Source organism: Camellia sinensis, chromosome 9 (genome assembly GCF_055761805.1).
Source record: "Camellia sinensis isolate YWXY chromosome 9, ASM5576180v1, whole genome shotgun sequence".
In the NCBI taxonomy this organism is placed as follows: domain Eukaryota; kingdom Viridiplantae; phylum Streptophyta; class Magnoliopsida; order Ericales; family Theaceae; genus Camellia; species Camellia sinensis.
In genome coordinates, this window is record NC_138969.1 from 162,979,604 (window position 1) to 163,051,692 (window position 72,089).

The following is a 72,089-nucleotide window of genomic DNA, read 5'->3' on the forward strand; positions in this document are numbered from 1 at the left end:
TTGTGCTATTTTGTGCTAGTTTCGAGACTTTGGTGTTTGGGCCTTTTCACCACTGAAATCTTGAGGGATTTCAGTGGTGAAGATGGTGCCTTGAAGTCTCCAAAAGGGGAGGGCCACCCCCTCTCCTTGTTGTCCTTGAAATTGACCCATTTTGGCCTCTTGAGGGAGCCTATGTTTGAGTGTGTGTTGAGTATGTATAGACTATTTTTCATGCTTATATTTCCATAATATAACATGATTTTAAATTGGTTGTGGTACTCCATGCATGCTTAGCATAGTTGCCATGTAATGCCTTGTGATCCCTTAACATGTCTTAGGTTGTGTGCCTTTGTTTCTAGCATGTTTTAGGCTTACATTTGTGAAGATTTTGTGCTTATCTTGACATGTTTTAGGTCTGTCCATAAGTGTTTGGGTTGATCTTGGCATGCTTAGTATAGCCCCTTTGCATGTTTGGCTTGTTGGTCTTAAGTGCATAAGTGTGTAGCTTGCATCGCTTGTATAATTTTCAATGGTTTGGAACCATTTTCCATGCTATTCCAGTCCCTTAAACATGCTTGCTTGATTGCCTTGCATGCCTCTTTAATACTTTGGAAGCATGTGTTGCATGCTCCATGTTTTGACTATTGTGCATGCCTCTAAATTTGAGCCACTTAGATGCCATCTAAGTAGTCCTTTAGCCTTGTTTTAACATGCTAAAAATCTGTTTTTAGTTGTTTAATGCATGCCGTGATTGTTATGCTAAATATGCTTCAAAGCTTCATGACTTGCCTCAAGTATTTGGACCATGCTTGCATGCATTTGCCTATCTTGTTTAACATGATTTGGGCATCATTTTATAGCATGATTTTAGAGCTCATGTTGCATGCTAATTGTCCATGAAATCTCTTTTCGAGTGTGCTTGAATGTTGCTTGTTTAATGCTTGAAGCTTGGACCATAACATGTGTATGTGTGCATGTGTGTTTAGCCTCCATTTTTGGGCATTTTGGCCACTGTTTTAGGACTATTTAGGGCTTCCTAATTCATGCTTAAGTCCATCCTCTATTTGGTTTGCATGCTTACCTTGCATGTTTGCTTGTATGCTTTGCATAAGTATATTGTATTGTTCATGTTGCATGAATGATAACATGCTTAGGTTGCATTGCATCAACATGCATTCCTTGCCCTTTGATTTGGTGATAGGGATTGGGACTTTGTTTGATTGATTTGTATTTCATTTGACATGAAAGTTGCATACTTGGTCCCTTGGGCCATCATGCATGAAAATGCGTGATTGGTGGTTCGAGAATCGAGACACATGCCCCTTTGAGTCACAAACATGATAAGGGACATGAATGGTGCATATATGCTTTGAATTGTACTGCCATGCTTTGCCTTGCCCTCTGTTGCTGTCAATTGCAGGTTCTGCAGGCATTCCTTGCCGACCGGCAGTATATATTGCTGACCGGCAGTAAACGAGCAGCCGATGGATTCATCTTGTGCCGGTGACTACACCACACTGCCGGTGGCAATTCTATTCAGCCGGTGGCACTCCTCAATGTCCAGAGAAGCAGTCCTGAGGTTTTGACAACCTCCAGAGGAGTGAAGGAAGGAAAACAGAGGCAGCCTATGCATGGCGGTGCATTTCCCGAGGCGATTCCCTGTTTTCTTAGCTTAAGTTAATTTGCTTAGTTGATTAGGCAATTTGTAATATTTAATTAGCTTGCGTAGTTAATTAATTTGTATTATTTATTTGGTCCCTCTGAGTGAGGGCAAATTTGTAATAAGTGTGGGTGAGTGTGTGTATGTCTTCCAATCCCCACTTCTTTCTTCCCTTTCATTTACCTGCTTATGATGGTAGATTAGGGCATCTTTAAAATTAGCATACCTTATGCTACGCATGCGTGCATTCATGCATTTGTATCGCACACATTAGGCTCGGTACATCATGCTAACTACATTTGTATTTCAATTCCAAATTGAATACGTGCATCAATTGAATGGCTGCATTTCACATACCACGTTTAGGGTTAGCCGAGCCTATCTAATTGCATCCTGTATGTGTTGCATTAGACAATTTAACATGAACTAGGACACGCATGTTTGCTAACTAGTTTATTGTTTTGGTACGGAGTACGATGTAAGTATTTACGCTTTAGCATCCCGCATACGTGTGAATGTTGCCATAACAATATGCTTGCCATGCGGCTAAATGCTTATATGATAAACTGTTTGAATGCCTGTGGGTGAAGGTTGGATTGTTTGAGTTGAGAAAACTCGTTGAAATCCGTGCTTTAGCCTACTTGCGAGTAGCAAAATCCGAAACATTTTCCAAAACAAACGGATATGCAATGCTTATTTCCAAATTAGGCAATCTAGTCTATACTTGTTTACTGTGCGCATAACATAGTAATTATAGGCTAACAATTGGTATAAGAACACATAACGTCTTCAAAAACAGATATCACGGTTAGTAGAGGCCAGTCTTCGGACCGGGCGAGAGGGGGTGCTCATAGCTGACCTTCCCCGATCGTACCCAAGCTCCTGAGCCGAGACAACTCCGGTGATGACGGACATGTGGCCTTCGGCACCGAGTCAGGGTTTCCTAAATTTCCCTATAAAAAATATTTAGGTGGCGACTCTGTATCTGGCAAAGCAGTCCATGTTTGGTACTACTTTTTCAAAAATCTGTTTCTCAAAACGATTTGCCAGATTTGGACTCTTTGGTTCAGATTAAGAACCGCGACAACAAAATCGCGAGTCCGAACTGTAGTAGCATAAGGCCCCCTCCGCGGGCGCGTCTACATATGCGCACAACAAACAAGTATAGACCAAATCGCCTAAATTGGAACAAAACATTACATGTTTGTTTTGAAAATGGTTTGCTACTCGCAAGTAGGCTAAAATGCAGGTTTTGCCACCCTCAAGTGGGCTTTAGAAAAGATGGTTTTGCCACTATCTAGTGGGCTTAAAACTCACAGTTTTAATGCATTATTCCAATTTAGGTAATTCAACCTCCGTCCACAAGCATTCAAGCAGTTATATCACATAAGCAAATAGTCTCATGGTAAGCATGCTGTCATGGCAACATTCACACGCATGCAAGGATGCTAAAGCATAAGAACTTACCGAGTACTCCGAGCCAAAACAGAAACTAGTTAGTAATCATATGCATGATCCTAGTTCATGTTAAGATGGCTAATGCAACACATGCAAAATGCAACTAAGATGGGCTCGGCTAATCTACAATGACATGTGAAATGCTACAACTAACACGTATCCAATTTGGAATTGAAATACAAATGCAGTTAGAATGATGTGCCGAGCCCGGTGCATGCAAAACGAATGAATGGATGCAAACATGCTATCATACTGTATGCTAATTGAAACATGCCCTAGACTAACCATCGAAAGCTAGTAAATAAAAGGGAAGAAAGACGTGGGGTTGGAAGACATGCACACACCCACGCACACTTATTACACAATTGCCCTTACTCGGAGGGTCTGAAAGAATATACAAATTTACTAACCTACAAGCTAATTAAATATTACAAACCCTTAACTAATTAACAAATTAATTAAGCTATTTAAAGCAGTAAAATGGCCTCGGGAAGAGGGATATATGCAAGCTTGGATTGGCTTCGCCCGGAAATCTATTGCCATGCACAAGCTGCCTCTGTTTACCATGCTCTGCTCCTCTGGAGACTGCACAAGTCCCAAGGTATGCTCTCTGCACACTCTGGAGTGCCACCGGCTAAGGTAAATGATCACTGGCTAAGGGGATGTGGTCATCGACCACTGGTGTGGCTCTCGGCCAGCAATACATGGTCAGTCGGCACTGTATGTAGTCGACCGGCCAATTCTTCCTGCAGAACCTGTTTTGACAGCAACAGAGGGCAAAACAAGGCATGGCAATGCATTTCTAGCAAATGTATGCACCAACACACCCCTTATCATGTTTATGACTCAAAAGGGTATGGTCCTTGATTCTCGGACCACCAATCGTGCATTTCGATGCGTGATGGCCCAAGAAGCCAAGTTGTGCATTTTGATTTCAAATATAATGCAAACCAAACAAACAAATGGGCTCAACCTCTATCATAATCAATTCAAGAGGCAAAGCATGCATGCCAAATGCAACCTAAGCATATGAACTAAGTATGCAACATGGCAGTGCAAACAAACAAGCAATCAACAAATATGCAAGCTAGTGGACATGCAAGACATGATGCAATCAAAGCATGCAAAGTGTAAGACATGTAACAACATGTAAAGAGTGGACTTAAACTAATTTGGGCAGCTCCATAGTAAGCCCAAACAGTGGCCAAGTGCTATGGAACTGAAGGCAAAATGACATACAAACATGCATGTACACATAGTCCAACACTTAGGCATATAGAAGCAACTTTTAAGCACACTTAAAAGAGACCAAACATGGGACTAAAGACATGCATTGTAAGCTCTGAAAATCATGTAGAAAATGATGCCAAATCAACCTACCAATGCAAACAATGCATGCAACCGATCCCAAGGACTTAAACTATGATCATGTGACACATGAAGCAAATGATCAAAGTGGACCAAAACAATTCCAAATCATGCAAAAGTAAGCCCCCAAAACCACTTAGATGGCATCTAAATGATCTAATCCTAGAGGCATACACAATGGCACAAACATGGAGCATGAAACACCAACCTCTTAAAGCATGAAAGGGGCATCAAATGCAAGCATACAAGCATACCATGAGGACCGAAATGACATGGCCAATGGTTCTAAATCACAGAAATAGTGCAAGTAAAGCATGCTAGAGGGGTCAACACTCAAGGCTCATAAGGGGGATTACATGGTAGCTATACAAAGCAAATCATGGACGACCCAAATGACTAAAAACAGACCTTAACCACATCAAAACATGCAGAAAAGCTTCACAAAGCTAAGCCAAAACAAGTAAACATAGTGGTCTAAATGCTAGATACATGTTAAGGCAATTTCATGGCATTACAAGACAAGTATGCAAAGCAAGCATGGTGTGTCTAAACCAAGTAAAAACAGTGCTATATCATGACATAATAAGCACAAATAACACTTAAGACATGGCCAACATGAACTTAAAAATGGTGCTCACACATGAGGCTAAAATGACACTTTTTGAAGACAACAAGGAGAGGGGGTGGCCCTCTCCTTCTTCGGACCTTAAACCACCATTCTCACCACTGAAATCCCTCAAGATTTCAGTGGTGAGGAGGCCCAAACAAGGTGGTCCCGGAGCTTACCAAAAATAGCACAAAATGGGGCCAAACAAGGCCTAAGAGGGGATAAACGACCCCAAACACAAAAGTGATCTTAAACAAACTTCAAAAGGAGCTCAAATAAGACTTTTTCAGTTTATGAAAAAGCCCAAAGATGCTTTCAAGATAGGCTAAAAGTGTGTGCAAAAACGGGAAATAAAGAGGGAAAAGAGATTACCCTTGAAGCCAAAAGGGGACAGCAGCTTCTTAGTCCAAAGAAACAGTCCCTTAGCCTTTGAAAATGGCCTCCAAGACCCTTAGGTTGATGATGGAGGTGTTAGTCCAAGAGTTGGTGTGCAAAGGGGCAAGAACAATGGAGTTTGGAGCTTGGAATGTAGAGATATGGAGGGAAGTCTATGGTTTTTGCCTTAGACAAATTTCTTGGAACCCTTGCAATGGAAGAGGAGCTCTTCTTATATAGAGGAACAAGGGTCTAAGCTTCTCTTAGAAGCTTGGAGCAAAGGGGCCAAGCTTCTTGGAGAAGCTAGGCAAAGGGGTCAAGCTTCTCTTAGAAGCTTGGAGCAAAAGGGCCAAGCTTCTTGGAGAAGCTAGGCAAAGGGGTCAAGCTTCTTGGGGAAGCTAGACAAGGGTTCAAGCTTCTTGGAGAAGCTAGAGCAAAGGGTTCAAGCTTCTTGGAGAAGCTAAACGAAGGGTTCAAAAGGTTCAAGCTTCCTCAAGAAGCTAAAAACCAAGGGTTCAAAAGATTCAAGCTTCCTCAAGAAGCTAAAATAGGGGGTTCAAAAGGTTCAAGTTCCCTCAAGAAAAGGTCTCGGCCAGAAAAAGTGGCTAATCGGCCAACGGTGGCAATGAAACAAGGCCGATGGCCTCAAGCCATAGCCGGTGAGGTGTGGGGATGGCCTACAAGCTATTTCCCACCCTCAGAAGCAAAACAACAAGTGTTTGATGCCAAAACCAAACACAAAATAAACAAGTCGAGAGGTCTTGAGGCAAGGCGCGTAGCCGAAACCTCCGAGAACTGAAGATGAACACGAACAGGGATGATCATCGAGTGTTCAAACGATGACGTCCAACTCTTAAGGACGGTAAAAAATGGGGTGTTTACTGGGAGGTTCCCGTTTAAAGAAGTCAAGTTTTGTGGACCATGCTAAAAGTTTCTTTTGTGTATCATGACATGAACGTTTGGTTTTGTTTTTGTTTACCCGCACACCTTGTGCGATGATGCAACACTTATGTGGATATGACGTCATATAAGTATATATTTTATACAAGTTTTAAATTTATGTCTCATATATGTTAGCATAGCTCAATGGACTATGTATACTTTATATATTTGTTTTCGCGACCCTTTACATTTTAAGATATTTAGGTCAGAGGCCTTTGGTAATCCGAGGATTACTGGTCAGTTACGACACTAAACCTATAGGGGAGGGTTTGGGTCGTGACACAAAGTTTCATCTACCACCATGGGGTGGTAAATACGCTATGACGCCCCCAGTAAGAGGCAAAACCATACACACATATATAGAAAATATTTTCACATTTGCTGACTCTAAAAACAGTGAGGCCATGGGAACCCAAAACCTTTCCCTCTCCACTTTCGCCGACTCTATAAACGATAGGCTTGTGGACACCCAAAAACAATTTCCCATATTCGTTCAGTGATATGCACAAGACAGGGCAATTGAGCACATTGGCTCCCCGCACGAGTACCAAATACAACACATAACTCAATTCCCGAAACCCACTCAACTACCTGGACTCATATGCTATTTACCCCCTTTGACATTTTCCAAACATCCACAAAATGGTAAAATCAAATGAGAAATTATGATGCACAAGATGCATGAGTTTTCAAATAAATTTTCCCTAAGGTTTGTTCACTCCACAACAACATTAATAATATCGACAACCAAAAGATTTCTCCAATCTCACAATTTCACTATCTCAACATTTATCGATCTCAATACATATACCCAAAGAGTTTCAAAAATCTCATATCTTAACACCATTTTCATAATCCTTCACCCAATTTCAATATTTAATAGTCAATTTGGCCAAACCCATTATTAAATCAAATTTGAAAACTAGGACTTTTGGAAAAATTAGGGTTTTCTCCTCCTTTACACATAGGGGCTGTTTGGGAAAACCTTTTTTTTTTTTTTTTTTTGCTTTTTTGGCTAAAATAGCTAATAAGAAAAAATGTCACATCAAACCCATAATCATTTCACTTTTTCTCTCACAAACATCACATCCAACTACAAAAAAATCCAACTATCTTCTCAAATACAAATATTTTAGCCTCCTAAAATAACCAAAAACTAAAATAGCCTACTAAAATAACAACTTCCCAAACACCCACATAAAGAGTCAATATTCACCATTTCTAACAATAATCAAGAAGGATATGCATAAACTTTTCCAAAACATGGAGGAAAACCATTTTTTATTCAACAAACCCACTTTATATCATAAAATCATCTCATATATTACTATAACTAAGAAAATATCACAAATATATCTTAAACCATAAATATATCAAGTTAAAAGTACCCTTACCTCAAGAATGAAGACAAGAAGATGCAAACCCAAAGAGAAACCTCGAAGAAATCCCAATCCAATCGGTCAAAATGTTGATCTTCTCTTATTCTTCACCTTTAATTCAAGATCTATGGTGGATTCTTGGTGAAAAATAGATGAAATCAAGGTTTGAAGATCTAGGGTTTTGGATATGGAGGAGAGGGAGAAAAGAGAGAAAGAAAGAATGAAGAGTTTGGGCCAAAAAGCGACTTTAAAGTGCCAGATTTCGAACAGACCACTTGAGTGATCAAAACTTGGCTCGAATGGTGAAAGAAAGCTCCCAAAATCTCTATAATTCACGCAGATCACTCGAGCAGTCAAAAGTTCACTCGAGCAGACTTGCTTTCAACACAAGTATCCAATTTTCAACTAGGCATAACTCCCTCGTCCGGACTCCATTTTGGGTCGTTTTTCTGTCTAAATCAATTCCCCAGAAACAAGCTTTCTAATGGTTCTAACCTTATATCCAGATTTGAAATGTGGAAAGATAAAAAGGTAAGAGAATAAAGACTACTCATAAGACAATTATCAAAATCAATGTTTGGTTCAATCATACTTCACCATTATGATACCACCTCAATCAATATTCTAAAATGAATCAAAGAGGCTCCAAGTAGGGGTGTTCAAATATCCGAATCACCCGAAATATCCGACCCGACCCAACTGACCTGAACACATGATGGACGATTTCGACTGATTGTTCGGTCAATTGCGGTCCGTATGCTTCAAAATTTTTTGATTTTTGGTCGAGTGTCGGACTGCTTGCAGAAAAAATCACTCAATCCGACCCCCCCGAATTATTATTACATTATTATACAATATAAATATGTCCTCCTATAGTGATAGAGACCTACTTTCTTTTCCAAGAATTCTTTTGCCTTTCCAAAGACAATGATGACATGTATCCCCACTTCTCAAGATTAATAATAAATTATTCACTTACTAATACAACTTTTCATCTCTCTCTGTCTTCTGTCCGTGGATATGCCTAGATTTTTTTTTCCTGAGAAAACTTCTAACTCTCTCTCTCTCCCCTCTGTCCCTCTATATCCTTAGAATATTTCATTATTTATTTTTTTAGAAACCCTAGAATATCTTTAGTTTATTCTATTCAAAACATTTGACTATTCCCTCTAACTCTTTCGTCTCCCTCTCTAAACCCATTCTCCCACTGTTTGGTCTCTCTCTCTCTCTCTCTCTTTCTCTTACACACAGCCTCACTGTCTCTCTCATCTTCTTCTTCTTTCTCTCACACAGTGGCAATTAAGTTCTACCGAAACCCTTCAGATCTATCAAAAACCTTATAACGAAATGGGAGCTGGTGATTGTTAAAAATTAATGAGGATGATTAATCACTTTTAATTGTATCTCTCTTGCTTGATTTATGAAGAATTAGTGCGTGCCAATGGCGTCAAGTGGCAATGATAGTGACACTGCGATAATGCGTGAGTGTTGTACTCTATTATCAATTTTTTTCTTCATAATTCTTTCCTTTGATCTGGTGCCTGAGAGTTTTTGTTTAAACTAAATCACTATTTATGTATTTGAGTTGCATATATATTTTATTTTGAGTTCTATTTGGATATTGTTGAGAAAGAAAAAAGACAACACTGCTGTGTATGTATCAACCGTCCGATCCGACCACCAAACCGAATGGTTTGGTTTGGTCGATTTCGAACATCATGACGGTAGGCAGCAGGTGATTCGTATTTCCACCCGACATGTGCGGTTCGATTGACGGATTGAGGGTGAACCCGAGCCGACTCGACCCGTGAAAACCCCTAGCTCCAAATACAATAATAAGAGCGTCAAGAGCAATCCCACTAGTCCAAGGAATATGGAGAGTTACAACTTCCTTTCATTCTATAATTTCATTGTTAGAAATAGAGTAATTGTGCTGAATCAAAAGACTGATTAAAATTGCAAAGATTAGTGACTCCCAAATTAATTTCTTCAATCCATTCATTTTAAATCAAAATCACCATCTCATCAACCTTTTCAAATCAAAAGGATATACTAACAATAAACCCCCCCATTTTAAACAAAAAACTCCAAACCTTCGTGAAATGGACATAAGCTATTTATAGTAATCAACGAATCACAAGTAACAAAAAAACTTGAACTTTAGGTAGAATGAAGGATTTCCAAACCAGTTTGTATACTGACCTTGAGAGACCATATGAAGCTTAATGATGATTACAAATGAAGCTACACAATATTGACCATTAAATTCCCAAGTCCATAACATTTTATCCTTTGCCTCTAATCTGGGACAAAAATTAAAAATTAATATCCTTGTCATCTTCCTCCATTTCCCAAGTAAAAAGATCCCTTCAATATTCTAATCTCCAAACCCAACCATCATAACCATGAAGATGCATGCAAGAATATGATAATTTAATTAGGAAAACAAAACCTGAATTTATAAATGATGAAAAATAAAGCAAGGGATCTAGACATACTGTTATTTAAAAAAATTCTAAATTCATATAGAGGGAAGCTTGAAAGCAGAAGCAAAGTGCCTAATGCATCATGAAACTTAGCTGTACAAGCAACACAAGTATATCATCACCTAACTAGTTCTTGAGGGGAAAAAAAAATTCAGTATGTGCTTGACCTGTAGTTATTTCCAACATTTAAAATTTTAAAGCTAAAAGAAGCACCAAAACTGTGTTTCTCACCCTTATCTAAAAAATATACTACATCAACTAATTTATTCCATCTAAAAAATTAAGAAGTCACAGTGCATGTGAAATGACATAAACTACATTCACACATACATGTCTCATATGTCTGTAACTCTTTTAGGTAATTTTTCAAACACGTAAAGGCCAATTGAAACCCAAACTAAGCAAAAGGGTACATTTATCAACAAATGTATAAAAATTAAAAAATAAAAATGAAATTAAGATTGTAAGCATGAAGGAAAAAATTCTAATCAGATTTAAACATTTGATTTCTTTCTCAATTTCTCAATTTTAACTAAATTCTGAACAAAAGTTACCAAACCAAACCAAGTCTTAAGTCCCATCAAATGGGGTCGGCTACATGAATCTTTCTTCTCCACGCAGCCCTATCAAAGGTCATTTCATTGGTCAAATTAAGTAAATCCATATCTCTATTTACAACGTTAACTAGCGTTAATCTAGGTCTACTCCGTCCCCTAACACTCCCCCTCTACCGTTACAGCATCGCATCTCTTCACTACTGCCTCTATTGGTCTCCATTGAATGTGACCAAACCATCTCAATCGATTCTCTCTCAACTTATCTTCTATCGGTGTTACTCCTACCCATTCCCGAATACACTAATTTCTTTCTCAATTTTAACTTATCTTCAAATGTTGTTCCTTTGTAAGTAGTTTAAAATAAAAGATCCATAATATTATGAAGATTCTAATATTTAACAATGATGGTGGAGTGTACAAATGAATTCCAATCTGCATCCATTTTAAATATGTAGACAAGTGGTGTTATTTACGAATCATTGTGGCATTTAAACAAACACTTGCAAGGCATTATATAAAATCACAACATAAATGTAATAATAGTAAATCACAATTAACCCTTAATATTAAAAGATGAAAATTAATAAATTCATGGGTTAAAATATTAGATTTTCAGCCTAAAACAAGAACATCATAAATAAGAGACAAAGATGGAGGTATTGTGTGTGTTTGCTTGTGTGTGTGAAGAGTGAGAAAGAGAGAAAGAATGCCTAATGAATTCCATAGATTATAGAAGACGAAACATTGCAAATTTGTGGTGTAGATGGTAGATAAGGAAAGATGAAGAATGATAAACCCTTGCTTCATTATTTTGCTCCCGCCTCTTTGTCCAGCCAAAATTAATTTTGCTTCACCAATTTCAGTGGATTGAGGCTCTGCTCTAGCTTCTTTTTCTCTAACTCGTGGATTGGATCTCTAACCTCGGTATTTTTCTTTACTTATTTCCTTATTTCTTCAATTAAAAGCTCTGCTCTAGCTTCTTTTTCTCTAACTCGTGGATTGGGTCTCTAACCTCAGTATTTTGCTTTCCTTATTTCCTTATTTCTTCAATTAAAAGAAAAAAAAAATAGTAGAGAATTGGTAATGTCGTGAACGGTAGTGGTGTACCCAAAATAAATTTATTTATTTATTTATAAATAAATAAATAAGTTTGTTCACACTTTAAATAAACAAATAAATAATATATCAATTTTGTTCCTTACAATTTTAATTAGATCAATTTTTACTTTTAATTTTAGATTCTGTGTCAATTTGGTCCAATTGATAATATCGTTAGTGTTTTTGACAAAAAATGATCACTAAACTGGTTGAGATTAACTCACCAAGTTAAGAAAATTTATAATTTTGCCTCAAAAAGAATGACATATGTCACTTATATGCATATTTTTTATTAAAAATTGTTAACAATTATAAGGAATTGGAATAAATTGAGATAAATCTGTAAATTCGGAGTTAAAATCGAGTCAATTGAAATTACTAGGATTAAAATGACACGAAGACCAAATCATGTCCCTTAAGTTTCCAATTTCATAATAAATGGCCATTTTATTAATAAATCATCAAGTCAATTAACAATTTTTAAGGATATCATAAATTCATTTCAATTAAAAATTCAAGTAAATTTATCATTGTATAGGAAAGCAGTTAAAAATTTTATTTTTCAATTAATTCATATAAGTCTGTTGGTCAATTTTGTACATGTGGCAAGTGGGGTTAAAAACATGTTATATTGAGTTCAATTTATTTATTTATTTATTTTTATTGTGTGCATTTTAAAAAACAAAAATTGCCTTTTTTGTTTTTTCAAAAAATGCCATTAGATAGTTTGGAAAGATTTTGGTTTAGTGGTGTTTCATAAAATGCCATAAAAATTGTTTGTTTATGACACTTTTCACTCAATGCCATAAAAAGTTACTTAGAGCATCTCCAATGGTGCTGCCAAAAGAGCTACCAAAGCTATAATTTGGCAAGAGTGAAAAAAAAGAGGTCTCCAATGGCCTACTATTCCTCCTGCTAAACATAGAAGATGCCATTTCTGTTGTCAAATTTAACAACAGATATGGCATTTGCCAAACATGCCACATCATAAAAAATAACTGATTTTGGCTCCAAAGCTCGGTTCATCCTCTCCTAGAAAAACATCCCGAAATGTTTGAAGTTTTTTTTTAAACGAAATTCACTAATATTGTTTTCGTCAAACATAATTCATTTATTTATTATAGCATCTGTTCCTTGAAAAAAAAAAAAATTCTCAAAATAAATTTCACCAATTTCTGCATAAAATGATCAGTCAAGAATTTGTTTCACAAATTTCACAAATATTTGGAACAATCAGTCAATAACAAATTTCAGAATCATCAGTCAACCCTAAATTTCTAAAGCAATCTAGTTCAAATTAGAAGATAAATTCCTAGATTCCAGCATAATTGATAAACTTGTTCTTTATCTCAACCAATTCCTAGGTTTTGCACTGAGTTTTCATATTTGAAAATCTTATAAAAGATTTGTGGGTTTTTTGTATTTTTTTTCACCTAATTTGGTCTGAAACAGACACAGATTAGTGAGAGGGGAAATGGGATTGGTGGGTGGGTCTCCAAGAAAATGGAAATAGAGAAATGGGTTTGATGATGGTGAGATGAGATCTAAAGAAAGAGAAAGAGGGTGAATGGGTTTGATGAAGATGGAGATATGGATGAACATGGAGAGAGAGAGAGAGAGAGAGAGAGGGTGAAGATTGTGTTGTCTTAAGATTCCAGCCGAATGAAGATGAAGATGATTCCAGCCCTCAAGATTGTGTTGTCTTGAGAGAGATAGAAAGAAAGATGCTCAACCTACTTCTTTGATGAAAATGAAGATGAGAAAGAGAGAATGGTGTGTTGTCTTGGAATGGGTTGGATGATTCTAGAGAATTCATCTCAGCCGTTGGTTTGGAGTACGTTAACGGTGATGATTCTATCTTGGAAATGAAAAGAGTCGTGCTCTATTTGCCTAAAATAAATAAATAAATAAATAATTGATGATTATTGGTGGGTAGTTGGTGATTGTTTATTTTTTAATGTAGTTAATATATATATATATATATATATTTTGTGTAGTGGTATGTTTTTTGGTGGGGTGAATTATAAATTATTTTTTTCAAATTTTTTTCATTTTTTATATTTCTTTAGTCAGGAATAATGTAAATATATATATATTTTTTTTTCTTTTAGAAATAGTTTGAAAAGAGTTACAAAAGACAAAAACCGACAAAAAAAATACTTAAAATCCAATATCCAAACAACACCGACAAACTTGGAGGGAAAGTTGGTTAAGATTTGCCAAAATAGCACATGACCACTGTAGCACAATTGCTATAGTTTGAAAAATTACTACTATTCATTGCCAAATTATAGCAATGGCCTCGCTATTATAACAAATACCATTGGAGATGCTCTTACACCTACTTAGTTTAGTGGCATATGTTGATAAATGTCATTAAAATAATTTTTTGTGTCATTTTTTTTTAAAAGGCCATAAAATTGATGTTACTAAATCACATTATTGTTGTAGTGATGTGGCACTTCTTTATTGAAATGTCACTAGAGCCGTTTATGTTTGTGACTTTGTGACATTTTTCCAAAACGTGTCACCAAATATTATTTTTGTGGCATTTTTTAAAAACATGCCACTAGTATAGTGTCACTAAAGTGTGTTCCTATTGTAGTGTGGCATGGGAATTCAATTGAAATGTGGGTTCAAGTTGGGTTGAAATTTAATCTAAAATCAAAACATGTTAAAGCAAACACTTTAATCAAACTATTTAATTACTAAAATGAAAGGGTAAATTACACTTTGTACCTTTACACTTTGCACCAAAACTCACTTTGATCCCTACACATGAAAGGAAAGTAAGATTGAAATGGGATTGGTATATGTTTGGAGACTGCTGCCACTACTTGCTTTGTATGGGGCCAGTTTTTGGAGTTAGTTGTTGCTACTACTATAATAATTTGGGCTTGTTATGTTTTTCTACTTTCGTTTGTATTTATGTTTTGTTGTTGTTTGGCTAGTTGTATTGGTTTCTCACTAACATGGTATTGTGCTAATATATCATTGAGTTTGTTTTGCAGTGCCAACCTAATTAGATCGTTCAGCTTAGCTTTGATGTTCTATGCACTCACCTTATTTATTGATGTATATTATTTGTTTTGTACTCTGATTTCCATTAATAATATCTTTTCTTTTCTTTTTTTGCTGATAAAAAAAAAAGGAAAAGAAAAACTATACTAATATTTCCCTTTTATTACTCTATTGTTTAAATTTTTAACAGAATCCAGTCATGTGACAAGTATGTGATTACGAAATGATACCAAGAGAGGAAAATTATTTACTTTTTCATCAATATATACATTGTTCTACATGGTAAGTATGTGAGAGTTATGTAATACAATATATATGTGTGTGTGTGTGTGTGTGTGTTCATATACTAAAAATAAGAATGAAGAGGCAAGAAAATAGAGCTTTTGAAATAAAAAATGCATAAGAAAAATCAAAGAAAAAGGAAGAGAAATAAACGAAAGGATGTGTTACTGTGAAAAATAGAATTTTGTGATTCTAATTTCTACAAAACCCTAGTTAATCTTCTTATTCATTTGCAATCTGCATTTTGTTTTAGCTAAATATAATTATAATTTGATGTAATTTTTTAAACAAAATGTGTATAGGTAAGAAATTATGGTGATTTTTCTTATTTACCCTCATTTAATTTCGTAGTCATATGTTTGTCATATGATTAGATTATGTTAATTAAAGACTTAAACAACAGAATAATAGAAGGGCAACGTTAACACTTAACTAGGATTACAAGGGGTTGACTATCACAATTTCATGTGGAGAGACCAAAATGAGACTTAGTGCAAAGTATAATTTACCCTAAGACTAATGAGTTTCATTTTAGATAAATTACACTTTGCACCCTTACACTTTGCACCTAATCCCACATTGGCTCCTACACATGAAATTATGACAATTAATTCTCTGCAGTTCTGGTCAAATTCTACTTTCGTCCCTACACATGAAACTGTGATAGTCAACTACCTACACTTTTGGTCAAATTCTACTTTGGTCCTCACACAAGTGTCAATGTCTCATTTTTTTACTACTATATTGTTTAAATTTTTAATAGAATCCATTCATGTGATAAGAATGTGATTGCGAAATGAGATTAAGAGAGATAAAATCATTCTCATTTCCCAACAATACACATTTCATTCCAAAATTTACATCAAACTATGACTGTATTAGACTAAAATAAAACGTAGATTATAAAACGATTATGAAGATGAATTAGGGTTTTGTATAAATTAGAATCACAAATTTTGGTTTTCCATAAATAACGCAGTGTTCAACCTGCTGCATTTTTCGATTTCAAAGCTTTATTCTCTTTCCACTTCATCCCAATTTTCAACGCGCGCGCGTTCACACACATGTTGTATATTGTATAACTCTCACGTGCTTATTCCATAGGACAAAGTGTATATTGATGAGAAATAGGGATAAATTTTCTCTTTTACCCTCATTTTTGTAGTTACATTTTTGTCACATGAGTGGATTATGTTAAAGATCTAAGCAATGGAGTAATAGAATGTAGATATTGACACTTGTGTAGGGATCAAAGTGAGATTTGACCAAAGTGCAGGGACTTGACTATTACGATTTTGTGTGTAGTGATTAAAGTAAGATTTGACCAAAAATATAAGAATTGACTGCCATGATTTCGAATATATAAGAACAAAAATAGAATTTGGTACAATGTAAGTTAATACAAAATAATAATTTATGCTATTATTTATTTATTATTTTTTGTGAACAAGTGAAAAGTACATTCGAACTCAAACAACAGAGAAAATTAGTGCATTCATAACTGTGAATGGTTTTTCTTTTTTGTTTTGTTTAAATCTATCTATATATCTATCTCAATGGGTTGGTGAATTATACAAGAATGAATAATTATAATCAAACCACACATAAGTAACTAGAACTCTAACATCAATACATGAAAAAGCCTATAACGAGAAATAAATAAATAAAGAATCAATTATATGAGTAATCCCTTTAGTTTAAGCAAAATTTATTTTGGTTCTTCTAATTTTAATTTGAATGATTTGATCCTTACACTTTCAATTTTGTTAAAATGTTGTCCCTTCACCACTTATCGTTAGTTTGAGTCTATAATTTTTTTTGAATTCCACTTTGATCTCTTTGATTTTGCAAGTGATCTTTTTTTGGTTCAAAATTGAATTTCAATTTGGTCCTTCTAGCTTTGCTACTAATCTTTTTGTTATTCCCACAATAGATGTGTGTATGTGTAAACAAATGTATAAATAAAATAAATAACAAAATAAAAAAATAATTAATTTAGAAAATAATTATATAAATTAAATTCCGAATCAATTGCTTACAGAAATTATAAGTCGAGATTTGTGTTGGACACAATTTCCTTAAAGTAGCTTTCGCCCTCTCTCCTGTGTTTCGAGATTTACTGACGTCTACTTCCCAGGATGCAATGACTAGCACTTGATTTGCAGCATTACAAAATCAAGTCTGGCGAACTAAAACTCTATTGTGACTCTTTCTTTTTCTTCCTAAAATTAAATGCAGAACAGATGCAAAAACAGGAGGACGATAAGAAGAAGAAGAAGAAGAAGGAAGAAGAAAATTTGTTCATTGAACATTGCTGGAAGGTAGGCTATTTGTAGGAAACCTGGTGGCTTTTCAAAACAGGTACCAACAGGAAAAAACCTGTTCAAGTGGAATTTAACCTGTTCGAGATCTATTTGGGTGAAGGAAAAATTTGGACCAATTTAATTTGAATTTTGAAACCAAAATTAAAAAAATAAATAAATAAAATACAAATGTTTTTAGCCCAAAAAGATAAGTATTGGATCAGACAAGCCCAACTCAACTTCACACCACGCACGCGAGCCCAAGCCCATCCAGTCCGCTCGGCGGCACGTGGTTTTTGTTTTGGGTCTAATAGATCTAGCCCACTTTACACATAATCTCACCATTCCACAAACTTGGGTACCCCTTGGGGGCCTATCCCAAGTATCCCAAGCTAGAGTTTATAGACCCATATAAATTCTTAAGCCTTTCCAACGTGGAACAAACACATTTCATAAATGTGTAGAAAACCCACCCAAAGCTAAAATGCTCGTTGAATGTGCGTTGAATTCTCATTCATCAGGAAATGGTTTTGAGCAACCAAATACGCAATGTTATTCACTACGCGGCGTTAACACATGAACCCAATTAGTAACGTTAAAAATAACGCTTAAGTCCTACCTTAATTAATGCTCAAAGTTAGCAAAAAATAAGATTTTACAAAAGCCATTTTCCAACACTTTTTTCATTTCAAATCCTAACGATAAGTGATGGATGAAGGACCACATTGCAACAAAATTGAATGTGTAAGGGTCAAATTGTTCAAATTAAAATTATGGAAACTAAAATGAAACTTTGCTTAAATTATAGAGACTGTAATTTACCTAAAACTAAACAACTCAATAGAGCAAAAGTAATCACCACGTAATACCCATGTCATACCAAGCTTGTGTTTGAATTTTGAATTTAAGTAGAGATTCATAAAGGAAGAGGAAAAAAAAGAAGAAAGAATTGACAAAGATAGATGTAAATTGTTTTTTTTTTTTTTTTTTTATCACTTTTCCTTTCTTTTTGCTTTTCTGTTTTTTTTTTTCTTTTTTCTTTTTTCTTTTCTTCTCTTCTCTTTTCTTTCCACAAATCTCTACTCAAATCAAACATAAAAAAGGTGGAGACCTTGAGTTTAATCCGATAATGATTCTTCTATTGTGCTGCTTACTCATATAAATAGATTGATACATACACACATATAAACCACCACTTCAAATTCTTGATCTTTATTTTTCACCATGACCCTATAAAAACTATCCTTTCAATACATTACAAAGAAGTGAAAAACAAACATCAAACTGTGAAATTCTAAAGCACCAATATAATATTCACTGTGAAGGAATGGATTTGCTTGACAATAAAATGATGATGATCACTCTTCGACGATTCATGGTCCTCTTTCATATCCAATTTAAACAATCTCAGTAATGATCAAGTATGATGAACTGTCTTTCTTCATCAAGATCAAGAGGCAGTTCGCCGCCTTGATCTTTTAAAATTGTTGTTTACTACCAATAAGCCACAACCAATCAAGAGCAACTCCTGAAAATATGCCAGCTAGAAGAAATAACACTAGCAAATTACCCAACGCATTCTGTTCAGGTCCCTGCAAAGACCAAGATCTCAATGATAAATTTTTAGGCAAAATATTTGAATTCAATATGAAAAATGATCTCCAGCTGAACATGACTCAGACTTATTTTGGCACGAGTTAACAAGCAACTTATTAGCTTTTTTAGTCTAATAAGTTATAAAAGTGATATTATTGTCCTTCAACATACCTATTTTTTCTAATAAAAATAAATCATAAAATAAAAAAAAAAAAACTATCTGTCAGAAGTCAAGAAACACAGAAACATAATGTAGTACTATGAAGGGCAAATTAGTGATTTTATATTAAAACAAAAAAAGCTAAGAAGGTTATCAAACATGTCTAAGCTAAGAAGCCATTACAAAAATCAAAAAATCATACAAATAATATGAATGTTTTTTAGCGTTATTTCATTTTATTTTATTTTTCCGCTCTTAAAGAGACAACTTCCAAGGGAACGATGTTCGAGAGTTATTGGTTTGTATTATGTGGGCCCACCAGCACCACCCTGACAACATGTGCCTCATGTATGGCTTATAATTTAACTTGTAAAGTAATCCTCAAACATTGAAGGCTGATGTTATAAAGTTACCTTGTAACCTTTTGGAGCTTCTGTGAGGACACAAACAGTGAGATAACCATTTGTTAGTCCCAAGAAAGATGTGAGCATTATCATCCATCCTTGACCACCATACTTTGCAGTGAAGTAGAATGCAGGGATGAGCAAGAAACGAGACAGTGTAGCAATCATAAGGCCCTTTCGAGATTTTATCTTGAGGCATTCCCCTAGGGGAATGTATCTTGATATCAGATCGAACAAGTTGTACATTGCTATCAGCACAAGTGCGTACCTGAAAAGTTTACAGTGCATTGTTAATTGATTTATGATTATTTAGATTAGTGCAAGTATCTATGTTAAAGGGTTATTACTGAAGCTATGTTGATCACTAAATTGTGCCAATTATATATATATATATATATATTCGTTATGTTGATAACGAAATACTGGAAACATTTGTGGTGTGTATGGTAACGTTTACGTTTTTAGTTTATATTTACAAAATTTTTATAAACTGGTTGTTGTTTATTTTTTGTTTTCTTTTGGAAAAACATAAACTACAAACGCGTTTGGTAATTGACAAAATGTTTAAAAAAATTTAAAAATATAAAAAAGAATGAGAAATGACAAGTGGTGGCGGAAAACAGTGGTGAAAAATGGTGACAGTGGGTGGTGGGTGGGTGACGGTGGCGGGTGGTGGGTGGTACCGAGTGGGTGGCGGTGGCGGTGGTGGTGGTAGTGGTGGTGGTGGCGGGCGGTGGGTGGTGGTGGCAGGTGGGTGGCGGATGGTAGGTGGTGGCGGGTAGGTAGCGGGTCGTGGTGGTGGGTAGGTGACGGTGGCGGGTGGTAGCGAGTGAGTGGTGGCGGTGGTGGCGGTAGTGACAGGTGGATGGCGGATGACGGGTGGCGGTGAGTGGTGGCAGGTGGGCGGTGATGGTGGGTGGTGATAGTGGGTGGGTGGGTGATGGTGGCGGGTGGTGGGTGGTAGCGAGTAGGTGGTGGTGGTGGTGGTGGTGGTGGCAACGGGTGGTAGGTGGTGGTGGGTGGTGACGGGTGGTGGTGGTGATAGTTGGGTGGTGACGGTAGCGGATGGTAGGTGGTAGCGAGTGGGTAGTGGTGGTGGGTGGTGGGTGATGGTGGTGATGGTGGTGGTGGCAAGTGGGTGGCGGGTGGGTGATGGGTGATTGTGGTGGTGATGGTAGTGGTAGTGGGTGGTGGTGGCAAGTGGGTGGCATTTGGTGGCGGGTGTTGGTGGCAGGTAGGTGGTGAGTGGTGGTGGTAGGTGATGGTGGGGGGTGGGTGGTGGTGGTGGAAAATGGTGGCGGGTGGTAGCTAGTATTTGGTGGTAAAAAAAAAAAAAACACAAAACTCAAAACGGAAACATATTTTTTGTGTTTTCATTTTTTGGCTAAATTTATATACTGAGACCACTAATTTATAAATCAAAAATTTTACCAAACAAGTTTTTATTTGAGTTTTTAAAATTTTTGTAAATATAAACAGAAAACTAAAAACGTAAGTGTTACCAAACGGCACCTTGATATTTGGTGAAGTTTACAGTTTACTATTTTTTGTTGACAAAAAATAGTAAAAATGTCTATGTTTGTTTTTAGTGAACAAAAACAAAAAATGTTTTTGATACACATATGTTTTCAAAAACTTGTTTTGAAAACAAATGAGAGGAGGTGGGAGGAGGTGGCTTTTGACGGCTTGGGTGGTGGCCGAAGGTGCTAGTGGCGGTGGTCAAAGGGGTCACCAAGGATGGTGGCTGGAAGTCTGGAGGGCGTTTCTGACCACTAGAGTGGTGGTCGAAGGTGGTTGTTAGCAATAGTGGGTCAGAGGGGACGGTAGCAGGACGTGGTGATAGAATGTTGGAGGAGAGGATGGGGAGGGAGATAAATTTTGGTAGCTGTGTACATATATTTTGAAATAAAAACAGACAGTTCTATTTGAAGTTTCCCAAACTTTTGTAAATATAAACCGAAATATGCTTAAACTTTACTAAACAGGGTAGGATCATTAAGAACATGAAGTCTGAAAAATCTAGAAATCCCCTAGATATTGATTTGTGATTATGTATCAATTTTAAGCACTATATAACAATCCCAATCAAGACAAATCAACACAACGATTTTAACGTGGAAAAACCACAATTGGAGCACCTCCAATTGTGATAAAAAAACCATGGGCAACAGCCACAAAAACAATCTACTAAAAAGATATAAAGAAATTACACAGGTATACTCTCAATTACCTAACGAATCCACGCCCGAATTGAACCAACCCCTATGTGCCTCTTCCAACCCCATCTTCACCTTGGAATTGTCTTGACGATGAGCCACTCTAGAATCCACCAAAGCTTCAGGCTCGAATTCTTTAGAATCTACCGAAGAACAACTCTCTCTTTTGTATAGAATGAACAAACAAACCTTTGATGTATTCTTCTTAACCCATGAGTTGAATACTCAATTAAACATTAAAGAAAACTAGCAAAATAGCCCCAGATATAAACCCTAGAACCCAAGAAGAAGATCTGGAGGCGTAATCCTAGATTTGGACTGAAACACGTATTTATAGAAAACTGTCCCGCGATCTCCGCTTGAGTGTCAAATTGGCCGCTCGCTCGAGCGAACCTATGCTCGAGCGCGGAAATTTCCGCTCGAGCGGAAAAAAACAACATCCAATATTTTTGCAGGCGAATGAACTTATGGAACTCAGCATTCTCCGCTCGAGCGGGGGAATGTCCGCTCGAGCGGACAAACAACTTTGAATGCATTTTTGCATTTTGCTTCGGGGGAGCTGCCCCTCGACCCCACCGTGGCGCTGCCCCGGACCCGCCAAGGAGCGCTGTCCCCTCGACTCCCGTGAGCTAACCGGGCAGCTCGATCCCCGTCATAATTAGCGAAGTGGCAATCTTGAAAGTATTAACATCACAAACTTCTCTACAAGGCACAATTCGGGTTGGATTCGCATCTAAAAACTCATAGCCTTACTGAAATAAAAGTGCGAAAACAGATACAACTGAAAGGAGTTTTGTCAAACGGGATTGCCAAGAATAAAATCCTAGCAATCTCCCCCTTTGGCAATGCCGTAACAAAACACACATAACACATAAAATATTAATCACCCCAACCCATTACAGCCAACAAACGCAAACTTCTCTCTCAATGTCATGATCTGCAAAACAGCTATTAGTGCCACAATCTCCAAAACAACTATTAGTGCCACAAAAGTATAGGAAAAAGCAATAAACATATGACTAAATTATCTTGAAGCATGAGATGAAAAACATGAAAACCTAAGACACATGCACCCGACAACATAACTCCCTTTTTTTGTCACGAATTAACAAAGGAAGCTTTAAACAACTAGCATGCAAGAAGGGAACAAGAAAGAAGCAGTGCAGAGCAACATGCAACACAACTAAGACCAATCTCCCTTACCAACACAATTCAAAGAGTTCATGTTAACAAGTTCTTCCAATGATAAACCAAACTCCCCCTCACAAAAAACAACCACAAACAATGAAAACAGTGAACAGGAAGAAAACGACAAAAATAATATGGTAAAGCAAGCAAGGAATTTCATATTAGTACCTTAAAACACACAAGACTATCCAAGAAGCACAATTACTTGAAAACACAATATGCACAGCCTCTAGAAGATTCCTCATAAAAGAAAGTGATGCGTTATGTAAAAAGCATAGATCCCATGAGAAAAAGTGTGTGTGTGACTCTTGGAGTTTGACAAAACTAGATTCAAATCCTAGTAGCGATATGAAAGCTGGATATCTGACAAGAGAATCTATGCACAATTAAGGAAAATCAAACTACTAGGAATCAAAGGATATTTGGTGAGTAAAAGCGGAGGCTCCCCCTCAAGCAATGAATCCCTTTTTTTTCTTTTTCACACATTTTTTTCTTTTCTTTCTTTTTCACATTTTTCTTTCTTTTTCACACTCATTGGCGGCTAACACGCTTAAGAGTATGGAAACTGAACCAGAGAAGCATGGATATGATAAGGATGGCCTGGTTGGTGACTCTGAGGTAGCCTTTTCCTCATGCCTGGACTACAAAGAACAGAGGGGAAAGCCGTGGAGTTGCAAAAAAATGAAAGGTGGTTAAGAGACTCAACATCACCCATGATGCGCTAGTATAGGTCAATTCCTCTAGAAAAGCAAAAGATACAATACCAGAAGTCCAAAGAGAAAAAAGATCACTAAGGCAGAAGACTCCAATATTAGCTAATCCAAGAGTGTGTACAGAATGAGACATACTGATCAAAGAACACACACTCCAAAATGAGTAATGACCACAGAAAGCACACACATATTAACATGTAATGGTGATTCTCATCAATTCCAATATGCACCACGTTTGCAAAACCATACTAAGAAAATCTTTTTGGATTTTTTTTTTCTTTCAACAATAAAGCAAGACAGAAAACAACACATGCACACATTAAATGACTCAAAAAGAAAAAAACACACAGAAATCCAAAAACTAAAAAGAATAAACAAATTAACACAAGTCAAGTTTTCTTACCCAAACCGCTTTAGTATAAACAAAGTTGCAAGAATTGCGGTTCTTGGGTGGTGTCTTGACGTTGTAGTTCATTTCCCCTGCAATGGGAACTCGTCTTGACTTGGTTTCCAACTTCCTATTTTTAGGTCTAGGCAAATACACTCTCCCATGCAACTTATAACAATAAGGCCGAATATGACCATGCATACCACAATGATGACAAATAAAAACAGGGTGTACAGGGTGTACCTTCTTTTCTTTTACTTTACCAAATCTAGAAAGTTTGAGAAGTCCATCCTTATGTTGAATTTTTTGTTCTCCCTTTCCTTAAGTTCTTGTATCATAAGATATGGAAGCACTCTGTTTTTGCTCTGATACCAATTTAAAAATCTAGAAATCCCCTAGATATTGATTTGTGATTATGTATCAATTTTAAACAGTATATAACAATCCCAATCAAGAGAAATCAACACAACGATTTTAACGTGGAAAAATCACAATTGGAGCACCTCCAATTGTGATAAAAAAAACTACGGGCAACAGCTACAAAACAATCTACTAAGAAGATATAAAAGAATTACACAGGTATACTCTCAATTACCTAGCGAATTCACGCCCGAATTGAACCAACCCCTATGTGCCTCTTCCAACCCCGTTTTCACCTCGGAATTGTCTTGACGATGAGCCACTCCAGAATCCACCAAAGCTTCAGGCTCGAATTCTTCAGAATCTACCGAAGAACAACTCTCTCTTTTGTATAGAATGAACAAACAAACCTTTGATGTATTTTTCTTAACCCATGAGTTGAATACTCAATTAAGCATCAAAGAAAACTAGCAAAATAGCCACAAATATAAACCCTAGAACCTAAGAAGAAGATCTGGAGGCGTAATCCTAGATTTGGACTGAAACACGTTTTATAGAAAACTGTCCCGCGATCTCCACTTGAGCGTCAAATTGGCCGCTCGAGCGGACCTACGCTCGAGCGCTGAAATTTCCGCCCGAGCGGAAAAAAACAACATCCAGTATTTTTGCAGGCGAATGAACTTCTGGAACTCAGCATTCTCCGCTCGAGCAGGGAAATGTCTGCTCGAGCGGACAGGCAACTTTGAATGCATTTTTGCATTTTGCTTCGGGGGCGCTGCCCGGACCCGCCAAGGGACGCTGCCCACTAGACCCCCGCGAGCTGACCGGACAGCTCGATCCTCGTCATAATCAACGAAGTGGCAATCTTGAAAGTATTAATATCACAAACTTCTCTGCAAGGCACAATTCGGGTTAGATTCGCATCTAAAAACTTATAGCCTTACTGAAATAAAAGTGCGAAAACAAATACAACTGAAAAGAGTTTTGTCAAACGGGATTGCCAAGAATAAAAACTTAACAAAGTCAAATGTGGAAAATGAATTAGTGAGGAAATCTCACAAAAGATTATTGCATAAATAGTATTTAACCAAAAAAAAAAAAAACATTTTTCTTTGAATTCTGAAAAGGACATATCAAACATGAGATGAACAGACACTTTTAGAATGTTATGAAGCTAAACATACCCATGTTGAATGCTTGTATAATAGAATGTGATATCATTAAAAATCATGAAAGAATTGTACCTTAAATAATTGCAAAAACTGGTTGATATGTCATGAATTAGCACTCACCATGAGCCTAACTTGTGGTGTGATCCAGTGTTTTCATATAAGAACCCAGGAAAAATTGATAATGTCAGGACATATATCAAATACAAGTCCAATGCATAATCTATGTTCTGATTGAACAATTGCTTGTTGCTTAACCTCTGTTGTTCGTCATCATCTTCAGCCTGCAAAGATACCAAAAGCTATTTTGAATGAGTTAGTTTTTGTTTTTGTTTTTGTTTTTGTCTTTTTATAACTAAAGTTGAGTTCTTTCAAAACTTATTTATCGGATATAGATTGTTCAGAATTTATTTTTGATGAAACCCACTTGTTTTCAAGTCAGTATTTCAATTGTGTTTCAATAGGATCTTTCCATCCATTGCCGTTAGCATTTTGGACAGAAAAACAACACCTGCAAAAACAGAGGAACCAAAGTAGAATTTAAAATAAACTTTAGGGGTTCCACCGGTATAATTTATTTATTTTTCTTTATTGGGTGGGAATTGCTAAGCGAATTAATTGTGTAATTTTTCTCAAATTAGAGGGATCAATTATGTAGTTTACCAATATTTAATTTAAGTTGTGTTTCCAAGTTTAGTTTTCGAAACAGGACTTCACAAGGTTTGAGTAACAAGTTCAAAACAATTTCTGGGGATTGAGAAATTTGTTTTAAAATCGCTCGATTTTGGTAAAATTAAATCTTTTAAAGTCATCTGAAACTTCATTTAAGTAATATATGCTATATGAATGCAAAGGAAGTTGGCATACTCCTTGGGTCGCTTCCATGTAGATGCCACCAGCAGCAAGATCTGCTGAAACAGTTTTTGATCCTTCTGAGGCCGCCTTCGAGCGGTAGTACTTCACAATTGGTAGTTTTGGGAAGATGAATGCATATAAAAGAATACATAGAAACTCAAAGAATGTCGAGATTGCTAGAAACAACACTGCAAAAAGACATCAATACAACAATTAATTAATGACAAAACTAAATATTATCTGAATGTTGCTTCATAGATCTTAGTTAGATGAAAGTTCATTTTTTGGAAAAGGAATGCACAACAATGAGATTCTGTTCATTTGTTTTGGCGGCAGCTTACATTTTGACTTACACTTGTCTCCACAGAAGTCATTTGAACTGATTCAAGGTTTTTTGCTCTGTAGGTTCTTTTAGACTAGTGGATCCTAAAAATTACAAAAGAAAATTGGATTTTCCAATAAAAATAAGCCAACTTTTTTAGGTTTTTTGGACAAAATTTGACTTATTTTCATTTTTAGTGGACTTTTTGCATTGTCTAGATGGACATAAAAACTAAAAAATTTGACTCAAATTTGAAAAGATTTCACTAAAGACAAAAATAATAAGTAAGCTTAACTACTCACATTTTTCTCCTTAATTTGAACTATTTGCCATTATAGAATTTTCAATTGTAGTAAAATAAATGATAGACTATCCCACTGTGTTTGTTTGTTAATTAGCAAGTTAGTAAAAACAGTAACTTTAGATAAAACAACATATAACATTGTTTTCAATTCCAAAAAGTATTCCCAAAAAAAAAAAAAAAATCCCAGAAAGTATGTTTATCAGTAAGAGTATTACATACTGGTTCCCTTGCGAAGGCCATTATTCAATTTTTCAAAGGCTGCTTTTGTGATGAGCCTCAAAGCAGAGGTGAGAGCCCCTGAGGCTGCCAAACCAGCTAGGAAAGACTGCAAAAATTCATTACAAGAATATTCATGAACCAATCATATTCATTCAAATAGGTAGAAATGAAAGCAAAACTAGTCAAAGAAATAGTACTCTTTTAACTAAAAGGGCTTACTTGGATGAACTCAGGGCACATGAAGGATAGGTCTCCAACCATTCCACCTTGAACATGGGCATCTGCAACTCCGAAAGCAGCAACAATGATGCATATACCAATAAAATTTCCGATTCCTCCCTTCCCTGATGTTGCTAAATCCAACTGTCAAAATGACGCCAAAGTACATCCACATTGGTTATTGTGGTGGATGATTTAATAATTAAGGAAACTGAACTGTGAAACACACAAAATGGAGTCATTGCAATACTTACAACTAATAGAGCAAAAGTACTAATGAAGAAAAGGATGTATCCAGTCAAGTTGCGCTGCCTTGTGTCAATCTTTGACTCATTATAAGCAAGTATTGCCATTGTTCCAAGTGCAAATGGTTGATAGACAAGGGTTAGTACCCTTGAAGGGTGATATTTCTTCAAAAGCGAAAAAACGACATCAAAGTGAGTGGCTATTGGAATCCAGACAAAATGGTTCTTTTGTAAGAAGTAATTTGTAAACATTCAAATTTTGATAGGATGAAGAAATGTGGAACAACATAAGGAATTTATGAATTGAGTTCACATGATTAAGCTATTGATGGCAGTATCTATGATGATATCATGCTAATTACACTGTCATTGAGATAAAGAAAATACCAAAATTTTAGAATTTTAATAAACTTTTTACATATTCACAAATAATTTTGACACATAAATCAAGACTAATGACGACCACTTTGGCAGTCATGAGTGTTTCCCAATACCTATATATGCGAATAGAGTAATGCTAGGGATCCCAAATATTTTACCAAATATTCTACCAAATATCTGTGAGACCCACATGGGACCCACATCATATGGGTCCCACACCTATGTGAGATATTTGGTAGAACATTTGGTAAAATATTTAGGGTCTCTAGCATTTTGTATGGGAATATACAGCTGGAGGAATCCAAACTTCATGAACCCACAATTATTACTAGTAGCATTTTCTTCTAAAAAGGGAGATGAGAAATTTAATCTTCAACATAGTCAATTTAGAAAATCTTTAAAAACCTTGCTCCTAATCTGCTTGGTTAGTAAGTTAACATAGGATCACAAGAGAGAATTTGAAGAAACGAAAAGATCAGATTACTTAAAGTGACTTTGCAATTAGCAGTCATAAAAATGACAGTTTAGCCACCAAAAAAGGATAGAAAATTGGAAATTAACAAGGGGCTACTTACCGGGAACAGGTTATAGTAGTAATCTCCTATTGTCAACATGCTGTTCCAAGAGACAAGGGACCCAAGTCCCAGAATCCAACATACTACCATTGCACCATACTTCCCCTGAAATATCATAAATAAGAACAAAAATTAATGTTCTTATAATAAAATGTAACTCTTCGCCACAGAAATCAATGAAATTAACAAAGTTTGATCCACAAACCTGAAGCCTAGTTGGAGATCCACTTGTTTCAGCAATAGTCATGGCTTCTTTTCTAAAACAACAAAAATAATCTTAATACTGAGAGGCAATTGACTTTATGGTAACATATGCTTTGAAATGTTATTTACTTGAAAAACTATTGATAAGAAGAAAGAAACATAAACCCAAACATCTGGCAGTCGTTACATTAAAAATTGAAGCTAATACACAAATGAATGTTAGACGATATTCCCAACTCACGAAAAGCTAATTTATGCCAAAAAAGGAGCAATTTCTACCAAGTAAAAATGTTGCTTGAAAAGCAACGCAACAAACTGATATAAATTTTTAAAATTTTCAGAAAAAGATAGATAGCCCATTTATGAAAATTTGAGCATCTCAAGGAATAAAAACAAATACCTGAATCTATGGTTTGAAAAAGATTACAAAAATGATACAGATAGCAAGAGGGTAACAAGAAATAGACTCATACATACATACATACATAATGCTTATGTCATGAAATGATCAATAAAGAACATAGACTTTATAAAAAAATAAATAAAATAAAAATAAGACAATTTCTAGTAGTTACCAAGTAGAATGATACCAAGAATCACAAACTGATAAAAATCTTAAAGAATGACAGGAAAGGTCAGGGACGGTTCTAGAATTATGACTTTGGGAGCTATTCTATAGTTTAAAATATTAGGAGCTACTCTGTATAATTTTGAAATGATTTAAAAAAAATTTGGCGTGCAAACTCTTATAATTTTAAATTATTTTAAAATTTCTAATATAATATATAATATTTTTCAAATTTTTAGAGGTGCGGCCCCAGCCCCTTAGATCCATCAATGGCTGAAAATATTGCAAAAATGAAGCGGCTAGCAAGTGGGTAACAAGAAATGCATTCATACATACATATTTATATACAAATATTCATATATATGATGTTCATGTGATGGAATTGAGCAATAAAGAACAGAGACCTTATTAAGAGAAGTCAGCAGAGATGGGCTTTCTTTTCGCAAGGGTGGGTGCGTGTGGAACTGTTGACTCCCAAAGTTTTAGAAGAAGATTCTTTGCCAAATGAATACAAATAGGATCTGTTTCAATCATGGAAGGAAAAACATAAAAGATTTTAAAAGGGTTTCCGAAAAAGAACCTCCGTGTGAATGGAGTAGTTTATTGGCAATGAATGACTTTTGAGGTGGAAAGTGATGTTGCCAAGACAGCCTTATAATGAATAATACTATTTTTATAAAAAAAAATATCATCAAATATTTTATGAAAATTTTTTATTTCTTGATTAGTATATAATTTTTTTTATATGTATAATTTAATGGTAAAAAATCTTTCATAATCATTTTCATGATATTTTTTTTATGATACCTAATATTATTCGCTTATAATCCAAGGAAAAATGGGTGAGCATAATAACTCAAACATGTGACATTATTTTCATTATTTTATAAATTAATAATATAATAAAAGATATTGTGGGTGAAACATGTTTGTTTCACATTGGATAAATTATGCTCAATAGTCTTTATATTTTGGTCTTTATGGTATTTTAGTTTTTATAATTTTAATTATTTCAATTTTGATATTAAATTTATAATTTTGTCTTGATTTAGTTTAATTGATTACAATTGTCAATTATTTAGTTCAAAAACTCTAATCGACGTTATTAATTAAATAAAATTGACATAAAATATAAAATTAAATATTAAAATTGAGCTAATTGAAATTACAAGGGATAAAATGCAAGGACCACTGATGCAATTTGTCTTTTTACATTTGTTAAAAGGGTGTGGCTTGTGTCTAGTCCGTAATCGGACTAGATCGTACTGTTGGGCCTTATGGGCTCACCACATAATCTGTTTCGATAATTCGAACCGTTCAATGTGTAGAGCTTATCAACTACTTCATCCCTACAAAAAAGTTACATTGATTGAATATTGATAGACATTTGATCAGATTACATTTTTATCAACATTCAATTTGATTTAAAAAAAAAAATTTGTTAACAAAAAATAATCTGATCAAGTAGCAATCGACATCCGATCAACATAATGTTTTGCAGGCATGAAATATTCGACGAGCCCCACATATTAAAAGGTTTAAATCATCGATGTGGGCTTTGTGGTGGGCTCACGAAGGCCCAACAGTACGATTCAATCTAAAACTAGACTGGAGACGAGCCTTACCGTTGTTAAAATATTTTGTTAAAATCTTAATTTATTACTTTAGCTAATTATTTTTTAAATAGACACTCTAATAATACTTCTTGTTTTAAAGGAGTCGCTATTGTTACTTCGCTTTACTCTCAACACACTTTCTTCTTTATCTTTATTATATATTAAAAGGAGTGTATTTGGAGTAAAGTGGAGTGAAAATAATAACTATGTATAATAAAGACAAAGAAATTAGTGTATTTAGGGTAAAGTGAAGTGGGAAAAATGACTCCTTATTTTAAATAATTTCTTTTAAAATATTCATTTAATATTTTTATGAGAGAAAGAAAATGAAAGAATAAATGATTTAAGAATAAAAAACTAAGTAGCTATTTAACCAGTCACAAAACTATTTAACCAGTCATTTGACTTTATCTACTAGAGATTTTGTTATCTTCTTAAGTAGTCGAGAACCAAGTGATAATTTATTTACGTTGTGTTTAATTTATGGATTTGGATAATGATTTAAAAAGAGAAAAGAAAGAATGTATGTAAGATGTAGTTATATTTCACAAATTTTGCACATCTTTTCTATTTTCTTTTCTAAATCTCTACCTAAATTCATAAACTAAATGCAACAAAATGTTTATTGCAATTTTTTATTTGTTGGGAGTGTCACGAAAATAATGTTATATGTTACTAAGTTTGTTTAATAATTTTTTAGATATAGGGTTTAAAGACATTGATTTGTCTAAAGATTTTCTTGGCAGCATCATTTTTCATGTGCATAACAATAAAAATAATTTACTAAGATACGCTTTAGAAAAATTAAGATATGATTTGGATACCATTAATTTTATAATATGATACAAACAATTTAATGGTTCATTTGTTCAAATCCCAAATTGCCATCACTATTTAGAATTATTATAAAAACAGAATGCGGACACTATTGTCATGATCAGTATCTTCTTTTTCAAATCAAAACTATAATATGATAAAGTGTCCAAATCAAAGGCATCAACTTTGGAGGGAAATCCAAACACAAGAAACAAAGCTAGGTGGTCCAAATAATAACTGCTCTTTTTCAAGTTTAACAGACTGCAAGTTGACTAGCCGTTTTGTGTTTGGCTGCAATAATTGATGTATTCCTATCTGGAATATTATGTTTATCCTAGGTTATGCTTAAATTCATTGGCAATGCAACTCAAATATCAGGCTTTTGATCCATATCCACTCTCTCAAGACATGAATTAAAGGTTTTGGACTCTATGGTATGGTTGGACATTGAACTTGTGAAAGGAAAGGAAAGAAAAGATAGGAAAATAAAATAAATACTAAATTTATCTATTTTTTTTATTGGGTAGGAAAATGAGGGGGGGGGGGGGGCGGGGGAAGTTACTAAAGTGAAACTCAATAATCTTAACAAGATAAATTTAAATCCAATGGCAGAATTATTGGCATGAACTTCTTGTTGAATAAAGAAAAAAAGCTCCAAAATTAGTGCCCTAAATACTAATTAAGAAAATAATATCATTCAATTGATTTTAAGATTGCTCTCCATTTATCTTTGAATTACTTCTCAATTTAGGAAGAGGATCCTCTCTATCATTTTCTTCTTCCAGCTATCATTCAGTATTTCTAAAAATCACAAAATATGAAAATGACTAATTGTTGGATCATATGGAAGCGAGATAGATGTTGTTTCAACACCATGTTGTGACAGTCAAACGATGCCATTTTATTTATTAAAAAGGAAAAAATTGGAACACACGCACGTTCTGTAGTGTAGAACAACACTTTTATGGGTTGACTTTAGGAAAATAAGGAGAAGCTATAAACAAAAAACAAAAAAAAAAAACTGAAACACAAGCCTGTGAGCATGTTTTTGAAAAGTAATTTGAATTTTGGATGATTTGGTATGTGCAGGAATTGGATTTAGAATGATATTGAACATTGAATTGGTTGGTTGGTTCACCATTTGAATTCAACTTTACTTTTTTTTTTTTTTTGATTTAATTTAGTTGTTACAATTATATATATATGGTAGCTACATGTACTTTTTATATTATATGATTGTTACAAATTGTATAATTGAAGTATCATGCTTATATTTCAACATTAGTTTTCTTTTAAAATTTTGAGTAAATTACATAGATAGTCCATAAATTTTGTCTCTTGTGTCATATTAGTTCCTACACTTTCAATTGACTCAATTTTAACTCCTAATTTTTTAGATTTTTGTGTCAATTTGGTCCAATTGACAATGACATTAGGGTTTTTGACGAAAAATAATTAATAAGTTGGTTGATGCTAACTCAATAAATTGATGAAGTTTATAAATTTGTCCTTATGTGATACATGTCGCTCATATTCACATTTTTCATAAAAAAAATAATCATAAAAAAAAATTAACAATTATAATGAATTGAATCAAATTGCGACAAAGTAAAAAATATATAGTCAAAACCGAGTCAATTAAAATTACATGAATCAAAATGACACAAAAGCAAAATATAAAAACTATCGGTGCAATTTACTCTAAAATTTATTTTTACAAAAAAATGATTTTGAGACAAATAAAAATATTATAAAATTCAAGTTTTATACAATTTTGTACATTTTTTTTTTCAACTAATCAAACCTATTGTTTCAATTTATTTATTTATTTATTTATTTTTAGCTTCTTATTTTCCTAAAGCCAACCCAAACATAAAAGTGTTGTTCTACACATACACTATAGCAAGACGGCGGCTTAAGAGCATCCACACCAGCCTCTTCGAATTTGTAGTCAAATTATAACTAAAAAAGTTATTTTACTATTTTAGCGAGTCATCTCTTTAGTACCTATTACATATCAAACTCTTTATTCTAACTTAATCTTATTAAAATATTATTTTTCTTATTGTGTTTGTTTGTTTGTTTTTATTTATTTATTAAATTGATGAGTTACCAGCCAAAGAATTCTTAAAAAATGCAAAAAAACAAAAAAACAAAAACCAAAAAGAAGAAGAAAAAAAAAAGGCCTTTGACCGGTTGATCGGCCGGACATCCGGTAACACTAATCTCCGTGTTGTTGTGATGAACAATGTCCCGCTTGTTGTAACGAGTTACTGTAGCACTCATAAATTAGTGACCTATTGTAGTGAGATTGATGGAGGCCCATTTTTTATGAACAGTATCATCAAACTAGTTAAAAAACGACTTTAGCTAGTTTGATGCGGATGTTCTAAGACGTGTGTTAATTTTTATTTTTTTTAATAAATAAAACGGCACCATTTGGCTGTCACAACATAATGTTCCTTCTAACTTATAGATAAAATATTAGATGGTGGCTAAATGAAAAAAGTATTGGAAAGGATTTGAATGCCTCGATTTGATATTTAGAAGGGAAACTTACGAGCCGTTTCTAAACTTAATACCCAACAAATTCTACTCCAAATTAATAGGCCTATGTTTTCGATTTTACCCTTACAATCTAACTTGCTAATCCATGATTCTTAACTCACACAGATTCTCACAACTTTTCCAACGATTCTTAATAACAAAACCAACGATTTTGAGAATTAATATGGGTAATAATTATAAATAATAGGACTAGCTGGTAATTTTGCCTGTTTATATAAAATGGAAGTAATGGGTCGGAGAGAGTCTCAACCTTAGCAATGTATCAGTTCCAGGGACTGTTGTTTGGTGATGTCGAATTGACATATATGTATGCTACCATATGCATATAACAAGTCTGCACACAAATCCAAAGCAAGGGTGTTTGGAATCTTCCAAAATTTCGGCAAACTAAAAGCCATTATTGAAGGCTGCTTTTTTGGCTACATATATGCATGTGTTTAGTGCTTAAGCTCATGCTTTGTATTATCATATATGGGTAATTTTAGGTGTGGCAAGTGCACTTAGGCCGGTTGGAAAATGGTTTAATATAGGCAAATTTGAGTGGGCCCCAAACGTCTTTTGGAGTAGGTCTGAAGAGGTGACGTGTTCCTTGCCGCGTGGCAAGTCACACGGTGAAGACGGAATGTCAAAACCATTTATGAGTGAATGTGAATTTGACGTCGTTTTCGGGTCTAACATTAATTTTTTAGATAAAATTCTTTTGAATTTTTTCAATAAAAATTATTGTGAGAATTTAATTTAATTCTAAAATTCAAATTTTGGGTTCCTGAGTGGTTTCCTAAAATTTGTAATTGTGAAAATTTAATTTAATTCTAAATTCAAATTTTAGGTTCCTAAGTGGTTTCCTAAAGTTTGTACCTTTTCATTTATTTATTAAACTATTCAATTTGTTTAATATATATATATATATATATATACATTCAAAATAGTTTATATAATAAAGATGCAACAGTTTGAAAGATTTGCTCTAACGGACAAAATTTCAAATTTTCCACTAGCGGACAAATTGTTTGAATATTGGTATTCAAATGTGCTTACAGTAAGAACCTCTTTTTGAGTTCAAAATCTTTTGTACCGGTTCTGTCTAAACAGCACCTGTTCGAGCTGTGGATAATTTTTGCCTATAAATAGAGCCATATTCCAGCAGTCTAGGGTATCTCAAAAATCAGTCTGAAATATTATTTGATGTCCAGTTTGTTATCTTTGGTGTATTAGTGCATTAATCTTCATTTTTTAGGAATAAATAATTTCAGAGAGTTAGAACATAGGTTTGGTTCGCCGAACAAATTGTTTGGAGTACTACTACAATTTGTGAAGATCATTGTATCCTGGGAGATAGACGCCGCTCAACCGTAAGTACTGTAGCGGGGCGAATCTGTCTTAAGGATAGAGTGTCACACACTCGATTTGGTCTTGAATTATTTATTCGATTCAACGAAATAAATTCTGTAAGATTTATTTATTTTTGTTTGTTTTTTTCTAGTTATTTTATTTACAAAGAAGATTGTTCTAACAATCTTAAGACAGATTCGAATTATTCTGTTTACAGAATTTTTCGTTTGTTTCCTTTTCTTTTTTTTTTCCATTCTTCGTAAATAATTTCGGAAGAAAATTATTTTCTGTGGATTTACAAAATAATATTTTGGTTGGAAAAACAAATAGTGATTATATGCTATTTGACAGATAGTAGTAATACACTGTCTCTTTTCTTTGACAACAACTAGTAGTACGATACTGGTGTTATTAACAATTCAGAATATATTTTTGTGGAATTTTTTTAGAAATTAATTTTGGGTTTAGAAATTATTTTCTGAGTTTTCATTAATTAAAATTCTGTTTTCAGTATTTTAATTATTGAAGTGTTACTGAAATTAATTTTCTGTGTGGAATTAATTTGGCTAAATAAAATTTTATTTTATTTCCAAATTAATTGAAAAATAAAAGTTATTTTCTTATTTCTTTTATTTTACATAATTTAATTTCTTGTGTGGAATTATTTTGGTTAAATAAAATTTTATTTTATTTTCAAATTAATTGAAAAATAAAAGTTATAGTTTTATTTCTTTTATTTTACAGAATTTAATTTTCTGTGTGGAATTAATTTGTTTAAATAATATTTTATTTTATTTTCAAATTAATTGGAAAATAAAAGTTACATTCTTGTTTCTTTTATTTTTACAGAATTTAATTCTGTGAATTTGGTTTAATTTTCTGTGTAGTGTAAATTCTAATTATAATTTTGTTTTATATATTAGAATTGATGGCTACTGAAACTAATGCCCAAACAAGTACTACTGTGGTGGCTGCAATGATGCCAACCCCTTCTCCTGTGGTGACAGTGCCAATAAATCATGGAGAAAAGCCAGAGAAGTTCTTAGGAACTGACTTTAAAAGATGGCAACAGAAAATATTGTTCTATCTTACAACTCTGAACCTGGCTCGTTTCTTCCGTGAAGATGCTCCTATCTTGAAAGAGGATGAAACCGACCGGCAAGTGGTTGCTGCGGTTGATGCCTGGAAACATGCCGATTTCCTTTGCCGGAATTACGTCTTGAACGGACTTGACAACACATTATACAACGTCTACAGTCCAATCAAGACAGCAAAAGAACTTTGGGAATCATTGGAAAAAAAGTACAAAACAGAAGATGCCGGCTCAAAGAAATTTGTGGTTGGCAGATTCTTGGATTTTGTAATGGTTGATTCAAAAACTATGATCAGCCAAGCTCAAGATTTCCAACTCATTCTGCATGACATTCACGCAGAAGGTATGTCTCTCAGTGAATCCTTTCAAGTTGCAGTCTTAATTGAAAAATTACCAAAAGGCTGGAAGGAATTCAAGAACTACCTCAAACACAAGCGTAAAGAAATTTCTATGGACGAATTAATTGTGCGTTTGAGAATTGAGGAGGACAATCGCAATTCTAAAAAGCGGGCTGGTAAGCATCCTATGGAGTCTAAGGCAAATGTGGTGGAACATGCTTCAAAAATCAAGAAACGAAAGTCTTCTGGAGAAAGTTCATCACAAGGCTCTAAAGGGGGGGGGGGGGATAATAAAAAGTACAAGTTTAATGGCAAATGTTACATCTGTGACAAAGAGGGACATCGGGCCAAAGATTGCTGTAGCAAAGGCAAAAGCAAAAGAAGAACAAGCAAGAAGCCTGCTCAAGCCCACATGACTGAAGTGGACAATATTTCCAATGGTATAGATAATATCAATCTTTCTGCAGTTGTTTCCGAGGCAAATCTTGTCGGAAATCCAAAAGAATGGTGGGTGGACACTGGTGCTACTCGCTATATTTGTGCCGACAAAAAGATGTTCACATCTTATTCTATAGTGGACAATGGTGAACAACTCTTTATGGGCAACTCCTCAACTTCCAAAGTTGAAGGACAAGGAAAGATTGTACTCAAGATGACATCTGGAAAGGAGCTCACTCTCAACAATGTGCTGCATGTACCGGACATTCGCAAGAATTTAGTTTCCGGATCTTTGTTGAGTAAGAATGGGTTTAGGCTAGTTTTTGAAAGTGACAAGTTTGTACTTACCAAAAACGGGATGTATGTAGGAAAATGTTACATGTCTGATGGCCTTTTCAAGTTAAATGTAATGACCGTTATACCCTCAGTTATTAATAATACTACATCTTCTTCTTACTTTCTTGAGTCTTCAAATTTATGGCATGGTAGACTAGGACATGTTAATTATGGATCTTTGCGTAGATTAATTAATATGGAATGTTTACCTAAATTTAACATTGATTCAAATCATAAATGTGAAGTTTGCGTTGAGGCAAAATTATCTAAAACTCCTTTTCATTCAATTGAAAGAAGTACGGAACCACTTAAATTAATTCATAGTGACATTTGTGATTTTAAATCAATTCAAACTAGAGGTGGAAAAAAGTATTTTATCACTTTTATAGATGACTATACTAGATATAGTTATGTTTATTTAATTCGAACCAAGGATGAAGCTTTGGAAACTTTCATTCAATATAAGAATGAAGTTGAAAATCAACTTGGTAAGAAACTTAGAAGTGATAGAGGTGGTGAATATGAATCACCTTTTGGTGAGTTTTGTAAAGAACATGGAATAATTCATCAAACCACCGCTCCTTACTCACCTCAGCAAAATGGAATTGCTGAAAGGAAAAATAGGATTTTAAAAGAAATGATGCATGCCATGTTAATCAGTTCTGGATTACCTCAGAACTTGTGGGGGGAACAATATTTTCTGCTAATTATATTTTAAATAAAGTATCCCGAAAGAAAGTGAATCAAACACCTTATGAAATGTGGCATGGTAGAGTACCATCCTACAAATACTTAAAAGCGTGGGGGTGTTTGACTAAAGTGACTATTCCTAGTCCTAAAAAGACTAAGATAGGTCCTAAGACCATTGATTGCATTTTCATTGGTTATGCCAAGAATAGTAGTGCATATTGGTTTTTGATTCATAAATCAGAATATTCCGAAATGCATGTAAATACTATTATTGAGTCTCGGAATGCATCATTCATTGAACATGTATTTCCAAATAAAACTGGACAAGAGACTAGTAATAATAAGAGATCTTTTGATACTATTACTAGTAATGATCAAGAACATGATCAAGAGCAAGAGTTAGACCAAAATGAGGAAGAAGAACCTAGGCGTAGTAAACGTGCTAGAACCTCAAAATCTTTTGGTCCAGATTTTCTAACATTTTTGTTAGAAAATGAGCCTTTAACTTTTAAAGAGGCTATGTCCAGTCCTGAAGCTCCTTTATGGAAAGAAGCTGTCAACAGTGAAGTTGAATCCATCTTGCAAAATCACACTTAGGAATTGGTGGATTTTCCACCAGGTTGTAAACCTCTTGGGTACAAGTGAATTTTCAAAAGGAAAATGAAAGCGGATGATCAAGTGACAAATACAAGGCAAGACTTGTGGTCAAAGGATTTAGACAAAAAGAAGGTCTAGACTATTTTAACATATACTCACCGGTTACTAGAATAACATCCATTAGAATGCTAATTGCCATTGCATCTCTATATAATCTAGAAATTCATCAAATGGATGTTAAAATCGCTTTCTTAAATGGTGAGTTAAATGAAGAAATTTACATAGAACAACCAGAAGGGTTTTCTGTTCTAGGGAAAGAAAAGAAAGTGTGTAAATTGATTAAATCATTATATGGTTTAAAACAAGCGCCAAAGCAATGGCATGAGAAATTTGACAAGGCAATGATGTCAAATGGATTTAAAATTAATAAGTGTGACAAATGTGTTTATATTAAAAACACAGATAAAGGTTATGTCATTGTATGTCTTTATATAGATGATATGCTCATCATTGGTAGTAATAATGACATGATTAAAACTACCAAGAAAATGTTGAATGAACATTTTGACATGAAGGACATGGGCATTGCTAATGTAATACTTGGTATGAAAATTACCAAAACATCAGAAGGATATACTTTGTCACAATCTCATTACATTGAGAAAATACTTGACAAATTCAGCAAAGATGATGATCATCTTGTAAGAACACCTGTAGATATTAATTTGTATTTTTCTAAGAATGTACAGGAAAGTATTTCTCAATTAGAGTATGCCCAAATTATTGGAAGCTTAATGTACTTAATGAACTGCACTCGTCCAAATATAGCTTATGCAGTAAGTAAATTAAGTAGATATACAAGTAATCCGGGAGTAGAACACTGGAAAGCAATTATAAGGGTTCTTAGATATCTCCGATTTACTCGTAACATTGGGCTTAATTATACTAGATATCCAGCAGTACTTGAAGGATACTGTGATGCAAATTGGATATCGGATACAAAAGACTCAAAGTCCACTAGTGGGTATGTCTTTACTCTTGGTGGGGCGGCTGTATCTTGGAAATCTTCCAAACAGACTTGTATTGCTAGGTCTACTATGGAATCTGAATTCATAGCTTTAGACAAAGCAGGGGAAGAGGCAGAATGGCTTCGCCACTTCCTTGAAGATATTCCAATATGGCCAAAACCGGTGCCTGCTATATGCATACATTATGATAGTCAATCAGCAATTGGTAGAGCACAGAGTCATATGTATAACGGTAAGTCTCGACACATTTGTCGTCGACATAATACCGTAAGACAACTACTCCCTAATGGAATTATGTCCATAGAATATGTTAAGTCTAAAGACAACATAGCGGATCCACTAACCAAAGGGTTAGCAAGAGAGTTAGTTGAGAATTCATCGAGGTGAATGGGACTTAAGCCTATTAAATAAGAGTTACCACAACGGCAACCCAACCTAGTTGACTGGAGATCCCAAGATCTAGGTTCAAAGGGACAACCAAGTTGTGATTGACTCAGAAGGATCACTGTGGAGTCCAACTCCTACTCATTTCTATGATAAAATAAGTGATGTCTGCAGCAATTTAGGTTAAGTAATACTTTTAATGATTCTTATATCTAGGTAAACCTAGTGGAGTATGGCAGGATACTCTTCATAAGAATTACCTCTGTGAGTTTGAACTGGGCAGGTTCTATAAGGGGGTTGTTTGGGAAGAAAAAAAATAGCCTAGTTTAGGCTAAAAATCACAAAAAGACAAAATAGGCTAAAATAGCTAATAAGACAAATATCACATCAAACCCATAAGCATTTCACTTTTTCTCTCACAAACATCACATCCAACCACAAAAAAATCCAATCATCTTCCCAAACACAAAAATTTTAGCCTACTAAAATAGCCAAAAACTAAAATAGCCTACTAAATAGCCACTTCCCAAACGAGGCCCAGATTTGTAAAGGGCTACAAGTCTTTAGAGCACTCATGAGAGATCAGGTTGTTCAGGGCCAAAATGAACACAATAGTGAGAACTAAACTGTGTCTGGGAATATACTGTGTGAGTTGTATTGTCTTGGTTTACACAAACGGCTGAACAGTTCAAGACATCATGTTTGCTGGTTAGTTAGTAAATCCGATAGTGTCTCACAAGGGAAGGTTCAAAGCCAAAAGCTACCTATCCTTTGCAGAATATTTTCAATTTCTGTACTCTCTGAATTTAGATCATGTTGTTGCATTTTCTCTCCGTCAAATTCCATTCATGTGGGGGATTGTTGGAAAAATGGTTTAATATAGGCAAATTTGAGTGGGCCCCAAACGTCTTTTGGGGTGGGTCTGAAGAGGTGACGTGTTCCTTGCCGCGTGGCAAGTCACACGGTGAAGACGGAATGTCAAAACCATTTATGAGTGAATGTGAAGTTGACGTCATTTTAGGTCTAACATTAATTTTTTAGATAAAATTCTTTTGAATTTTTTCAATAAAATTATTGTGAGAATTTAATTTAATTCTAAAATTCAAATTTTGAGTTCCTGAGTGGTTTCCTAAAATTTGTAATTGTGAGAATTTAATTTAATTCTAAATTCAAATTTTAGGTTCCTAAGTGGTTTCCTAAAGTTTGTACCTTTTCATTTATTTATTAAACTATTCAATTTGTTTAATATATATATATATATATATATACATTCAAAATAGTTTATAAAATAAAGATGCAACAGTTTGAAAGATTTGCTCTAACGGACAAAATTTGAAATTTTCCACTAGCGGACAAATTGTTTGAATATTGGTATTCAAATGTGCTTACAGTAAGAACCTCTTTTTGAGTTCAAAATATTTTGTACCGGTTCTGTCTAAACAGCACCTGTTCAGGCTGTGGATAATTTTTGCCTATAAATAGAGCCATATTCCAGCAGTCTAGGGTATCCCAAAAATCAGTCTGAAATATTATTTGCTGTCCAGTTTGTTATCTTTGGTGTATTAGTGCATTAATCTTCATTTTTTAGGAATAAATAATTTCAGAGAGTTAGAACATAGGTTTGGTTCGCCGAACAAATTGTTTGGAGTACTACTACAATTTGTGAAGATCATTGTATCTTGGGAGATAGACGCCGCTCAACCGTAAGTACCGTAGCGGGGTGAATCTGTCTTAAGGACAGAGTGTCACACACTCGATTTGGTCTTGAATTATTTATTCGATTCAACGAAATAAATTCTGTAAGATTTATTTATTTTTGTTTGTTTTTTTCTAGTTATTTTATTTACACAGAAGATTGTTCCAACAAGGCCAACTTTGTTTTGGGATAAAACTAGAAGATGAGGAGATAAACTAATATGGTAGAACCCACAATATATATATATATATATATGTCATGGGTTGTGTAATGATCCAGAATTTTTTTTTTAAATAGCCAGCGCATAATTTAGTTGAGTAAATTTTTGAATTTGATTACTGTGTAAATTCTGTGCGAAAACAGTTCAAATTTGTATTTTTTAAAAATAGTTTCCGATCTTAGAAAATTTTGAAATTTTTATATGTTGTTCCCATACGATTCTATCACGTTGGGTAAATATTTTAGAATTTATTGATGAGTATTTATTTTATAAAAATTCGCGGACTGATCGGTGTTCGGTTTAGTGTATAACAGAATTTGATATTAAGTTTTGAGTGTTTAGGCCATGACTTGAGATTAGTTTATTAGGTCTACTTTGATGTATAATTGGGTGATGTTTAACTTATGGGTGAGACCCATGATTTAGATTTAATTTAATTTGAGTTTATTTAGTGACTCATGTTTAACTGTTTGGTTCTTTTTAATTATGTGATTGGTAGTAGTAACCACCTTGAGAGTTGCTATTATTTATTATATCGGGGTTATAATATATATTTTATATTTGATTTTATGGTGTGTACTATATGGTGAGAAATTATATATTTTACAAAGAATGAAAATGTGTATATTTCATAGTGAGCAAAATATTATATTTTGTGGTGTACAAAAATGTTATATTTTGTGGTAAGAAAAATTATATTATTTTATAATTTATATTATAAAAATTTGAGGTATTATTACCATATATTCTGTATTAATTTGTATGATATTAAATTAGGTGATCATCCATGGGGAAGCGAACCCACATGGGTTGTCCCCCGCCCCCCCCCCCACACCTCACTCACTTTCTCTTCTTTCCTTCCAATTCTTTTGCTTTTGTTTTCTTATTCATTGAGCAAAGAGCTTGGCTCTCTTTCTCGTCTATGTCGATCTCTCTCTTTTTCCCTATTCTTCCATTGTTGCTCACCTTTTGAGTTTCGAGTAGCAGTCTTTAGAGTGAGATTTTACAAAAGTGTTGTAAATAAAAGTCGGAGAGCTCGTCGTGATCTTCGTAATGGTAGTCTCGAATTCATAATCGGGCAAGATCTGCCTTCCAGATCTGCTCTTCTTCATTATTTGAGATAGAGACTTTCTTCATATTTTTACATTAAAGTTATGTTAGGGTTATTTTGAGAAAATATATCATTATAAGAGGTATTGCATATATTTTTTTTTCCAGATTTTTGTTAGGTAATTTTTGGAAGAATAATAATGCTGGAATGTTAAGAAAAGTGGTATTTTGAGGTTGATTTGGGAAGACCACCTTGTGTTGAAATTTTGTTACTAAAAATTTGAAAATTTAATTTTAATAATTGTATGGATTGTATCTACATCATATTATGATTAGATGATTTATTTTGAGAAATATTAAGTTGAAATATTTTTTTTTTATCTTTGATTTGGAATTTATTTTTGAGAAAAATAAATTTATGTTGATGAATATTGAGTAAATGCTTAAGTTGGGATTATAGAGTTGTTTTGGGATTAAAAACTCTAAAAGTGTTATGTTCATGATACTTTATAAAAGATGATATGTTGATGATTAATTTATGTGCATTTTTATGAAAATAAAAATGTGAAATGTGAACTTTCAAACTCATAACCTTGAAAATGTTACTATTGGGCATATTTCATAATTTTTGAAGTAAATATCATGTTAGTTAAGTAATTTTAGAAAAAACTGTGAAATTATTATTGATAGAGAATTTGGTAAAAATATTACCCTTTTAAATAGCTTGGCATGAAAAATGGTTATGTTGAAATATAGTTATATATATGTTTTTGCAAGATCTAGATGATTTTTGAAATCATCCTTTGATTTGTTTTGAAAATTGATTGTTGATTTAAGAAGATGAGAGATTTTTTTTTTTTTTTTTTTTTGAAAGTGGGTTTACTTTCTTGTTCCTTTTAAAATAGAAATGAGGGGTTTTGAACTATGAGGATTGAAGAGAGATGTTTTAAAGGACTTTCAGGTGAAGTCACAGCTTCATGGAAAGTTCGAGGTTCTACCTCTAACATATAAGTCAAGAAGTTTGGACCAAAGGACTTTGAGGTCTTGGCCCTTTTACTCGTTCTTGGCTCATCAACTTCCTCAACTTGATCATCTACATGATCATCTATGTGATCATTGTCACATTCAACATCTTCAACTGCCTATCCGAACCCACTTGGGTACAAGCACGGCCACTTTTGCAACACACCCCGACATTCCTAGGTATTTATATGAAGCCTTGTGGCCTTTTCACAACTCATATGGAGTCTTGTCTACTTTCTTCCGAGGTATTATACTGAGAATGTAATTCGCAGAGAGAATTGCTTCTCCACACAAGGTCCGTGGCAACCCAGAACTTATCAACATTGCATTTATCATTTCTTTTAACGTCTTATTTTTTCGCTAAGCAACACAATTTGACTGAGGGGAGTATGGCGCTGTGGTTTGGTGAATAATCCAAATTGAGCACAAAACTCAACAAACGGGGATTCGTACTCACCACCACGATTACTTCTTAAAGCCTTGATCTTTCAACTTAGTTGATTCTCAACTTCATTCTTGAAAAGAATAAATTTATCAATTGTCTCATCTTTGCTCTTAAGCAAATATACATAACAATATTTAGTGCATTAATTTCACTAAATACACATAACAAAAGTGATGAAGTACTTGTTGCTGCCACGTGATTGTACGACTTTCAAGTCACAAACATCACTGTGCACTAAATCCAAAGGCTCGGTACTTCTTTCAACAAAATGAAGAGAAGTCCTAGTCAATTTTGCTTTTACGCAAGTTTCACTTGTGATTTGGATTAATCTTGAAAGATGGTATGCAATCTAACTTGATTAATCTACGCAAAGAGTCCAAATTTACATGACTAAGTCTGCCATGCTATAATTGAGGGGGCTCAGGCATAGAAGCAGAAAAAGAAGCTTTCTCATTAATCTTAGAGATAATAGTCATTACATTGAGCTTAAACATATCGCTCGGCATATACCCCTTCCCCACATAGATCCCGCTCTTGGTCAACACGACCTTATCGTACTCAAACACCATGCAGAAGTTATGCTTACTTAAGAGTGACCTTAAGACAAGGTTCTTACGAATGTCTGGCACATATAGGACATCGTTTAGAGTCAACTCTTTTCCTGAAGTCATCTTTAGGACCACCTTGCCTTTACCCTCAACAGTTGAGGTCGCAGAATTCCCCATGAACAACTTCTCACTGTTAGAAACCAGTTTGAAAGTTGTGAACGTCTTCTTCTCAACATAGATGTGGTGAGTGGCCCCAGTGTCCACCCACCATTCCTTCGGGTTTGACCCCACCATGTTCACCCTAGAGACGATAGCTAGCAGATGCATGTTGTTCACATCTTGTGACAGATTTAGCCATGTGAGCCCGACTTTTGTTTTATGGAGGGTTCTTCTTGTAGGATTTCTTCTTTTTCTGGCAATCAACTGCCCGATGCCCATCCTTTCCATAGTTGAAGCACTTTCCATTGAACCTAAAAGTAGGTTCCTTCAGCTTATAAACCGGCTTGTTGGAGACTCCACCTCGAGGCCCCAACTTTGAGCTTTTGTTTGTCGGTGGCTTCTTCTTTACTCTCGAGGACTGGCCATGCTAAACCATGTTTGCTTTCTCAGCGGAGGTACTCCTTCCTTTTTTCCTGTTGTCTTCCTTAATTTGGAGCTTGATAACAACCTCTTTGACTTTCATCTCCTTTTGCTTGTGCTTCAAATAGTTCTTGAAATCTTTACAGCCGTTAGGCAGCTTCTCAATCAAAGCAGTTGCCTGGAATGATTCACTCAGAAACATTCCCTCTATATGAATCTCATGCAGAATTACTTGGAAATCTTGGACTTGACTGATGACGGTTTTTGAGTCCATCATTTTGAAGTCCAGAAACCGGCCAACGACAAATTTCTTTGCCCCAACATCCTCGGTCTTGTACTTCTTGTCCAAAGCACCCCACAGCTCCTTTGCCAACTTCTTGGCATAAAACACGTTGAATAGTGGGTCAGCCAAGCCATTCAAAACATAGTTTCGACAAAGGAAGTCTGATTGCTTCCAAGCATCTAGAGCCATGAGTTTTTGCTTGTCTTGCTCATTCTTTTCCACGACTGGTGGATCCTCACTCAAAAACCTTGCAAGGCTTAGAGTAGTTGGCTAGAACAGTATCTTTTGCTGCCACCTCTTGAAATTCACTCCCTTGAACTTCTCCTGGCGCTCATGATGATTGAGCAGTCCTCCCAGAACAGTTGGAATAGCCAATAGGGTTGACCATAGAGGTCGCAGCAATAGGATTGACCACAGAGGTCACAGTATGGATTGGCAAGCCAGTTGCCCTGGGGTTCTGATCCCTACCAACATTACCAGCAGCAACAACATCAGTGACAATTGCCATTTCTGAAAAATATAACAGAATTTCATCATTCTGTATTTCCAGAAATCAAACTTAACACTAAGAAATCCCGGAGTCAGAAATTTAATTCAAAACTAGTCTAACCACTTAACCTAGAATTGAACATAGTCAGTAATGTTTCCAAGAAGATTAGAGGGGTCATACTGGTCCCACTTAAAATCCAGTTAACTTTAGACAAAGCTTTCATGAGCATGCTGACTCCTAGTCTGTGGGAGATAATTTTTAGAATTAAGTTTTCCAGGGGATAAACTAGGTTAAAAGAAAGCAAATTCCAAACTTGCATGCAATTTAAAAAATTACTAACCAAATTACAAGCAATCAAAAAGAATTGCTACAACAATTACACGTAAATAAAACTTGCTTCTATATATTGATAAATAAACCGACTAAATCTCAAGCAAAAAATTGCTTCAAAATAAGAATAATTAACCAATCCAATTAAGGATTCTTATAATCCAACATCCTTTCCACGCTTAGGCATTTCTGTTCAACAAAGAGGTTAGTAGTCCAAACAATGTTTATTAAATTGAATTGCAATAGTAGACTATTTTTTAATTATAAACATCAGTGGCTTTTTATTTGCTACAGGTAGTCTACTCGAATAACAAAAGCAGTAGCATGGAAATTTAATAAGTTAGAACATCTCATGTGCAATATTTAAATGAATATAAACTCTGAATCCTTTATGTTAACGGGAAAGATTACTGTTTCAGTTTTCATAATGCAATAGCACGCAAATGTTTCAAACACTAGCAGAAACCAATTATGTATGAATCTATTTATCTAATTTCATGAGAAACACATAATCTGTTTTAAGTTTGTTGTAAAATTGTGTAATTTAAATAAACTAAATAGATTCATATTTACCAATTTGAATTTCAGTACAAGAAGCATGCTGAAACTTATAAGTAGATTGAACAGAAATATATAATAAAATAACATAGCAAAATAAAGCAAACTGAAGCCTGTACTAGACAGTTTCCTTAAGTCAGATTCGCCACTTCACTAGTTGGGTGTTGGAGGTTGTTCGACATCTATCTCCGAGGATATGACGGTTAGACCAGCTACAGCAGGGCACCTACTGAGTAGTTTCAGCAAACAAAACTAAGGCATCACTTTCTCACTAGGAAGAATAAAACTGGAGGAAAACTTTTGGAAGAACACAAAGATAGCAAAATTTCTAGTGTAGAAACTGAAGGAGAAGGGCCTCCTTTTGTTTACATGGAAGGAGAGAGGAAGAGGCTCCTTTCATCAAATGCAGGATTTAACTCTGCGAAATTGTCAAGAGCTAATCTACAAAACTGATGGATTATGTCACGCCCCACTTTTATTACTCGGATTCCATTACCAAAGCCATTATTAAAGATTTAATTTCAGAGATAGCATATAGAAGCTCATTATATTTTCAACGAATACATCAGTAATAGTTCTCTCATTTGATAAAAATGAATACAAGATGTAAGCACTATAAAATAAATTGCCCTTAGGCTTACATCATTTAATTAAAAGGAAGGGCTTAACCCTTTACATCAATGGCATTCTGCCTACACATAAAGAGGCCCCGTGGCCAACAAATAAGGAAGATCAGAAATCTGGTGGCACATCTTGATAATCACATGAAAAAGATTCAACAACGTGGGATAAACACAAAGTCCAGTAGAGATCTCAACATGATCCTCATCAATAACAACTTACAGATAGCTATGATCATGAATGTTAATCTCATACCATATAAATAATGTGACGTTTTATAATCAAAGTATACTTACATAATACTTTTCTCAAAAAAAAAAAAAAAAATTCTGTTTGTACAACAAAGCCAAATTTCGCTTTCCTTACCCATTTCCCATTTCAAAACAATTATTACTCGATAACCATATTTTCCATTTGCAACAAAACACCATATAACATTCATTCTATGTTCGGAAGCACACTCATTAAATCCATTTTCATTCACTTTATTCATAACCCAATATAAACATAATCCATCTCAACGGATTTGTCACATTTTACAACTTAGACTCAAAATTCAAGGAATACGTTCCATAAAATAACTTATGGTGGAAACTCCTTAATGCACTCCCAAGTACACCCAAATTTACATGAATACAGTTACCCAATAGGTGAGACAATTTAACCTTACAAAATCATAATTGTCAAAACACATGATACACACAATCAGCTGAAACAACAATGACAAATAATTTCTGCTCTACCTGCCTGCAGCATGGTAAGCCAATGATACACATTTCCACAACAACATACCAATTTACCAGACACTAGCTGGAAGGGAATGGTACCTCTACCAATTCTCCAGGAACTAGCTGGAAGGTAATGGTACCTCTGATTCTCAGCGCATCACACATCTTCCAACCATCACTTCAAACTACATTCACAGATAACACCAGTGTACCACAGATACATAAACATTTCAACATTTACAATGTCATCCTCCGCCGACGACTAAGGACAAAACCTCTAACAACATATATATATATATATATATATAAGACGTGATTCCATTAACTAATTCTCACAAGGTTTTAGGCCAATAGTCAACACGACTCCAAGGTTTCATTTATCGCTTGATGTTCTTTTCTCAATTAAAATAACGTTATCGTTTCTTCTTCCTTTGATATTTAATTCCAAGAATTCCCCAATTTACAGTACACAAACTATACCATCCACAGTTCAACATCCATCATTTAGACAAGGAAATCCCACATTGATCACACAATCATAATTTACTCCATTTCTACTTAACGAAAGTTTAACTCAATAAATTTTAATCTCATGATTGGATCCCTTTTAACAATTAACAATTATCAATTTGTTTGATTTAGCTAAGATCGACTCAACACAAGTTAAACACTAAATTCATAACAACCCGGTAAAGCACAAGTTATTACCAAATCAATAACCAAGTTTCTTAACTAGTAACATGGTAAATTCATCAATTCGTTGTGTTTAAAACATAGTCAATCCAACACAAATAAATGCTCAAATTATGAAACCCATTTTAATCATAAATTCAGTATCAAATCATTCATCACAATTCTTTAACTCATAACATAATTATTCCACAATGTTAACCCCCCTTTTACCTATTTGACATTATTGCAAAAATTAGGGCTTTCACACTCTCTATCATGAATGTATTGCATCACACCCCAAGTTTAACCTGACATCAACCCATCTCATGAAATTTCAACCTCACACCCAAATCTCATGCCATCCATCATGATTTTCGAAAATTGATCCATACAACATGGTTTTTATGCAATAATAATCTACCACATGTCTATCTATGGTAGAGGTATTGAAAAGAATTAAAGAAATCCATACCTCAAGGTCTTTGAGAGAATGGAGAGGATGAAACCCTAGCTTTGATGGATGATCCTTCAATCCTCACTACACCAAGAGAAGCCCTAGTTCTTGATCTTCAAGATCTAGAGGAAGATGATGATGATCTTGGCTCAAAGATTGCAAAAATCAAAGAGTTTTAATGTTTGAGAAAGTTTTCCAGAGGGAAGGGGGAGAAAAATAGGGTTTAGAGTAAGAGAGAAATGTGTAAAATGTGAGATACATTCGGACCAAAAAGAAATAAAAAACAGAGTTTCGGACAGCCCAGGCTTTGCACGTGCGGCGCCCTTGCCCGCTCGTGCAGCCCATCTCCCCGCTCGAGCGTCGATTTCAGAATGCATGCCTAGGAGGTTCAACCCTCACCGCATGTGCAGCCTAGTCCACCACTCGTGCAGCCCCTCCCCGCACGTGCGACCCTGGCCCAGCTGCCCAAAAATCCCGCTTCGCTCCCGGGCACTCCAGAGCCGACCCCGCAGCTTCCAAAACGTGTGAAAACTCAGAACCGAGACAACCACAACAGAGAAGGTTTTAAGAAAGAAAACTCAACAACAACTTTCCAACTTAATGATATAGAACCAAGACAGTTTTCAAACCGGTCATCATAGATTAATCCATCATGAATGTAGAAGGGTTACACATTTTATATATACACATGTATAATATGTACAATCCTACAGCCACATATCTGGCTTGGCCCAAAAATATTAAGATGGATCGGCCAAGAACCCGACCCAACCCCCACGCTTAATCCAGTCCCTCAAGTCTTAAGCCCAAGATCCACGACCCACGGACCCGAACTGATCCGATCTGGTCTGTTCTGGGCAGGTGGGCGAGCGCACACCAATTTTTGCATAACCAACTTAGTCCATAGTCTTGGCCCAAGTCCATCCTTGAAGCATCCATAACTCCCTTACTTCGGAAAATTTGGATGCCCCAAAGGGCTCACTCACTTAGGAAAAAAATGTTATTTAAATACCCATCAATGCTCATATCTACAATCAATGTGGGATAGAAGGTTACATACCTTTCCCAACACTTCTTTCATGAGGCCAACTTAATGAGTCAATTTCTCATTCAAATCTTAATGGTTGTTGGTCATTTTTTTTGTGGTGTAAAGATTTCAATACAAAGAATCTAAACCCACTTTAATCCATCTCAATAGAGGATGGGCACCCACTTTAATATTGCATTAAAGTCACCAAAAAACCATTATTTTCCAACATCAAATTATGATTACATGGTGGTCAAATCAAATATTTTCACTTGTTAAAATGATAAATTAAACCATTTGTTACATTAAGATGGTGAAGCCAACAAAATTATGACACACCATTGAAGTGATATTTTGATATTTATCTCTAAATTAATCAAAGATATTTACTTTTCTAGCCTAAGCCTTCAATTTCAAAGCAATTGTTCGTGATGAAGCTCTATAGATCTCTATCACACTTGAAACTTTGAGATTCAAATCAAAATTCATCATAAACTGTACAAATTTAGTGTCTTCATCTACCAAATTGATAAAGAGTCTACAAATCTAATTTAGGAATAAGCTATTAAGCCTTCAAGTCAAAGTCTTCTAAATTTGTCATCTTTTTCGTGTTATTTGGAGAAGATTTCACCATTTGATTCAGGAATAAGTTGTTAAGCCCTCCAGTCAATTTATCAAATTCGTCATCTTCTTCGTGCTATTTGGAGGAAATTTTGTCATCGATTCAGGAATAAGTTATCAAGCCTTTTAGTCAACTTTTTGGAAAAAAAAAATTATTAGAAAATTCATCAGATATTGTAATTGAATTATTCAAAATTAATAAATTTATATTTGTCACTCTATTTTTATCTTTATTTTGAAGACAATAAATTTGTGTGTACAAATGTTTTTAAGAAAAGACCACCATTTATTATAGGGAAAAAATTTACTTAACCCTTTGTGATTTGGCTCATGTGCGGATTATTCCTCTCTTATTTGGAAATAACAACATAATTTCTTTGTGGTTTATAAATTGAAGTGTACCGTTAGACTTGTTAATAATTTAATAAAAATTATTAAAATACTCTTGTATATAAGTAGCCTAAATGTTTGAATTACAGATATTTGCATCATTTGTTTGGAAAGCAAAATGCATTTAATTCCATGTGCTTTGTTTGTGCGATTTACATACTTGAAAATTGAAAGCGAGCATATAACCCTCATGTCTACTGTTAGGTTGGGCATAGTATTTAACAGTGTACTTCAATCTACAAACCACAAGGTGGTTATGTGGTTATTTCCAAATAAGATGGGGTAATTTGCACATTGGAAAAAACACAGTTGGTCAAATGAAATTTTCTATTTATTATAATGTTGGGTAAAAAGACATTGGAAAAAAACACAATTGGTTATGTGGTTATTTCCAAATAAGAGGGGATAACCCTCATATGCATATTCTTCTCAACTTAGAGCATGAGGTAAATGATTTAGATCACTGAAATGGATACAAATTAGTCCCACAATCTGCCAACTTCACAAGTAAAACTTTGATATAAAACAAACTCTTTAGTATGTGTTAGGTTTTTGTAATTGGCAATCCCGTTTGACAAAACTCCTTTTAATTGTAATTATTCGCTCTTTTGTTTCTGTAAGGATGTGAGTATTTAGATGTGAATCCAACTCGAATTGTGCCTTTGCAGAGGAGTTTGTGATCTTGATCCTTTCATGTTTGTCACTTCGCGGACTATGTACGAGGATCGAGCTACCCCGTCAGCTTGCGAGGGTCGAGGGGGCAGCGCCTAGGTGGGGTCGAGAGGCAGTGCCCTCAAAGAAAAAGGCAAAAATGTAGTCGAAATTGTTTGACCGCTCGAGCGGTCATTTCTGCGCTTGAGCGAAGAAAATGATCATCTAGTATTTTTGCAGAGTGTCTGAACTTCTAGGAAACAAGTGTTACCGCTTGTGCGGTGAATGTTGTGCTTGAGAAGTCAGCCTATATGTTTTGCACCGCTTTTACTCACACCGCTCGAGCGGTGAAGTTTGCATTTGAGCGGTCTTCGCAATCTAGTTTACTATAAAGTGCGTTGTTTGCTTGTTTTAGGGTTTGAGCATTCTGGATTTTCAAAAAGGAAGAAAAAACAAAGTATTTTATATTGGAGGGTGCTTTATGAGTATTTCCTTGATAATTTAAGAGTGATCATGGATCGGTAAACTTCATATCAACATCATTAAGGGTTTGTTTGTTTTCTTTTATTCACAAAAGATAGAGTTGTTCTTCGGTGGATTCTAGAGAATTTGGGCCTGAAGCTTCGATGGATTCTGGAGTGGCTCATCATCGTGGATTTGACATTAACGTTGTGGATTCAACGTTGGGCAAGACAATTCCAAGGTGAAGACAGCGGTGGAAGAGGCATATCGGGGTTGATTCAATTCGGGCGACGATTCGCTAGGTAATTAAGGATATACGTGTGTAATTTCATTTTTGTCTTCTTAGTGGATTGTTTTGTGGCTTTGGCCCTTGATTTTTTTATCACAATTAGAGGTGCTCCAATTGTGGTTTTTCCACGTTAAATCATTGTGTCGATTTGTCTTTGATTGTTTGATTGAGATTGTTATTCATTGTTTAAAATTGAAATATAATCACAAATCAATATGTCGGGAATTTTAGATTTTTCAATATGCATTATTTTTTTCACTTGGCTACGTTCTGTGTTCTTGCATATATATAATTTTGTAAGGATAAATTAAACTAATATTTATTGAGATTTGAAAACAGTTTGACTTCTCTTAAGTTGTCATTTCGATTTGAGAGAGCGTTTGAATTTGATAAGCCCATTTTGGAACTAATTTCGGTGATCCGAGCCGTTCATTTTTTTAGACTAGTTGAGTAGAATATTCATGCAAAAAATCAAGATAATCGAACATCAATAGCTATGTGTTTGAATCATATTGTATTTAAAAAAATGGGTGACAAATATAATTTCAAGAATAACTATTCTTTTTTTGTAAAACAAATTTAATTTAAATATATAACTACCGATGTTTGATCATCTTGATTTTTTTCATGAATATTCTACTCAACGAGTCTTAAAAAGTGAACTGTTCGGATCATTGAAACGGGAGTTGTGGTGGGCTCTACAGGCCTCTCAAATTCTCTCATGTTGAGATGTAAATATGAGAGAAATTTAATCCATTTGGAAAATATATATTAACTTCTATAACTTTAACATAATTATATTATTCTCTTAAATTTTTATTCACACAACAATTTTTTCCATTGTAATCAATCATTTAATTATCGTATTGATGAAAAAATAATTTTAGTTTTTTAAAACTGCAATGCATATATTTTACTTCTGATTATGGCAACATTTGATAAAATTGAAAATTGAAGAAAAAACAATGGTGATGGTGGAGGTGACAGTAGTGATGGTGACTATAGTAGTCGAAGTTAAGGAATAATGGTTGTTGTGGAGGTTGAAGGGTGGTGGTTGTTGTGATGGTGATGGTGGTGGTGGTGGTAGTGGTTGTAGTAGTTTGTTGAATGATGATGGTGGCATATATGGCAATGACAACGATGGTGGCTATGATAGTGATGGCAATAGTAGTAGAAGTAGAGGGTTGTGGTAATGGGAGTGGATATGTGGTGGTGGTAGTGGTAGTGATAGTAGTAGTAGCAGTGGTGACTATAGTGGTAGTATGGTGGTGGTAGTGAAGTGATGGTGTACTTGTGTGGAAAGGTAGTGGTGGTGTTAGTAGCTATGATGCTAGTGGAGTGGGACTATAATAGTGGTGGTAATGACGGCATTGGTGAGATTATAATAATATATATCGATATATGACACATCTATAAACCTTTTATATAGGAAAAATTGCACATGAGAGGGACTTTTACAATAAAATTTACAAAAAAAATGAAAAAGTTTATAAATTTAATTATTATGTTCATAAAGTTTTCCATTGATTTAATTTTTTTTATAAAAAATATATTGAGTTGTAATTTCCATTTTATATATTCCTATACAACCTATTTAATAGTCTATTTATTTATTTATTTATTTTTATTTTTTTTCCCTAGATGAATGTACCCACCAACATAAATAACTTCGAAAATTGTGGATTACTATTTTCAACAGATCTCCACTACATCAGTGGCTTCCACCCTTGAACTCACTCCCATTTATGCCTCCAATCTCCACTTGATACATCTCCGATAGTAATTTGCCAATGCAATGTGCAAAAAAAAAATGTATTTATCTGGATTTTTAAAGTGGAATGACTCTCTGTCCCCAAATAACTCTATTCCCTGTCTTAAATCACTCACAATTATTAGATATGTCTTGAGATTTTCACATTTTGAAATTCTTATATGATCCAATGGTTGTGAGTGATTTAGGATAGGGGGGATAGAGTTATTTGGGGACAGAGAATCCTTGAAGATTTTAAATGAATAAACTAACAAAGTTCTCTCTCTGGCAAAAAAAAAAAAAAAAGAAAAAAAAAAAAAAACAATTGTAAAAAAAGAAAAAGAAAAAGACTTCTAGTTAAAAAGCAAGTTTGTAGGTCAATATTAATTTGAATTTTGACATAAAGTTAAACCATCTTCCTCTATCACTGATAGTATATCATGGATCTATAACAAAGTAGATTGCCTGGTAAAGGGCACAGCTTTACTCCATTGATTCAGTTACTTCCCAACAATTAGTTTTGGCCTTGGATGGTCCTCAAATAATTGAAATTGCTCTCCCAACCCAAAATGAACCATCAATAACCAAACTAAAGTGAGAAGCTCTTCACCTTTACTCAGTTCTTGGGCATGGATGTATGCCCTGCAACGACGTGCAGCATACGATAGCATTTCTACCCAAACTTTGCTCATTATCATCCACTTCCTCTCATATCCTAACTTGTTAAGCTCCTTTGCCAGCATACATGCATTAAATAGCGCAGATTTGCTTCTCTCTCCTTCTAATGTAAAAGGAATGAAAAATGTATCTACCTCAAGGATTTTTTCGCAGGCTTGTTTGTGCTCTAGTTTTTCTCCTTGGAAACACATCAGAGCCTCAGCAAAGGTGTCTCGCCATCTTTTTTTTGTGAATACCAGCCATGGCAGATGTGATCTCTGGCCGAACCACTAGAAGATGTAACATGTAATCGGATAGGAGCTTAGAAATATCGCGGAGATTTTTGGTATCAGCATTATTGCCTTCATCAGTATTGTAACAGAGTTCAGTGGCAATGTGCCACAGTAAGAGGCTCTCTTCATAGATATCCGTAATCTAAGGAGAAAAGTCTGAGACGTTAATGCAAAGAACCCAATCACCTCTCGCTGAACATATCTCTTTGGCAGTTTTTGTATCATCTGCAATTTCAGATTTTAATTGGAGCTCATAGAAGATGAAGTCCCTTAGCTTTTCCGCAAATAGCTTGCTGCATACATTATCATTATTCATCTTATTACCAATCATTCCACAAGTTTGATACAAGCAATAATGTATGAAGTTGCATTGTGGGACAGATTCAGACCATCTGCGATGTGCGAACCACCTTTGCCTACTGATGACCATTTTTTTGATTATGTCACTGACAAAAAATTTATTCTTAGAATTCTTGAGGGCAACAGCACTCCATCAGAGGAAATGAGCATGAGGATTGAGACAATGTCTAGGGTCATGGCACCGAGAAGCAAGGCATAGGTAATTGCAACATCAACCTTGTGGTACCTCTGCTTTTCGATCAGAGAGAAGACCACAAGGGCTACTAAAACTGAACTGAAAGAAACAAACCGCATAAAGTATCCAAACTTGCATCTCAATGCAGTGGCCTTGGTGTAGAGGACTTCAAAGACAAGATTGAGTTCTGCCTCTATTACTTTGAAAGCTTCTTCCGGTGCTCTCTCAAGGAAGAAGTCGCGGCTCTGGTTTCACTCACAGAAGCTGAATATGAGATCAACAAAGAGTCCCTTGAAAGTATCAAAAAAATAGAAAGCATATTGCAACACTGACAAATTGGACAAACCGCTTGTGTTGGATTTAGATACTATTTGCGGTTCTGGAATTATTCCATCCGAACTGGGAGACTCGCCAATGCCTTCCAAGAATATAAATTCTTGAGCTTAGAGTATTAAGGATTAGGACCCAGTTCAGATTGCTTAAGCATTGAGTCCCGGACTTTGTCCAAGCTTGCAAGATACAGAGCACGTACACGCTCCACACACTTGACAGTTCCCGCAAGTAACATATGTTGGCTATGTTATTAGCATCCCATGTGAGTGGCTAACCCACCTTAGAGAGAGTGGGGTGGTTGGAGACCACTTTAGAGAGAGTGGGAGTGGCACCTCCCCACTAACCAATCCACTCACCATTGCTGTCCAGCTACCTTCCCTCATGATATGTATAAATAGAGGTTGAGAGGAGAGTAGACAATGAGAGAGAGAACCAAGAGAGAAGAGAGTGAGAGATGTGAGGTGGAGAGACCGTCTCTCTCGGTGTGAGAGAGGGAGACGGGTGAGTGGGTGAGTGAGGAGAGTGTGAGCTCCTCCCCTATTATAATCTTTCTGTAATCTCTCCATTGTTATAGTGATAACCGGTTACTCTCCCGTGGACGTAGGCTTTAAGGCCGAACCACGTTAAATATGGTGTCTCCTTCTGTGTGGGTGTGTTTTTTTATTTGGTATAATTTCTGGAAGGTCTTGGGCGGGATCCCAGATCCCAACAAGTGGTATCAGAGCCTCGTTGGTGGCGTTTCGGAACAAAAACAACGTGTTGTTTGAAACTGCCCAGAAATCAAGTTGCTCGAAATCAGGTTTTGAGCATACCAGGACCAAGGGCTTGAGAAGAGGAGTCCAACCATATAAAGCAGACACCCAGAGGAGGCCCCACGCGTCCTCACGCGCCGCCTGAAGAAGGCGCGTGAGGCCCAGTCTCGGCACGCGCCTCCACGCGCCGTGAAGACAGTCGGCGCGTCGGCCCAGTCTCAGGCACGCGCCCCACGCGCGGCGGAAGGAAGAAGGTAAGTAGGGGAAGGCGCGTGTAAGGCACGCGCATGCCGCGTCAGCGTGCCACGTCGGCAACACGTGGCGACACGTCAGCAAAGGGATGCCACGTGTCTGCCCCGTCAGCCAGAGGCAGGGAGGGATCCAGTGCTTCGCGGCTACGGTGCAGCCGCAGATCTGAGGCGTACAAAATGTTTTGGCTAGATCGAAGCCATTTGGAGTCCGTTTTTGGTGATCCAATAGTGGTTTCCGACTATTTGGAGTATTCCGGACACATCCGTACGGTCAGATTTTGGAGACGGAGTTTCTGTAAAAGGAAGGCAGATTAAAGTGGCAGACGGCGTCAGGGGCAGTGTACGGAATATTCTGTTAGTACACAGAATATTCCCTGAACTTCTGAAAATTGCAATTTGGCCTAGAATTTTCAGAAAATTGTGGTGTGGCCCAGCTTTCGGGGATAGTTTTCAGTGAGGTCCCCGGAAATGCAGCAAAGGTTGGTTCTAGCTAAACGGACCGCTCCGGACGCAACCGCGAGGTCAGAATAGTGAAATTCTGAACGGTTTGGGAAGATTATCAAAACATGGGTGTTTGTCATCTTCAATAGTCAAAGGAAGGTTGCCGGATATTGTGAAACGCTGCGGATTCACTGAAGAGGTTAGAATGGACAGATTCTGACCAGATTGGACAACCAGATACAGATTGAGATAGATCATTGAAGACCAGAAGAGATCAGGCTTGATTAAATGGCAGATCGAGGGAGATCAAGATTGGTCAGGAGTAATCAGAGGATTGCAGAAATGATTATCTCCGGAGTTCGTCGGAGGATCTGGTTCAATCAAAAGAGAAGACCATTCATCGACGGATAGATGATTTGGCAACCAGTACAGGCTCAGGGAAATACTGTGGCTGTTGGAGCTACTGTATACGAGTAGGTACTAATGGTATGTGGACATGTAGAACAATAGTTGCAGAGGAGCATACTAAGCGCAGAAGTACAATTGCAGACGTGCAACAGTGCAAGGGTACGCTAGAGTATCGTATAGAGGCGCGAGAAGAATGTGCAGCAGCGGGTTGTTGACAGTTCACAGGAACTTCCAGACAGAGAAATTGAGACAGGTAAAACGCAAGAGTGCGTGCCAAGGAGTGGCAAGTCTTATTTCTCTATGGTGGTTTCTTTAGTTCCATGGCAGCAGATGATAGAGTTGATGCAGATCTCTCAAGCAAGCTTGACGTAGGGAGACCAGAAGCCATGGGTGCGAGCACTATGCACGGAGTTGCATAGTGGTAACTTGTACAAAGCGGTGGAAGTTGTCTTGGCAGAAGGGCTAACTGTCAAACATCAGTACGGACGTACAAGTGAGACAGAACCGAACATCAGGGATTGCAGCACAGACAACGGGCGTATGAGATCGCTGGGAAGTTGTTCTGAAGTGCAGAAAGCAAAGGCTGGTTGTTCAGAAATAAGCTCCGAGCAAGGAAAATTGAGGATGTTGATGTGTCAAACTCTGAAGTTTTCTAGTTGCTCCAGTGTTCATCATGCAAGGAGTTGCACGGTAATGCAAGGAGTTGCACGGTAATGCAAGGGTATCCCGAGCAGGGGGTGCAGGACATCCAATCAGGGGGTGTCAAGATATCTTGGTTGAGCAAGTTCAAGCATAGCAAGTGAAGACATCCGAGACAGGAAGCGTAGAAGAGATCTGAGGAAGATAGGAGCAGAGGCTCTCTCCAAATCAGAGAGTGGTATGAGTTGAGTTGAGGATGTAGGATTCCCTCCTCTTCTTGTATCTCTGGTGTATTATCTCTAGCTTCAGGGGATGTAGCGTCTCAATGAGGAGATGAAGATTCTGTTGAAATTTGGGCGTGACAAGATTAGCAGCAGTGTGTGCAGTTTATCACCTCACATGGGTTGAGGGGGTGATTTGTTGGCTATGTTATTATCATCCCATGTGAGTGGCTAACCCACCTTAGAGAGAGTGGGGTGGTTGGAGACCACTTTAGAGAGAGTGGGAGTGGCACCTCCCCACTAACCAATCCACTCACCATTGCTGTCCAGCTACCTTCCCTCATGATATGTATAAATAGAGGTTGAGAGGAGAGTAGACAATGAGAGAGAGAACCAAGAGAGAAGAGAGTGAGAGATGTGAGGTGGAGAGACCGTCTCTCTCGGTGTGAGAGAGGGAGACGGGTGAGTGGGTGAGTGAGGAGAGTGTGAGCTCCTCCCCTATTATAATCTTTCTGTAATCTCTCCATTGTTATAGTGATAACCGGTTACTCTCCCGTGGACATAGGCTTTAAGGCCGAACCACGTTAAATATGGTGTCTCCTTCTGTGTGGGTGTGTTTTTCTATTTGGTATAATTTCTGGAAGGTCTTGGGCGGGATCCCCAATCCCAACAACATAAGTATGGTTGGAAACCAGAGCTTGTTTCCAACAAGTGATAGGTATAAGATATAGACAGAGGTAAGAACCTGGAACGTGAACCCCAGCGAGTACCTAATCCAACAATTCGTTATCCTCGAGGGAAAAAGCAGTTATGGTGTGTGGTCCTCCTAGATGTAACAGTAGAAATGGAGCCCAAAAGGCAAGAAGGTCACCTTTTTCATCAGGGATGGAACTGGAAGTTCGGATGACGCTGTTGGTGATGAGACCAACAACAAAGTTAGCACTCCAGTCTGCTGCTGAGTATGCAGACCAGATGAGTATGATCACCATTTTGCTTGATGTTCTTTTCCTGAAGCGTGCTAAAAAAAAAAAACTAATAAGGATTGCAGGAATAGGCTTAGGAGAATGAAGCACTGGATATTCCGTGTATCCAAGCCTTCTTGACATTGGACTGGGTTAGTTCCATTCTCTTCCTTTCTTTTTTCCCTTTCACTCCTTTCTCAGTCCCAAAAAACAAATCCCCAAATATAAAAGATGACTGTGCTTATGTGTACAATATGAAAGAACTGAAAAACACCCCGGAGAAGTTTGGCTTTGGATATTCAGACCCCGTTTGAGGAGTTTGGTTTTGGAAAATGAGTGAGACTTCCTTTTTTGGGACCCCATAACCCCCAAAGTGAACCACACAACTCATGATGTGTGGAGCCTAAAGGGGGTCTCTATCATTGTTGTTTGGTTTTTAATCAAAAAGTCAAGTTGTTATATCAGTCTCTCGATTTTTCTGTAAATTTTTTCGTAAAAAATAAAAAAAAAATCAACTAATATGATCAATTCCTAAACGGGCCCTCAATGTGAAAACATATTTGAACACACATTGGATTTACAAATGTCAATGCTCTGTACCCATATATATATATATATATATTAAATTGATCTTTTGTTCTGTGCACATGTGAGTGTGATTTTTAAAAATATTTTCTCTCATGACCTAAGTTCACTCGCCACATGATTCAGACTAACCTACCATTACTACCCTTCTATTTTGCGGATGCTTCGGAATTCCAAAGAGAAATCTCCACTGGCCTGAACAACACCTTCCAGTCTAAATTAGAGGGAACCAGTCCTGAGTTAATTAACTCTGATTTATGTTAGGGAGAGAGGTTTATCCCACATTAAACCTACAAAATCAAAATTTACTATTTAATTTACAGAGTGCAACATGATTCAGGTTATGATGGCCACAATATGCAGCACAGAAAACCTAAATCTCACATCAAATGAAGTTACCAACCACGTTATCTCTTCTTCTTTTTTTCTTTTTTTTTTTGATAAAGAATAGTTTGATCATATTATATAAATTGGCCTGATTTATCTCAAATGCAAGAAGGTGTTTAAATCTTTCAATAGAAGTTGGCTTTTAAACTGAAAGATTAGTTACAGATTAAATAATATATCCCCCAAATTGGACTAGTTGAAAGCTATTCCCGACAAAGAGGCCGTGTTCCTTATTTATTCTCTAGTGCAGTTTATGTAGAACCAAAAAATGTGTATGTTATTGTATACACCTCCTCCAGAATTGTACAATTGAACAAAAAAAAAAAGGAAAAAAAAAGTTACTCTTTACCAAATTAGTCACTTGTCTCACTTAATTGTGCCTCCATTTCTATAATTTCTAGAAAAAAAGGGGAAGACAAAAAAATACAAATCTGACAATTCTCCCCTTTTTTTGTTGTCAACAATCCATCTTTGGGAGAATGTTGATGACTCTAGAGAAATCTATCTTTAGTTACCAGAGTCGTCAACATTCTCCCATTTTTTGTCTGAAAATTTTTCAACCAATAATCTGACAATGAAAATTGAGCTCCAAATCCAAGTTTATGTTATTAGCATTTGAAGATAAATTGAAGGTTGAACACTGTTAGATCATACAATGGTCTAAGCTCATCATCATGGCTGCACCATAAATTCAATCCTACATATCAGATAATCGATTGTTAGGTTTTTATTCTCGACAATCCCGTTTGACAAAACTCCTTTTAGTTGTAATTTTATTTGATCTTTTATTTAAGTGAGGCTATGAATATTTAGATGCGAATCCATCCCGAATTGTGCGTATGCAGAGGAGTTTGTGATCTTAATCCTATTATGTTTGTCACTTTGCAATCAAAGTTGTTTTTCCACTCGAGCGGCCATTCTTGCGCTCAAGCGAAGATCGCGACCTTTCAGAAGTTTCACTTGCCTACAAAATTATTGGGAGTTGTTTTTTTCCGCTTGAGTGGCCATTCATGTGCTCAAGCCTAGATTCGTGTTTTGAAACACGCATTTTAGTCAATCCGCTTGAGCATCCATTCCTGCACTCGAGCGGAGATCGCGGCCCTGTTTTCTATAAATATGTGGTTCTATCAGATTTTAGGGTTACGACTTCCAGATCTTCTTCTTGGATATTAGGGTTTTCATCTAGAGCTTCTTTGCTTGTTTCCTTTGATATCTGTGAGAGTTTAATCATGAATTGAGTGGATTATATCAAAGGGTTTGTTTAGTTTGTTTTATTAAAAAAAGATAGAGTTGTTCTTTGGTGGATTCCGTGGAATTTGGGCCTGAAGCTTTGGTAGATTCTGGAGTGGATCATCATCGTGGATTCGACATCGGCATTGTGGATTCAACGTTGGGCAAGACAATTCCAAGGTGAAGATCGTGGTGGAAGAGGCATCTAGGGGCCGGTTCAATTCTGGCGTGGATTCGCTAGGTAATTGAAAGTATACTTGTGTAATTCGTTTTGTCTTCTTAGTGGATTTTTTTGTGGTTTTTGCCCATTGTTTTTTTATCACAATCAGAGGCGCTCCAATTGTGGTTTTTCCATATTAAAATCATTGTGTTGATTTTTCTTGATTGTTTGATTGGAATTGTTATCTACTGCTTAGAATTGATACATAATCACAAATCAATATCTCCAAGATTTTTAGATTTTTCAAAACTCTTTCGCAATTTCGCAAACTGATTGAATTGCTGACTTGTTAGTGCTCAGTGCTCACAATATATTTCTTCTTCTTCTTCTTTAAGGTACTCATATAGGATTTCATGCTAAACAAGAACATTACATGAGACTTGGAAACCGCTAATAGCACAATATTGAGATGCTCATAATATTACAAAGAAGAGGATAATAATGCTATATCATACATAAAACTGCTGCTTCATTTCCATTGCTCTGTTCCTCCACACACCCCCGTTGTTGCATGGGAAGAAGAAGAGCTTCGGGCATTTGACCTTCTCCAAGTAACTTAGGTCAGGAAATAAGTCCCGGGGTTTGCTCCAATCCATCTTTAATTCTCTCAAGTACTTTAGGCGTAATGCCTTAACTACCCACTTCTGTTTTTCCTACTGAGCTACTCTCCCATTGTCATAAAGAACTTCCTAAATGTGGCCCAAATCTTAGAGCTTTCTCTCCTCTGATGTAGAGTTTCTTAAGGCTCTTTAGATTGCTAGGCATCAACCATTTTGGCAATGTCTTCTCAGGAAAACACCGAAGGTCTAATTTCTCCAGTTGAATCGGAAGTTTTGGAAACAAAGGAATTTGCACGTTGTGTTGCCTAAAGTGGTATAACTTTGTATCTTGTTGATAGCTTTTCCCATTGCTGCTACAACACTGTTTTAATTCCTGGTGACTACTGCCATTGATTTTTCTGTACCACTCTCCATCCTAGTGGCTATTGCCCTTGATTTTGCTGTATTACAATCCAAGTTCCTGGTGGTTCCTGTGGCTATTGCTATTGAATTTGTTGTACCACTATTCGGGTTCTTGGAAACTACTTCGGTTGATTTTGTTGTACCACTTTCTAGTTCCCAATTAATTGCTAGCGTACAAAGTGTTATAAATTATTGTAAAGCATTCAGCTATGTGTCTATAGGAAAATCCTCTTTCGATGCTCTGATGTATAATTTCTTTATCTTATGCAATCCTGCAGCAAAGTTTTCGTGAGTGCAAGAGTTTCGCCTCTTTGATATTCCAATCACGAAAACCTTGAGAACTTGAAGCTCTGAAAGCAATGCAAGCCCTTTGGGCATGTGCTCCAAAAGGTGACACTTAGACATGTCCAAGTGCGTCAAGTTCTTCAATGAGGAAATCATTTCTGGATGTTCCACGAGATTGTGATAGGCTTTGATATCCAGGATCACCAAATTCACAAGCTTTGGAAGGGCATGTGGAAGCTTAGTAATTCTAGAGATCCCTTGCAGGCTAAGAAATCTCAAGTAATTCATATTCTCCAACTGGTCTAAAAATTTAGTATCTTCAACTTCAATGTGATAAGAGGACGAGGCCTGCCACCTTCCAAGATAAGAAACATTGATATTTTTCATCTTATAAAACCATTCTGGTTCGAAACACATGATACGCCCATCCAAATTGAACAACATATGAAGTTTCTTCAAATCTACAATACGGAGATTGAACCCTTTACTACGCAAGCAAGCCCGGTAAGAATCAAAGTAGTGTTCAGTGGGGTTCCCCATGCAATCAAAATTGAAGAAGTTAGCCCTCTCGGCAAACATGATCACTACAGAACAAACTAAAGGGTGCATCTTGCATCTACCCATTGCCAACTCGTGGCGCATCTCATACGTAGGCTCAATGAAGCCCTTTGCCATTAGCTGGTCGAAGTATTTTTTGGCGTAGTCCTCTGCAATCTTTCCATTAGCTATTTCCTCAGCCATCTTGTGGTCCATTAGGATTGGAGGTGCAAAACCCTCTCCGATCCACCAGTCGACCATAACTCTCCTCTTTATTATTACATTTTCAGGGAATACCGAAAAACACAGCAAGCAAAGCTTCACCTCGATGTTAAGCCCATCATAGAGTACCCAAAGATCTTGGAACGCTGAGCTCTGTGCAAATGTTGGATGGTTGTGTAGGTTAGGGACTTGCTAGACACTATTTTCATAAGTATTTAACAGCAGATCAAAATAAATTCTAGGTTTTGAAGACAACTCCCAATTGCATTTCATGAACAATTTCAATAGCATTCGAAGCTCAGGCCGAATCCATGGCCTTTCATTACTTTCTTCTGTTCCATCAAATTCTAGGCAATTCTAGGCTTGTATTAAGATAATGTAAGGCCTTTTCAATCTGAAGCCGGGTATGATCTTTGGACTCAGCGAGTCTTTCATTGGCTTCTTTAATTTGATCACGTATTCCTTCGTATATCGCAAGTTCAATGTTTGGTGTTCGGCTTGGATTGAAAGCGCGAGGATTCACCCACAGTATGTTCAGGGTTGTCTTTGTGATGATGAGACACAATGATTGCAGTGAAATTGACTGCAAATATTAGGAAATGCAAAACATAAATCTATGGATTGGAGAAAACAAGGTACTTTCACTTCGGAGAACCAAATTCAAGTGTTTGGTTTTGTTGAGGAATTTTCAAAATGGGTTTTCAAAATTTATTTTTTAGTTTTTGGGTGTTTTCAAAACCTTTCTTGTTTTTGTTTGGAAAGCTTGAAATAAACTTGGGGACTTTATCCCACATCGAAAAGAGAGGAAAACTTAGAGCACTTAATAAAGAGCTACATGGAATATTCCTTTGAATATGGAATTGTAGGATGGACGCTAGTGTAAATGCACTCAAACCGCAAACCATCCACACACGCATGTGCGCGCATGGAGTGGGCAGTGGGCTGTGTGGCATTTGATGGCGATGAGTCAACCGACTGATTGAACAGTTGTGTGTCCGATTTGGAACAATTTGATCATAGCCGTTGATTGGGGATGCACGTGATTGTATGGATAAGATGGCACCCGATCATGATTAGGTATGATCAGTCAAGGCATCTATTCGGTGTGAGAATGGTTTACACCACAAATCATCGATTCAACGATCAGATTTGATTGGATGAGATCAAGAGACATGACCATTTGATCAAATACATCAAGGTCTATAAATAGGCTACAAAATCAGCCATTTCAATCCATCAAAAAAATCCAAAAAGCATTCCTACAATTCTCTCTCTCTCTCTCTCTCTCTCTCCCTCCCTCTTGATTTAGAGTTTTCGATCAAGAGTTTCTTAAGCAACTTTCTGCTTTCCTTACTGGTAATCAAATTTTGTATACTTGATTATCAGTGTCTTGGTTTTCTTGATTATATCAAGAGTATTCTAATCTACTGTCATCAGTGCAGACACCAGTAGACTTGATCCTTAGATCAGGCTTCATTGTATCCTGGAGGCAAATTTGCTGTAACCCCCTGCACACTTTTTGGTGGGTGCAAATATTATCTTTAGGAAAGCGACTTAAGTAACGCGACTTGAAGCACCAAATTTCTGTTCTACATAAACAAGATCATCGCCAAGGTTTGAAGACCTAAAGATCACCAACTGAAGAATTCAAGATGAATTGTTCCAATAATCTAAAGACAATACTTTGATATGATGATGCCTATTTAGAAAATGACTTAAGATTTCATGAAGCTTGACCGATTTGATAGAGGAAATTTCCAACGCTGGCAAAAGAAGATGCACTTTTTGCTCACCACTTTCAAAGTGGTCTATGTGCTGACTACCCCTTATCCGGCGGAGCAAGAAGACGAGAGAATGGAACAAACTCATACCAGAACCAAATGGGAGAATGACGACTACATTTGCCAAGGACCCATTTTGAATGCATTATCAGACTCTCTGATCGATATATGTCAACATTTGGAAACGGCAAAGCAACTCTAGGACATATTACAGTCAAAGTACCTCACCGAGGATGCCACCAATAAGAAATTTCTTGTTAGTAATTTTATGCGTTTTACTATGATTGATACAAAGCCCATTATGGAACAATTCCATGAGATCCAACATATTTTGAGTCAATTTCGACAAAAGAATATGAACGTGGATGAATCTATTGTAGTTTCATCAATAGAGAAACTACCATATTCTTGAAAGGATTTTAAGACAACTCTGAAACACAAAAAGAAAGATCTAACTTTAAAGGAATTAGCTCAACACCTCCAAGTTGAGGAAGAGTCAAGGCTTCTTGAAAGTAAAGATAACAAATTGGCTCAGACATCCAAGATCCACATGGTGGATGATGGCAAGAGGTTCAACAAAAAGAAGCATAAGCGTGACCTCCAACCTGAGAAAGATACTAAGAAGCTGAAACGCACTTGCTGGCACTGTGGCAAGCTAGGGCACTTCAGAAATGAATGTCGGTCATACAAGAAGAAGCTAGAAACATCAAATTCCAAGAACAAGTTCATAGCTGTTGTATCCGAGGTGAACATGCTTGAAGATGCTGGTGACTGGTTGATTGACTTAGGAGCAACGAGGCACGTCTGCAACGACAAGAGCCTTTTCACTACTTATGAACAAGTGAGTGATGGAACAATTCTCTACACGGGCAAATCTTCAACTGTTGCTATCAAAGGAAAATGGACGGTGGATCTGGAGTTTACATCTAGAAAAGTTTTAAGTCTTAAGTCTTAGTAAGCATGGTTTCAAGTTAGTATTTGAGTCGAATAAACTTGTTCCGTCTAAGGGTGGGATTTTTGTTGGGAAGGGCTATATGTATAAGGGAATGTTCAAACTTAACGTTATCAATAATACAACTGGTTTTGCTTATATTGTTGATTCTTTTTCTTTATGGCATGCTTGTTTAGGTCATGTTAATACTAGGAAAATGCATGATATGATTAATTTAGATTTAATTCCTAAATACGACATTGATATGTTTGAAAAAAGAAAATTTTTTGTGCAACCTAAATCACTGGCATTCCATTTCTTAAAGTAGATAAAACCACAGCTCTGCTTGAACTTGTGCATGGTGATATTGTAATGACCCCAAAATGCGTATCAGAAATTAGCTTTTTTTAATTATGGGTTAACGTGCTTTAATTGAATTATATCTGTTTGAATTGAGAAATTATCTGTTGAGTTACGACCTTGAAATTGAAATTGCCGACTTTTAAGAGTTCAAAAACTGAAATTGAGTACATAGGTATGCTAATGGGAAATTTTAGAGCTATTTAGAAAAGTTCATTGAAAATTTATTTCGTTTGATTTGTTAAGGTATGTTTGGGTAGTTAACTTTGCACTGTGAATTGAAGGCATTAGAGGCTTCAGAAACCAGAACAGAGTACATAGTTATGATCAACATGATTTTTAGAGTCATCTAGAAAGTTTAATTGAAATTTGATTCATTTGATTCGTAAGGGTGCGTTTGGCTTTCTCTAATTGAGATAAGCTTATGTGTATATATATATGATATATAAGTTGAACTCATCACTTTTGAGGCCAAGAATATCTGAGGGTGAGGGAGAGAACCACGAGAGAGAGAGAGAGAGAGAGAGAGAGAGAGAGAGCAAGGGAGAGAAAGCTTCTTTAAGTGAGAGAGAGCTCAACATTCATGGGATTTGAAAACAAATTTAAGAGATTGAAGAGAAAGGAAAAAGATCAACCATGAAAGCTTAGGAAAATTGAAGAGAGTTAAGGGAAAAGCAAAGATTGAACTAAGGTATGGAAATCTTGAATCCTTATGATTAATTCATCAATTTCATGAAATCATAATGAGATTGGAAGATTTGAAACACATTTGGGTTAGGGTTTTGTGTTATGTATTTAATTGAGCTAAATTTAAGAAATTAGAACTTGGGTCCTTTGATTTTGTCTATGATTGGAGCTCGATCTTGTGGATAACATATGAAATGAACTCTAGATTGTCCATGGACCAAGATTTATGCAAGGATCGAGTGTGTTTGTGAGTTGTTTGGGAACTTTCATGATTATAAAAGACGAAACATTGATCTTGAACTTGAGGCAAAGATTGATTTGTTTAAGATGAAATTACACATGAGTGATGCTAGTTTATCATGTTGTGGGGTAATTTTACATGGTTTTGAGTGATTAGAGTTGAAACCTAGCTTAGAAAGTGGAAAAACAAGTGTTAGAGCAACAAGGATTTTCGGACAGCTTTTTTTTGCCCAGAGCCACACGTGCGGCAGTCCACTTCCAGCACCTAAACTGATTCTAAAATAAAAGCCCCGCACATGTGGCTCAATTCCGGCACATGCGGCCCTAATTCCCGCACATGCGGGGCACCTCTGTTCCAGCCCACTTTCAAATGAGAATATCTCTCTCATCTGGACTTCGTTTTAAGTGATTCTTGAGCCTAAATTCAAGCCCCAGAAGTCTAGTTTCCAATGGTGGTAGTCTCACACCCAAATTCTGAGTACACAAAGAGATATGTTCAAATTAGTGAAGGTTGTTCACTTTCTGTCTACTCTTTTCATGCCATTTCTTCTCCTAACCCAATTTCGTTCCATTTCTTCCCATTTTCCTTGATATGAATTATGACCCATTGAGGACTAATGAGTTTAAAACCACCATAAATAATTGGTTAAGGCAAAGTAAGGGTTCGGTTTATTTGATTAATCAAAGATTAAGAAAAGTAACTTTGACCAAGAGAGTAATTCTATGTTCAATATGTTTTGCTATGTAATTTGTAGGTCAAGACAAGGACATCGCCCAACTGCTACCAGGAGCCCATCAATGTGAGTAATAATATTGTAAATATATGTTCATTTATATTTATTTTAATGTGTAAATGTTGCGATGTTCTGGAATTATGTTTTATGCGAATGAATGAGTTACAAGACCTATGATATGGAATATGGATATGAAATGTGAATTATTTATAATATGATATGGTGGGCCTGAGGCTGTTTTGATATTCGATTGGGCCCGAGGCTATTTTGTTATATGGTGGGCCTAAGGCCATTTTGTAAATATGATTATGAATAACGTTGTGAATGATGTAAATGTGGAAGAGTATTGTGTTATGCTTCTTTTGAATATAGATTATTTACTTGATTCACTTCACTTTATTATTACTCATTGAGCTTTGCTCACTCTGTATTTTATCTGTATGTAGGTGATCAATCCGGAGACCATCCTTAGGTCAGCCTCAGGAGTTCTTTTGTGAACCTACTAAGTCAAGCCTCCCAAGATGCGTCTCTATGTTGAGGCTTTAACCTTGTATTGTTAGAATTTTGTATTTACTTAAGTTTTATGTATATGTGTGTGAGATATATATATATATATATATGTATATTAGTGTGTTCACATTGTTTTAATTATTCCGATTATCATGCATGCACAAGCTCAATGGACATTGTCATTTATTTTACTTCCGCTTAGGCCCCGATGTTATTAAATATTTTGAAGTTTTGTCTTTAAGGCCTAAGTACAAGCTGGTCATGGCCTAAACTTTTAGGGATAGGTTCGGGTCGTGACAGATGTATGTGACATGCATAGTACCCTCACTAGAGGTAGTAAGAAATATTTTGTAACATTCATTAATGATTTTTCTAAGCATTGTCATATCTATCTTTTGCATTCAAAAGATGAGATGCTTGATAAATTTATGATATTTAAGAAAAAAGTAGAAAATCGATGTAATGTTAAAATAAAGAGACTTAGGTCTGATAGAGGCGGTGAATACCATTTTCCAAAATAATGTGAAAATGTTGGTATTATTCATGAGAAGTCTGCACCCTACACACCACAGCAAAATAGAGCAGTTGAAAGAAAGAATAGGACATTAACAGAAATGATTAATGCTATGCTTTCTTACTCCAGTTTAAGTTCTGGTTTTTGGGTTGAAGCCTCACATACTCAATAGAATTCCACTCAAGGGAAGAAATGTTACTCCATATGAACTTTGGAAAAACAAGAAACCTAATTTAGGTTACTTGAAAACTTGGGGCCATAGAACAATAGCCAGATTGCCTGAACGTAAAACGAAGAAATTAGGTGAAAAATGAATTAAATGCATATTCCTTGGCTATGCTATACATAACAAAGCATATAGGTTTCTTGTAGTAGAGCCCAATGGTTTACTAGAAACAAATACCATCATTAAATCACATGATGCGGTATTGTATGAGAATCGTTTCACAACCATTCCAAGGTTGGTGTCACGACCCAACCCCCGCCCCACGAGATTGGAGACATAACTGGCCAGTAATCTGAGATTACCAAAGGCCTACTTAATAGCAAATAGTATTAGGGGCTGGCGGAAGCCAATGATATTACATTACATCATCCAATGAGCTGTGAAACTAAAATCAATAAACGAACTTTTATATGCATCACTGTACAATCACCTAATACTATATCATACACGTGTACCAAAATC

General features: G+C 35.8%; 2 protein-coding genes across 9 annotated transcripts; both read right to left on the bottom strand.

The window, feature by feature from the left end:
• Positions 1 to 18,700: 18,700 nt before the first annotated feature.
• On the bottom strand, positions 18,701 to 30,133 carry LOC114279058 (equilibrative nucleotide transporter 3). 8 transcript variants are annotated; one of them, XM_082887900.1, is made up of 10 exons: positions 30,006 to 30,133; positions 29,035 to 29,086; positions 28,830 to 28,934; positions 27,883 to 28,038; positions 27,629 to 27,772; positions 27,410 to 27,515; positions 26,577 to 26,752; positions 25,833 to 25,993; positions 19,685 to 19,943; positions 18,701 to 19,107 (listed from the first exon to the last, which is right to left on the bottom strand). In XM_082887900.1, exons 2-10 carry the CDS (start codon positions 29,074 to 29,076, stop codon positions 18,994 to 18,996), a joined length of 1,263 nt encoding a protein of 420 aa, XP_082744026.1. In that variant the 5' UTR covers positions 29,077 to 29,086; positions 30,006 to 30,133; the 3' UTR covers positions 18,701 to 18,993. The 8 variants fall into 8 exon arrangements, with proteins under 8 accessions (XP_082744026.1, XP_028077022.2, XP_082744028.1 ...); XM_028221221.2 differs by having other exon boundaries at positions 25,833 to 26,011; XM_082887902.1 differs by lacking the exon at positions 30,006 to 30,133 and adding an exon at positions 29,609 to 29,916.
• A 34,674-nt stretch (positions 30,134 to 64,807) lies between these two features.
• Positions 64,808 to 65,683, bottom strand: LOC114279046 (uncharacterized). Its single transcript, XM_082889505.1, has one exon. The coding sequence runs from the start codon at positions 65,681 to 65,683 to the stop codon at positions 64,808 to 64,810; it is 876 nt and encodes a 291-aa protein (XP_082745631.1).
• Between the last annotated feature and the right edge of the window lie 6,406 nt (positions 65,684 to 72,089).

Excerpts from the sequence above, each read along its gene's own strand:
- LOC114279046 (XM_082889505.1), bottom strand. The coding sequence starts at position 65,683 with ATGGTCGACTGGTGGATCGGAGAGGGTTTTGCACCTCCAATCCTAATG.
- LOC114279058 (XM_028221221.2), bottom strand. The coding sequence starts at position 29,076 with ATGACTATTGCTGAAACAAGTGGATCTCCAACTAGGCTTCAG. Across the intron at positions 28,039-28,829 it reads ACTACTATAACCTGTTCCCG|AAATATCACCCTTCAAGGGT; the intron begins GTAAGTAGCCCC and ends TCGCTTTTGAAG. Across the intron at positions 26,753-27,409 it reads TGGCCTTCGCAAGGGAACCA|TGTTGTTTCTAGCAATCTCG; the intron begins GTATGTAATACT and ends GTCTTTTTGCAG.